Below are 60948 nucleotides of genomic sequence, written 5' to 3' on the forward strand. Positions count from 1 at the left end.
GTAAATCACAGAATAACAGGCTTTAATCTGCAAAATACAGGTTTATGCAGAAATGCGTCAAACACACTCCAGGGCACAAAACAGGCGCACTGGAAAATACAAGGCACACAGGAACATTCTCCCGTCGATACAAAATACACAAGCTCCACCGAGCTTCAATAACCTCCACAAATAAACAATCACCCACAAGGACAAGGGGGCAGAGGGAACACTTATACACAGACTAATTAGGGGATAGGAACCAGGTGTGTGTGATTGACAAGACGAGACAATTGATGACGAACGCCGAAGCCTGCCCGAACAAGGAGGGGAAGCAGCCTCTGCCCCCTCGATGTCCAGAGGAGGTGGAGGAACCACCCACACCTCAGACTCCTGGAGCGGACCAACCACCACCGGCCTAAGGAGAGACACATGAAATGAGGGGTTAATACGGTAATCAGGGGGGAGTAACAACCTATACGTAACCTCGTTGATTCTCCTCAGGACTTTGAACGGCCCCACAAACCGCGGGCTCAGCTTCCGGCAGGGCAGGCGGAGGGGCAGATTTCGGGTCGAGACCCAGACCCGACTCCCCAGTACGAAGACCGGGGCCTCCCTGCGGTAACGGTCAGCGTTGGACTTCCCACGTCTCCTCCGCGCGCCGAAACCAGTCATCCACCGCAGGAGCCTCAGTCTGGCTCTGGTGCCACGATGCCAGAACGGGTTAGTAACCTAAAACACATTGGACGGCCCACCCTTCAACAGGGATGTAATGGGAGCTGCCACCTTGCCAAAGCCCCGGATAAACCTCCGATAGTGGTTGGCAAAGCCAAGGAAGCGCTGCACCTCCTTAACCTTGGTTGGAGTCGGCCAATTACGCATGGCTGAAATGCGATCTCCCTCCATCTCCACACCTGAGGTGGTAATGCGGTATCCGAGGAAGGAGACGGACTGCTGGAAAAACATACACTTCTCTGCCTTAGCATAAAGGTCATTTTCCAACAGTCGGGCCAGCACCTTGCGAACCAGGGACAAATGCTCGGCGCGCGTAGCGGAATACACCAGGATGTCATCAATGTAGACCACTACACCGCGACCAAGCATGTCCCGAAACACCTCGTTCACAAAGGACTGGAAAACTGAGGGAGCATTCATCAAACCATAGGGCATCACCAGGTATTCATAATGCCCCGTGGTTGTGCTGAATGCTGTCTTCCACTCATCTCCCTCTCGGATAGGCACCAGGTTGTACACACTAATTTGGTGAAGAAGCGCGCCCCATGCAATGATTCAATCACTGAAGGAATGAGGGGGAGAGGATAACTAAATCTTATTGTCTCCCTGTTCAGTGGTCGATAATCAATGCACGGGCGCAGACCTCCGTCCTTCTTCTTCACAAAGAAGAAACTCGAGGAGGCGGGTGAAGTTGAGGGACGTATATACCCCTGGCGCAGGGACTCGGTGACATATGTCTCCATAGCCACCGTTTCAGCCTGTGACAGGGGGTATATATGACTCCTGGGAGGTACAGCATCTACCCGGAGGTTTATCACGCAATCCCCCGCCCAATGAGCTGGTAACTTAGTCACCTGCGTTTTAGAGAACGCTTGCGCCAGATCGAGGTATTCTGGGGGAATGCGCACGGTGGAGGTACTGTCTGGACTTTCCACCGTGGTTGCACCAACGGAAACACCTAGACACCTACCCTGACACTCTCCCGACCATCCCGTGAGAACCCTCTGCGACCATGAGAAGGTGGGGTTGTGGAGTGCTAGCCAAGGAATACCTAATACCACAGGGAAAGCAGGAAATTCAATAATCGAAAAAATAACCTGCTCACAATGAGTCTCCTGGGTGATCATGGTGACTGGTATCGTGACTTCAGTAACAAACCCGGACCAAATTATGACAAATGTACTATATTACGTATTGGATCACTAAAAAATTAAAAAATTACATTACCATGTAGTTTACCAATAAAATGGTCTGATGGTGATGTGGATATACTCGGAATACATATCCCAAAGGAAATAAATGATCTCACTTCAATAAATTTTAATAGAAAGTTAGCAAAAATAGATAAGATCTTACTACCATGGAAAGGAAAATACCTGTCAATTTGTGGAAAAATCACACTGATTAACTCTTTAGTATTATCCCAGTTTACCTATTTGCTTATGGTCTTGCCTACGCCTAGCGAACAGTTTTTTAAATTATATGAGAAAAAAATATTCAATTTTATTTGGAACGGCAAGCCAGACAAAATTAAAAGAGCATATTTATATAATGAATATGAATTCGGAGGACAGAAATTATTAAATATTAAAGCATTAGACCTATCACTAAAAGCTTCAGTCATACAAAAGTTATACTTAAATCCGAACTGGTTCTCAAGCAAATTAGTAAGATTGTCTCACCCAATGTTCAAGAAAGGCCTTTTTCCCTTTATTCAGATTACAACCTCTCACTTTCAGTTATTTGAAAAGGAAATAATCTCCCAAATGTCACTATTTCTAAAACAAGCTATAGAAAGTTGGTTGCAATTTCAATTTAATCCTCCAGAAACGACAGAACAAATAATGCAACAAATATTGTGGTTAAATTCAAATATACTAATTGACAAAAAACCTTTCTTTTTTGACAGAATGTTTAAAAAAAGGTATAATCTTCGTAAATGATATCATCGGTAGGACTGGTGGAGTTATGACGCACATGCAGCTAACAAAAACATATGGAAATGTCTGCTCTACCCAAAATTACAACCAAATAGTTGCAGCCTTACCGCAAAAGTGGAAGAGGAAAGTGGAAGGGGGAGAAAGTAAGGAACTTGTCTGTCGGCCTTGCATTAAAGAACATAATTGGTTAAGGAAAACTGTGATAAATAAAAAAGTATATCAGTTTCACTTAAGGACCAAAGGATTGACAGCCGTCCCATATAGATTGCAAAATAGTTGGGAAGAGATCTTTGACGTACCGATCCCATGGCATAGTGTTTATGAACTGACACGCAAAAACGACACCGGATTCAAAAATTAGAATCTTTCAATTTAAATTATTATATAAAATTCTTGCTACCAATATAATGTTATTTATATGGGGGGATACAATCTTCCCAGCTCTGCAGATTTTGCTGTGAAGAGACAGAATCATTAGATCATTTGTTTTGGTTCTGTCCATTTGTAGCTTGTTTTTGGACACAGGTCCAGGAATGGCTAAAGGATTGCAATATTTACCTGGAACTAACCTTGCAGATAGCATTACTGGGTGATCTGAAAAGTCATAGTCAATCAATCAATAATATAATAATACTTTTAGCAAAAATGTTTATTTTTAATTCACAATCTGTAGAAGCAATGAGAATAGAAAGGTTCAGAACTTTTTGTAAAACATCACAGTACGGTTGAAATATATATGGCAAATAGAAATCCTATATGGATGGTGTTAAGAGATAGATGGGAGGTATTGAATAGAGTTGAAGGATGGGACTAATAACAACTAACAACAAATAATAACAAAGATAGCTAATAATGTAAGCATACTGTGTCCATAATAAGTATATAGGTTGTATGTTGGGAGCTTTTGGGAAAGAGCACAGTTAGAAAGATATGGCATATAGAAGCAAACCGGATGGACATCATGAAAATGATCGGAGAGGTTGAGAGTAGAAGAAGTTCAGGAGCAAAATATATATATATATATATATATATATATATATATATATATATATATATATATATATATATATAGAATTATTGTAAAATTAACTCTGTCCATAAGGTGTAGATAGTAAGTACAGACCGGAAGTAGAGGCCTGGGCATTGTTGTTCACTAATTTACTCCAAGTAGGGAAAGGATGGTGGGGTTGAAAAGTAATAAAGGGGAGTATATATATAAAAATAAATAAAAATAAAAATAAAATAAAAACATGGGGGATTGGAAGTGATGCAGACAATTACATTGATAGAAGATACAATCTATCTGCAATATTAAGCTGATCCATTCCCCCCCCAGAATAAAAAAATTAAAATAAAAAATAAAAAAACAAAAATATGTAAAAAAAATAAAATAATACAAGTGAAAAATGGAAAAAAATAAAAAGAATAAATAAAAAACAAACCCGGACCCTATTGGTTGACTATCGAGTGCTCTGATGGGGAGTGGCATGGATAGGCGAACCAATGAAATGCCTTGACGGGGTGACGAATGCCCTGTCCATAAAGTTCCCAGCTGCGCCTGAATCGACTTCATCGGCTCGGGATCCGAGTCGTCCGGGGAGGAAACGGGCAGACCCCTACCAGGACGTCCTCTGGTTGCCAGCAGGTTGTCCAAACGAATGGCCATGTCCACCAGTTTGTTGAAGGACAACATGGTGTCCTGGCAGGCTAGCCCCCGTCGGACGTCCTCCCGCAGATGGCACCGGAAATGGTTGATCAGGGCCCGCTCGTTCCACCCAGACCCCGCTGCCAGCATCCGAAACTCCAACGCGAAGTCCTGCGCGGTCCTCGCCCCTGCCTCAGGTGGACCAGCCGCTCCCCCGCCTCTCGACCCTCGGGCGGGTGATCGAAGATCGCCCAAAAGAGGCGAGCGAACTCCCAGTAGTTCTCCAATGCGGCTCCTCCTTCGTTCCACACCGCGTTGGCCCACTCCAGGGCTTTCCCACAGAGGCAGGAAACGAGGACGGACACCTTATCCCGCTCCGATGGCACCGGCCTGATGCTGGAGAAGTACAGCTCCATTTGGAGGAGGAATCCCTGGCACAGCGCCGCAGTCCCATCAAACGCCCATGGTCAGGATATCTGGATCCCTCCAGGTGCTGGGGTGTAGGTGGCTAGATCCGGTTGGCCAGCTGGTCTCGACAGATCGGGTCCTCTCCTCTCCAGGCATTGGACGACCTGAAGAACCCGATCCATCGCTTCCCCCAAGCTGGCCAGCATCGTGGAATGCTCCTGGACCCGTGCCACGACTCCAGGCATGTGCTCTTCTCTTGCTGACTCCATTTTCGGCTGGGTGATTCTGTGATGAGGTGGTGTCTCCATGCAGACACACTGTTGGAGTTTGGTTGTGGCATGTTTGTGGCTGTATTGTTGTTTGTTTGCTTTGGCACCTTTCAACCCTCCTCATTATCACATCTATAAATCCACTCACTTACACTACTGATTACTGACTACACACACCATTGTTAATTGTATATAGTTTGCTTTAGTTAATAAATATATTTTGTTATTCCTTATCTTCATGTTGTCTCTCTATTTGTTACGAGCTGGTTCGTGACACATGCTCGTGAGGCAAATTATCCACTGTTTAAATTATCCACCATTTAACCATTCTTGAGTGCAGTCTGCTTAGCAACTGTAACACAACTGTAACAAATAAATGTATGGTTATAATTGATGATATATTCCTAAACATTTTAGGGGTTGAAGAGAAGATAACAATCTGTGTTAGATTCAACAGGTGGCGATGGGGTGAGGTTGTGTTTCTCTAAGCGGGAGGTAAGCTTGGCTTCTTCTTTATATGGTGTCGAGTAAAGCTTAAACCATGTATTTTGATTGTAGGTAGGTATTGTAGTTAAGTATTGTAGGTAGTTTATCTAGGTAGTTATTGTAGGTAATTGTTGTAGATAAGTATTGTATTCGGCTGAGCCCGGTGAAGCACGAGGCTAGCTAACCCACTACCTGGACCAATAAAGCTAGCTAGCTAGCAGGTAGCTACTGGTAACTATTTGCAACTGTGGATAGTTGTTTCCAATGTTATTTCACGCTTAAGAGTACCTGTAATTAGATTTTTAATTAGAGTTAACCTGTAATTAGAGTACCTGTAATTAGATTATGCCAGCTAGCTACCTACCATTCAGCTGTTTATCTAACCTCATTATCTGAACCGTTAACGTTAGGTAGTTAGTAGCTACTGTACTCGAAATGTAGCTAGCTTGTTGCTACCTGGATAGCTAACTAAACAATAGCTGGAATTACCTAGCTGTAATGTTTGGAGACGCTTTCTCTCCGTTGGGACAGACGCGAACTGGCTAAATCGATTCAGTAGCTAGCTTTACACTTAACTACTAACAGTAGCTACTAAGGGTAAGTTATAACCTACATTTATTTTTATTTTATTTTTACATACTGGTAACCAGAGTCGTTCAAAATCAATTCAAGACATGGGTGACTAGTTAACGTTAGCTTGGCTCTCTCTGTGTGTTTCATACCGTGGGAAGAGGGGTTGGTTCATTTACAGAGAGCAATGGCTAGCTAATATGCTAACTATTCTAGCTAGCTAACTAACTGGCTGAATAAGTTGACGACGTACTCACTCAAACTGTCAAAACTAACCCCAAAACTTTGCACAACGTTAGACACGGACACGAATGATCTGTTTAGCGTGTTAACACACTATTGGTCGTTTGTTGTAACCGAGTATTGGTGCTAAACCGTGTTATTGGAAGCTAGCATGCTAGTTAGCTATGGCGTCATAGGATACGGTGCCCTGGGCGGTTTTCACGGAAGAATACTGTACCAAGTTAGCTAGCTGAATAAACTAAGTTAGAGTCTATTCCTAGAAAACATTGAACCACTGTAGTTTACAACAATTATAATTTCTAAAGTGGAAGTTGGGAGAGTTATATTTGAGTGTTTCAGTGAAACGTAAGTGAGGGAGGCCCCGCTCTCTCGCTTTCCCAGATGGGCCCTGTGTAGCTCAGTTGGTAGAGCATGGCGCTTGCAACGCCAGCATTGTGGGTTCGTTTCCCACGGGGGGCCAGTATGAAAAAAAATAAAATGTATGCACTCACTAACTGTAAGTCGCTCTGCGTCTGCTAAATGACTAAAATGTTTAGTTAATTTCATTCCGATCTCCTTTGCATTATTGTAGCCTTTTCTGTAGCCTGTCAACTATGTGTCTGTCTATCCCTGTTCTCTCCTCTCTGCACAGGCCATACAAACGCTTCACACCGCATTGCTGCTGCCACTCTAATCTGGTGGTCCCGGCGCGCACGACCCACGTGGAGTTCCAGGTCTCCAGCAGCCTCTGGAACTGCCGTTCTGCGGCCAACAAGGCAGAGTTCATCTCAGCCTATGCTACCCTCCAGTCCCTCGACTTCTTGGCGCTGACGGAAACATGGATTACCACAGAAAACACTGCTACTCCTACTGCTCTTTCCTCGTCTGATCACATACCCTGAGAGCATCTGGTCAGCGCGGCGGTGGCACAGGAATCCTCATCTCTCCCAAGTGGACATTCTCTCTTTTCCCCCTGACCCATCTGTCTATCTCCTCATTTGAATTCCATGCTGTCACAGTCACTAGCCCATTCAAGCTTAACATCCTTATCATTTATCGCCCTCCAGGTTCCCTTGGAGAGTTAATCAATGAGCATGACGCCTTTATAAGTTCCTTTCCTGAGGATGGCTCACCCCTCACAGTTCTGGGTCACTTTAACCTCCCTACGTCTGCCTTTGACTCATTTCTCTCTGCCTCCTTCTTTCCACTCCTTTCCGTGGTCCTCTGTAGCTCAGCTGGTAGAGCACTGCGCTTGTAACGCCAAGGTAGTGGGTTCGATCCCCGGGACCACCCATACACAAAAATGTATGCACGCATGACTGTAAGTCGCTTTGGATAAAAGCGTCTGCTAAATGGCATATTATTATTATTATTATTATTATTATTGACCTCCCCCTCTCACCGTTCCCCCCTACTCACAAGGCAGGCAATACGCTTGACCTCATCTTTACTAGATGCTGTTCTTCTACTAATCTCACTGCAACTCCCCTCCAAGTCTCCGACCACTACTTTGTTTCCTTTTCTCTCTTGCTCTCCTCCAACACTATTCACTCTGCCCCTACTCAGATGGTAATGTGCCGTCGCAACCTTCGCTCTCTCTCTCCTGCTACTCTCTCCTCTTCCATCCTATCATCTCTTCCCTCTGCTAAATCCTTCTCCCTCCGATCTCCTGATTCTGCCTCCTCAACCCTCCTCTCCTCCCTTTCTGCATCTTTTGACTCTCTGGCTCGGTCCTCCCCTCCTGCTCCGTGGCTTGACGACTCATTGCGAACTCACAGAACAGGGCTCCGGGCAGCCAAGCGGAAATGGAGGAAAACTAGACTCCCTGCGGACCTGTCATCTTTTCACTCCCTCCTCTCTACCTTCTCTTCCTCTGTTTCTGCTGCTAAAGCCACTTTCTATCACTCTAAATTTCAAACCTCTGCCTCTAACCCTAGGAAGCTCTTTGCCACCTTCTCCTCCCTGCTGAATCCTCCTCCTCCTCCCCCTCCCTCCTCCCTCTCTGTGGATGACTTCGTCAACCATTTTGAAAAGAAGGTTGACGACATCCGATCCTCATTTATTAAGTCAAATGACACCGATGGTCCTGCTCACACTGCCCTACCCTATGCTTTGACTTCTTTCTCCCCTCTCTCTACAGATGAAATCTTGTGACTTGTGACGGCCGGCCGCCCAACAACCTGCCCGCTTGACCCTATCCACTCCTCTCTTCTCCAGACCATTTCCGGAGACCTTCTCCCTTACCTCACTTCGCTCATCAACTCATCCTTGACCGCTGGCCATGTCCCTTCCGTCTTCAAGAGAGCGAGAGTTGCACCCTTCCTCAAAAAACCTACACTCGATCCCTCCGATGTCAACAACTACAGACCAGTATCCCTTCTTTATTTTCTCTCCAAAACTCTTGAGCGTGCCGTCTCTAGCCAACTCTCCTGCTATCTCTCTCAAAATGACCTTCTTGATCCAAACCAGTCAGGTTTCAAGACTGGTCATTCAACTGAGACTGCTCTTCTCTGTGTCACACAGGCTCTCCGCACTGCTAAAGCTACTTCTCTCTCCTCTGCTCTTATCCTTCTAGACCTATCTGCTGCCTTTGATACTGTGAACCATCAGATCCTCCTCTCTACCCTCTCCAAGTTGGGCATCTCCGGCACTGCTCACTCTTGGATTGCGTCCTACCTGACAGGTCACTCCTACCAGGTGGCGTGGCGAGAATCTGTCTCCGCACCACGTGCTCTCACCACTGGTGTCCCCCAGGGCTCAGTTCTCGGCCCTCTCCTATTCTCTCTATACACCAAGTCACTTGGCTCTGTCATATCCTCACATGGTCTCTCCTATCATTGCTATGCAGACGACACACAATTAATATTCTCCTTTCCCCCTTCTGATAACCAGGTGGCGAATCGCATCTCTGCTTGTCTGGCAGACATATCAGTGTGGATGTCGGATCACCACCTCAAGCTGAAACTTGGCAAGACGGAGCTGCTCTTCCTCCCGGGGAAGGACTGCCCGCTCCATGATCTCGCCATCACGATTGACAACTCCATTGAGTCATCCTCCCAGAGTGCAAATAACCTTGGTGTGACCCTGGACAACACCCTGTCGTTCTCCGCTAACATCAAAGCGGTGACCCGATCCTGCAGGTTCATGCTCTACAACATTCGCAGAGTACGACCCTACCTTACACAGAAAGCGGCACAGGTCCTAATCCAGGCACTTGTCATCTCCCGTCTGGATTACTGCAACTCGCTGTTGGCTGGGCTCCCTGCCTGTGTCATTAAACCCCTACAACTTATCCAGAACGCTGCAGCCCGTCTGGTGTTCAACCTTCCCAAGTTCTCTCATGTCACCCCGCTCCTCCGCACACTCCACTGGCTTCCAGTTGAGGCTTGCATCTACTACAAGACCATGGTGCTTGCCTACAGAGCTGTGAGGGGAACGGCACCTCCTTACCTTCAGGCTCTGATCAAACCCTACACCAAAACGAGGGCACTACGTTCATCCACCTCTGGCCTGCTAGCCCCCCTACCTCTACGGAAGCACAGTTCCCGCTCAGCCCAGTCAAAGCTATTCGCTGCTCTGGCACCCCAATGGTGGAACAAGCTCCCCCACGACGCCAGGACAGCAGAGTCACTGACCACCTTCTGGAGACACTTGAAACCCTACCTCTTTAAGGAATACCTGGAATAGTATAAAAGTAATCCTTCTACCCCTACCCCCCCCCCCTAAAAGAAAAGTGGTTGTCCCACAGAACAACATAAGATATTACATTCAATTCAAAATAGAATAAGTTATATATAGGACAGAATTCCAAGAGACAACAAAAATACTGTTTACATGCTATTCATATATACATATTCATATTTGTATATACAGTACAGTTGAATTAGATCTTTAGAAAGAGGAAAGGCGCTGTGATACAATATATTTTTGTATCTGTTTTTTAAAGCTAAACTTGTTTTTTGCCTGAGTAACCTCTAGGGCTTTATTTGAACAAATCTAACACAATGATACATCTCTGCGCAGGCTGTAGCCCTATAGGTTCAGCGCTGTGTCAGAAATATGTTTGCTATTTTCACTATCACAATTATTGGCGCACTCGCTGGCGTTGGCACGAAAGGGCTAGGTTTTGATGAATAAACAAGTTGTGGGTGTGTCTAGGCTTGGCCATGGCGAAATATGTGTTTGCTTCAATTTGTGTATTTACGGTATTTTATGTATTGCCTTGGAATCAACTCCAATTCCAATATTAGTCCGTTATAGTTTGTTAAATGTCTTACAGAAATGAAATAACAAAATGTAGACCTATCTTTGCTAAATACGTTAACTTGAACCCATTTGCAGTCCACATTGTTCTAAGTAATTGCATGGCTTCAATGGCATTCACTGTCACGATCGTCTGAGGAAGCGGACCAATACGCAGCGCGTTGAGTGAACATGATGACTTTATTTAATCAAAGCAACCACGAAAACAAATAAACGAATGACGATAGTGAAGTCCACAGTGACAAATGACTGTACAGGAACAAAAACCCACAAACACACAGTGAAACCACAACAGTTTAAATATGGCTCCCAATCAGAGATAACGAGCCGACAGCTGACACTCGTTACCTCCGATTGGGAGTCATATGACTAATCACCAAACATAGAAATGAACAACTAGAAACCAACATAGAAATACACCCAAAAGAAAATGAACAACCCTGGCTCAATATTCAAAGTCCATGGAGCCAGAGTGTCACAGTACCCCCCCCTAAAGGTGCGAACTCCGGGCGCACCAACATACAGTCTAGGGGAGGGTCTGGGTGGGCGTCTGTCCATGGTGGCGGCTCTGGCACTGGTCGTGGTCCCCACCCCACCATAGTCACTACCCGCTTACGTAGCCTCCTCCAAATGACCACCCCCCAATTAAACCCCACAGGATTAAGGGACAGCACTGGACTAAGAGGCATCACCGGACTCAGGGGCAGCACCGGACTAAGGGGCAGCACCGGACTAAGGGGCAGCACCGGGCTAAGGGGCAGCACCGGGCTAAGGGGCAGCACCGGACTAAGGGGCAGCACCGGACTGAATGGCGGATCCTGGCTGGCTGGCTCTGGCGGATCCTGGCTGGACGGCTCTGGCGGATCCTTGCTGGACGGCTCTGGCGGATCCTGGCTGGACGGCTCTGGCGGATCCTGGCTGGACGGCTCATGGCTGGCTGACGGATCTGGCTGCTCATGGCTGGCTGACGGATCTGGCTGCTCATGGCTGGCTGACGGACCTGGCTGCTCATGGCTGGCTGACGGATCTGGCTGCTCATGGCTGGCTGACGGATCTGGCTGATCCTGTCTGGCGGAAGGCTCTGGCTGATCCTGTCTGGCGGAAGGCTCTGGCTGATCCTGTCTGGCGGAAGGCTCTGGCTGATCCTGTCTGGCGGAAGGCTCTGGCTGATCCTGTCTGGCGGAAGGCTCTAGCGGCTCCTGTCTGGCGGAAGGCTCTAGCGGCTCCGGTCTGGCGGACGGCTCTGAAGGCTCATGGCAGACGGGCGGCTTTGCAGGTTCAGTACAGACGGGCGGCTTTAGCGCCGTTGGGCAGACGGGCAGTTCAAGCGCCGTTGGGCAGACGGGCAGTTCAGGCGCCGTTGGGCAGACGGGCAGTCCAGGCGCCGTTGGGCAGACGGGCAGTTCAGGCGCCGTTGGGCAGACGGGCAGTTCAGGCGCCGTTGGGCAGACGGCAGACTCTGGCCGTCTGAGGCGCACCTTAGGCCTGGCGCGTAGTGCCGGAACTGGAGGTACCGGGCTGAGGACACGCATCTCAGGGCTAGTGCGGGGAGAAGGAACAGGCCGGACCGGGCTGGCGACGCGCACCGTAGACTTGGTGCGGGTGGCAGGAACAGGCCGGACCGGGCTGGCGACGCGCACCGTATCCCTGGTGCGAGTGGCCGGAACAGGCCGGGTCGGGCTGGCGACGCGCACCGTATCCCTGGTGCGAGTGGCCGGAACAGGCCGGGCCGGGCTGTCGACGCACACCGTATCCTTGGTGCGTGGAGCAGGAACAGGCCGGGCAGGGCTGTCGACGCACACCGTATCCTTGGTGCGTGGAGCAGGAACAGGCCGGGCAGGGCTGGCGACGCACACCGTAGGTTCTGTGCGTGGAGCAGGAACAGGCCGGGCTGGGCTGGCGACGCACACCGTGGGCTTGGTGCGTGGAGCAGGAACAGGCCGGGCAGGGCTGTCGACGCACACCGTATCCTTGGTGCGTGGAGCAGGAACAGGCCGGGCAGGGCTGTCGACGCACACCGTATCCTTGGTGCGTGGAGCAGGAACAGGCCGGGCTGGGCTGGCGACGCACACCGTAGGTTCTGTGCGTGGAGCAGGAACAGGCCGGGCTGGGCTGGCGACGCACACCGTGGGCTTGATGCGTGGAGTAGGAACAGGCCGCTCCGTACTGGGAACACACACCACTGGCTTTAACTGGGGATCAGGAACGGGCCGGACCGGACTGGTAACACACATCAGTCTCTCACGCCGTGCCGCAACAACTTCCCTTCCTCTACTCGCCAATGGCTCCCGTAATCCGATAGCCTTCTCTCCACGTCTCCCTGTGGCCGCCTCCTGCTGCCCAGCCGCCCAAGCCATGTGCCCCCCCCAAAAAACTTTTTGGGGTTGCCTCTCGTCCTTCCAACGATGATGGCCCTGCTGACGCCGTTGCTCCTCTCTCGCCAGGGCCTTGATCTTCCCCCAAGGTCCCTTGCCCCCGAGCATGTCCTCCCAGGACCACGATTTGCCCACCTGGGCCATCGCCAGCCTCTCGATCTCCTTACCCGGCGCCTCCTCCCATGTCCAGCTGTCTTGCTCCTGGACACGCTGCTTGGTCCTTTTACGGTGGGTTTTTCTGTCACGATCGTCTGAGGAAGCGGACCAATACGCAGCGCGTTGAGTGAACATGATGACTTTATTTAATCAAAGCAACCACGAAAACAAATAAACGAATGACGATAGTGAAGTCCACAGTGACAAATGACTGTACAGGAACAAAAACCCACAAACACACAGTGAAACCACAACAGTTTAAATATGGCTCCCAATCAGAGATAACGAGCCGACAGCTGACACTCGTTACCTCCGATTGGGAGTCATATGACTAATCACCAAACATAGAAATGAACAACTAGAAACCAACATAGAAATACACCCAAAAGAAAATGAACAACCCTGGCTCAATATTCAAAGTCCATGGAGCCAGAGTGTCACATTCACACTGATATAGGGGCTAAACCTACTGTAAGTTGCATTACGGCTGAGCATGGACATGCCAAACATTGTCAATAAGCAAGATTAAATTCATTGTTGATAAGGCCTAAAAAGAGAATGAATAATTCTAAGAAGTTTGGTTGTAATCAAATTAAACGGAAAACAAGCTATTTTTACAGGTTACAGATAACTTCTAAATACGAGGTTCACTGATATTCACTGAGGTTCTCATCTCTCATTTCATGATGGGCATGGACACGTAGCCTACATCATGGAGGGGGTTTTACGCACGTCCAAAACGGAACTTGCATGGCTAAAATAATGTGGGCCTGCCTACAATGCATAGATTAAAAGGGAATGTCAGCTCACTATTTTACTCCTCTCAAACGTAATATTTTAATAAAGCTTTGGTGATTAAGATTTATTTCCAAGCGGTCTCAGGAGCCAAACCCTTTATCGACTGTCTTGACTACTTCACGATTGCATTGGGCAGACAAAAAAAGCCTTCATTGAGAGGAGGGGACGCTATGCTTGGTTTTTAATCAAATAAAACAAAATGGGAAAAAACGTTGTTTTTTTATGTTTCTAAATACGAAATGTACAGGCACATTAGGTTACTCTTGTTCCATGTGCATATGGGCAGTGTGAGTCGTGGCTGGATAGGCTGCGTTTCCGCTGTCAAAATTCATGCCGTAACCAACTGCGTTACTGCTAAAACTAGCTTTTAGTTGGTCTTAAATATCCCTATCAGCGCTGCCTGAAATTAGCACTTTGGATCATGTTTTTAAGGAGCGCAAGCGAGCTGATATAAGTCAGGTAAATTGCCGAACCTGGTGTTAGGGCTGGAAAATGCCAGTGTGCCAGTTTTTACATGACTAAATTGTAAACTAACGTGTGTTTGACACTAGAGCTGCCTTAACGCCAGCTGAAAATAGAGCCCTTAGTGGCAGAGCATTCCACGATTACATGGCTCTATACATAACTGAGCAATGCATTAAATCTGTTTTTGGTTTGGGTACCGTGAAGAAACCAGTGGTGGCGTGTCTGGTGGGGTATGTATGTCAGTTTGAAGTGTATGTAAACAGATTATACAAGTGATTAGGCATTTTCAACACACACGTTTCTTAAAAAGACTAGAAGAGAAGTAGTCAATTTCTCCATAACCCTCAACCATGAAAGACTATCATGCATGTTGTTGATGTTAGTTCTGTGTGTGCAGTTAAGGGCAAGGCATGCTGCTTTGTTTTGAGCCAGCTGCAACTTTGCTAGGTCTTTCTTTGCTGCACCTGACCATATTACCGGACAGTAATCAAGATGGGACAAGATCAGAGCCTGAACAACTAGTACAGTTGATCTTTGTGTCAAAAACTGTTTTTATAACAGACCTACTTCTCCCCATCTTCACATCAACTTTGTCAATATAACTTGACCATGATAACTGACCAACCAATGTTACTCCTAGGAGTTCAGCTTCTTCAACTTGTTCAATGGTCACACCCTTTATGCACATCTCCAGTTGCGGTTTAGGTCTAAGATAATTTTATTGAACCAAATACAATGCTTTTGGTTTTAGATGTATTTAAGACCAGTTAATTGTTAATTACCCATTCTGACACTGACTGTAACTCTTTGCTAAGAGTCTCAGTGAGCTCACTGGCTGCAGGTGCTGATGTTTAGAGTGTGCGGTCATCAGCATACATAGTCATTTTAGTTTCTTGTAAGACAAGTGGCAAATCATTTGTAAAAATAGCGAAGAGTAATGGCCCAAGGCAACTGCCCTGAGGGATACCGCACTGTACATATCGGATGTTAGAGAAGCTTCCATTGAAGAATACTCTGAGTTCTATTGGAAAAGTAACTCTCCAACCATGTGATGGCAAGTGATATAAAGCCATAACAAGTTAATTTTTTCAATAACGATTTATGATCAATAAGGCTGCACTGAAATCAACAATACAGCTCCAACTATCATCTTATTATCCATTTATTTTAGCCAATCATCCGTCATCTGAGTAGGTGCAGTACAAGTTGAGTACCCTTCCCTATATGCATCCTATAAGTCAGTAGTTAACTTGTTCTTTAAAAAATAGCATTGTATTTGTTCAAACACAATTATCTCCATCAGTTTACTAAGAACAGGCAGCAAACTGATTAGGCCAGCAAACAATGTTACGGTCACTACAGCAAATAGAAACTGATATTGATTTGGAGCCCAGCTCTGCAACATTGGTGAAGACAGGATCAATACAAGTGTACACTACCGTTCAAAAGTTTGGGGTCACTTAGAAATTTGCAAAAAAAAAGCCATACCTCAGACTGGCCAATAAAAAGAAAAGATTAAGATCGGCAGTCTGAGATATGGATTTTTCTTTGCAACTCTGCCTAGAAGGTCAGTATCCCGGAGTCGCCTCTTCACTGTTGACGTTGAGACTGGTGTTTTACGGGTACTATTTAATGAAGCTGCCAGTTGAGGACCTGTGAGGCGCCTGTTTCTCAAACTAGACATTCTAATGTATTTGTCCTCTTGCTCAGTTGTGCACTGGGGCCTCCCACTCCTCTTTCTATTCTGGTTAGAGCCAATTTGCGCTGTTCTGTGTAGGGAGTAGTACACAGCGTTATACGAGATCTTCAGTTTCTTGGCAATTTCTCGCATGGAATAGCCTTCATTTCTCAGAACAAGAATAGACTGACGAGTTTCAGAAGAAAGTTATTTGTTTCTGGCCATTTTGAGCCTGTAATCGAACCCACAATTGCTGATGCTTCAGATACTCAACTAGTCTCAAGAAGGCCAGTTTTATTGCTTCTTTAATCATTTATTTAATCAGCACAACAGTTTTCAGCTGTGCTAACATAATTGCAAAAGGGTTTTCTAATGATCAATTAGCCTTGAATTAGCAAACACAATGTGCCATTGGAACACAGGACTGATGGTTGCTGATAATGGGCCTCTGTACGCCTATGTAGATATTCCATTAAAAATCAGCCGTTTCCAGCTACAATAGCCATTTACAACATTAACAATGTCTACACTGTATTTCTGATCAATTTGGTGTTATTTTAATGGACAAATAAATTGCTTTTCTCTTCAGAAACAAGGACATTTCTAAGTGACCCCAAACTTTTGAACGGTAGTGCATGTCACAGATCCAACACTATTGGTATACACTCTAGTTGGTTGAGTGATAACCTCATGTTACATGCATTAGTCACAGTAAGAAGCTCCCTCTTGAGTGGACTGTCGCAGCCGGCCGCGACCGGGAGACTCATGGGCGGCGCACAATTGGCCCAGCGTCGTCCAGGGTAGGGGAGGGAATGGCCGGCAGGGATGTAGCTCAGTTGATAGAGCATGGTGTTTGCAACGCCAGGGTTGTGGGTTTGATTCCCACGGGGGGCCAGTATAAAAAAATAAAAAATAAAATAATAAAATAAAATAAAATATTCACTAACTGTAAGTCGCTCTGGATAAGAGTGTCTGCTAAATGACTAAAATGTAAAATGTAAATGTAACTAGATGATAAGCAGTCAATGTCCAGGTCACCAAGAAAATCAATTTCTCTGTTCACATCAGAGACTTTATCTAACATCACACACATATTCTCCAGATACAGACAGTTTGCACTTTGTGCCTATAGCAGCACCCTAAAAGAAGAGGCTTCAGATGAGGCACCTCTGTCATGAGATCCTCACTGAGCTTTACAGGAATATGGCTCTGAATATATACAGCAACACCTCCCCCATAGACATTCCTGTATTTTCTATAGATGTTATATCCTTCTATTCATACTCAGGGCTGGCTCTAGCCTTTTGGGGGCCCTTAGCGAGATTTGGTTGCAGTTTTAAAGCAAATTTCCTGAAATTCTACACATTTTGCCATGACTTATACCATGTTAATGATCTGAGTGAGAGTGACAAAATCAATGGGGGCCCCCTGGAGGTCAGGGCCCCTGGGCACGTGCCCTGTGTGCCCGGTCGGCATTCGGACATGATTACTACAAGTTTAATAACTGGCTAGACTAATTTACCAATCTAAAAAGTGTTAGCTGACATGGCTAATTGAGTGACTAACAAAACAACAGAAAAACTGCTGATGCACAACCAAATTTTTAACTTGCACCTTGTGTATTCTATTATTCTAACTCTCAACAGTAAGTTGAGACTGTGACTAAGTTCCCCCAAAAAATATTGGCCTGGAGCCGGCCCTGTTCCTACTTCTGTATCATCAAAGGTGCTGTCTGAGTCTCAGAAATGGCTAATATATTCATATTATCTAAGATTAGCAAATTACTGATATCATTAACTTTGTTTCTGAGGCTACATATATTTATGAGCTAACCATTTCCTGGGTAGCTTATATAAAACTGAATTCATAATGATAATAGGTTGTATTTCTAATAATAATTTTTCTGATAATAACAAAGAAGGAATTAATGGATTTTTGACCAGATTATATTCAGCAGATGCCTTGTATGGTTTAGCTCGGCTGCAGCAGGGTGCTCTATTCTTTGTGCCACTTCTGCATAGCTGTCTTGCTGGACCTTTGGCACCTATTCAAATGCAATCACTCTCTATGTAAAATGTTTGTTCTTTATTTCATATGTACAAATTAAATTCCATATAACCATATAAGTGGACTTAAGAATTACAGCTGTGTCATTAATGTGTAATAACACAAACAAACCTCTTAGCATACACCCCACTCAGAACAGGTTATTTGCCAATACATGTTTTTATATTTATTACGTTTATACATAAAATTATTGAATTATTTGGGTTTTTTCTACATACAGTCCTGGTCAAAAGTTTTGCTGCCTCAGTTTTTATGATGGCAATTTGCATATACTCCAGAATGTTATGAAGAGTGATGAGATGAATTGCAATTAATTGCAAAGTCCCTCTTTGCCATGAAAATGAACTTAATCCCCCAAAAACATTTCACTGCATTTCAGCCCTGCCACAAAAGGAGCAGCTGACATCATATCAGTGATTCTCTCGTTAACACAGGTGAGAGTGTTGACGAGGACAAGGCTGGAGATCACTCTGTCATGCTGATTGAGCTAGAATAACAGACTGGAAGCTTTAAAAGGAGGGTGGTGCTTGAAATCATTGTTCTTCCTCTGTTAACCATGGTTACCTGCAAGGAAACACGTGCCATCATCATTGCTTTGCACAAAAAGGGCTTCACAGGCAAGGATATTGCTGCTAGTAAGATTGCACCTAAATCAACCATTTATCACATCATCAAGAACTTCAAGGAGAGAGGTTCAATTGTTGTGAAGAAGGCTTCAGGGGGGCTAAGAAAGTCCAGCAAGCGCCAGGACCGTCTCCTAAAGTTGATTCAGCTGCGGGATCGGGGCACCACCAGTGCAGAGCTTGCTCAGGAATGGCAGCAGGCAGGTGTGAGTGCATCTGCACGCACAGTGAGGCAAATACTTTTGGAGGATGGCCTGGTGTCAAGAAGGGCAGCGAGGAAGCAACTTCTCTCCAGGAAAAACATCAGGGGCAGACTGATATTCTGCAAAAGGTACAGGGATTGGACTGCTGAGGACTGGGGTAAAGTCATTTTCTCTGATGAATCCCCTTTCCGATTGTTTGGGGCATCCGGAAAAAAGCTTGTCCGGAGAAGACAAGGTGAGCGCTACCATCAGTCCTGTGTCATGCCAACAGTAAAGCATCCTGAGACCATTCATGTGTGGGGTTGCTTCTCAGCCAAGGGAGTGGGCTCACTCACAATTTTGCCTAAGAACACAGCCATGAATAAAGAATGGTACCAACACATCCTCCGAGAGCAATACTCCCAACCATCCAAGAACCGTTTGGTGACGAACAATGCCTTTTCCAGCATGATGGAGCACCTTGCCATAAGGCAAAAGTGATAACTAAGTGGCTCGGGTGACAAAACATCCACATTTTGGGTCCATGGCCAGGAAACTCCCCAGACCTTAATCCCATTGAGAACTTGTGGTCAATCCTCAAGAGGCGGGTGGACAAACAAAAACCCACAAATTCTGACAAACTCCAAGCATTGATTATGCAAGAATGGGCTGCCATCAGTCAGGATGTGGCCCAGAAGTTAATTGACAGCATGCCAGGGCGGATTGAAAAAGAAGGGTCAACACTGCAAATATTGACTCTTTGCATAAACTTAATGTAATTGTCAATAAAAGCCTTTGACACTTATGGAATGGTTGTAATTATACTTCAGTATACCATAGTAACATCTGACAAAAATATGCAAAAACACTGAAGCAGCAAACTTTGTGAAGACCAATACTTGTGTCATTCTCAAAACTTTTGACCACGACTGTACACACATGTTATTAAAGACACACACACGCACACACACACACACACACACACACACACACACACACACACACATACACACACACACACACACACACACACACACACACAAGCACACACACTATCCATTCCACCGGGCCTTTTAAGAGTCTCTTATGTTCTGTGGCATGTGGCATGTGCCATGTAAAAGGCCCCTCTGGAATTGATCCTGATTGGACCTCACAGGAGGACATTCCGGCCTTCCGGTGACCCATACCCCTGAACCCCTCCTGCTTCCAGTTTCTCATTTTTAAATGGTGAAGAGGGAAGGAGAAGAAAAAAAACTTTGTAGCTGAAGGTTTCACAAAATCACTAGCAGGTCCGCGAAATGTCCGTATTGACGTTTTCCTGGCTTTTCCGACTGTCAAAACATCTCCCTGCAGCATTGCCTCGCAGCCAGACAATCCAACCCCAGGGCTCAGAGTTTCCTCTCCTCTACTCTACTCTTCAAAGTTAAACCTCCCTTTTGTCGTTCATATTCAAGTCAAAATCATCTGCATTCAATTTCTCCTTCCCTCCTCCTCATTCGCCCATGAACTCCTTGTAAGGGTCCTCCTTCTGTGCACTGTTGACAAAGTTATTGAACAGGGCCATAGCCAGGAAGGAGTAGAAACCAATGACGAAGAGGATATAGAAGTAAGAGTTGTCGTAGCACATACTGAGGTCCTCAGCCATCGGGATGGGCATGGGGAGGGATGATGATGTGTGGTGTTGAGATGGTGGTGGACACCATTACCACTGTTGGATTGCAGTTCTTCTAGGATGATCTTCCTGCATCGGGAGAGTAGTGCAAGAAGCAGGGTTTGGTTCATGGCGAAAGAGATGAGAGAAATAGAGATATAGGGAGAGGAGATGGTGAAATAAAAATTGGTATCCAAAAGTATCCAATGATGGAACGAGAGACGATGAAAGAGTCCTAGAGAGAGGAAGACTTTGGAGAAAGATGTGCAGAGGGAAACTAAGAGAAGGGGTAAATGGAGAGATAGAGAAAGAAGTGACGACACTGAGCTGCATAGGGAAAGGGATGTTGTTCCTAACCTAGCAGCTCTCTGACACTCCGGATAAAGAGGCATTGCTGAGATAAAGCCCACTTACCATCCTTTCCAGTAAAAGGCCATGGCAGCTACAGGGTAAAGTTCCTCTGGGCAAAATATCAGAGAGAGTTCAGTCTATCAATGATGTTATAAACATGATTGAAATGTCATAATGATAAATGTCTCTAGGCTAAAATAGCGTACACACACCATTGTCTATGCAGACAAATCATGCCAGATCAATGTATCCTTTTCAACGTTTTGCCTTTAATCATAGCTTTGCTTTACCCAAAACACTGATCAAAGCATATTTTTCTCTTTCTCCCTCTTCCCTCTCTATCTTTCTCTAAAATCAACTATTTTTCACTCCTCCCTCCCTTTCTATCTCCCTCCCTCTCTTCTGAAACACCTCCTTTCCTTCCTTTACTTTCTATTGGAGGGCCGGGAGGCTGCAAGAGACTCTGGGGTTGTTGTCAGCTCCGGTCAAGTAGTCTACTCATTTCAAAGAGTGTTGGGGTCAGGGGTTAAGTTGTCTCCAGTGTGTGGCTGCATGAGTGACACTCTGCTTCAGAGGAGGCCTTTGCCTCCTACTTCCATTGTGTTCAACAAGTTAAGCACTTGTAAAAAGAGTTTGCCGAAGGACTAAGAAAACAGCGAAATGCTATCTCTTCTTGATCTCTCAACGTTAACCTCAGAGCTCGGACACACAAGCAAACATTAACACACAATCACACACACCATTGAAAATAAACACACAATGTAGGAAAACGTGGACACACACACATCATATAAAATGAGTGACACTGCCAGCTGCATACACCTGATCCCTGGATCCCCCCTTCAGAGAAAGAAAGAAAGAACGAAAGAAGAAGAGAAGAATGAGAGAGTGATAAAAACACCGATATCCATAACTTGTGAAGTGGCAGGTGATGTGTCAGACAACTGGCTGAGTGTTTTTCTTTCTGCCAGGGCACTGGGATCGGAACATTTTGCCCTCTGAACCCCATGTGTGCCCCAAATGGTGCCCTATACCCTACATAGTGCACTACTTTTGACCAGAGCCCTTTGTAGTGCACAATCTAGGGAATAGGGTGCCATTTGGGCCGCGTCCGCAGTCTGAACCCCAGTCTGAATCCTAGAGAGACAGTGGCAGTGACTAATGTCCCAGTGTGTCTGTGGTGTTGTGTTTAGATCGTTTACAGGGCGCTCTGTTTTACTCATTACGGGTGTGAAGGGTCCCCCAGGGAGGAGGAATTTGTCCGAAAGCAGTGTTTATGAAAGGGGATATATTTATGAATGAGTCAATGTGCCTTTAAAGTGTTGGGGAGCCGCTGTGCTGCAGGAGAGAGAACATGAGTGGATGAGAGACACCGACCGACTGTCCGCCATCAGTCATGGAGAATGACCACAATAAAAACATGTTCTATGCTCAATTTGTTTTGTGTCTGTCTGTGTGTGTGTGTGTGTGTGTGTGTGTGTGTGTGTGTGTGTGTGTGTGTGTGTGTGTGTGTGTGTGTGTGTGTGTGTGTGTGTGTGGTAGACGTGTTTAACTATTCTTGTGGGGACCAGAAGTCCAACTGGGGACATTTTGTTAGTCCCCACGAGGTTAAATGCTATTTCTAGGGGATTTAGGGTTAAGGTTAGAATTAGTGTTAGGGTTGGAATTACCTTAAGGGTTACGGTTAGGAGCTAGGGTTAGTTTTAGGGTTAGGAGCTAGGGTTTGATTTAGGGTTAGGGTTTTGGGTTAAGGTAAGGGTTAGGGTAAGGGTAAGGGTACGGGATAGGGTTAGGGTTAGGTTCAGGGTTAGGGGTTAGGAAAAATAGGATTTTGAATGGAACTGAATTGTATGTCCCCACAAGATTAGCTGCGCAAGACTGTGTGGCTGTGTGTGTGTGTGTGTGTGTGTGTGTGTGTGTGTGTGTGTGTGTGTGTGTGTGTTACAGGAATGGGGTGGGTGGATGGCAGATTGTTCCACTTATTTTTCTTGGAAAACAAAACATATCTTATTGCAGGAAGAACTGTAATCTTAAATATGGATATTTGAAATATTAATGAAAAGTCCTGAATGTTTTGTGGAAGTGGAAGTCCTGAATGAATTTCGGTAAAGAAGGGCAGTGGATGGTCACTTGGGACATTGCCATCTTGTCTTGTCTGAGTCATTGCTCTGTTGGCTTGAGTTCCTTTTGTTTAACACAATTATAGTATCTCAGTGTTTCTTAATCCTGGTCCTAGGGACCTAAATGGGTGATTGAAATGATCAACTCATCATCAAACTTTGATGATTTGAATCAGGTGTGTAGTGCTAGGGACCCTTTGGGTCCCCAGGACCAGGATTCAAGAACACTGCGGAGTATCTAAATTAGATGTATCTAATGCAGATGTCCTTAATGGGCAAGTAATCTGTTCCCAGTAATCTCATCAAGGATATTTACCCAAATTCACAATTGGTTCATATCTTATCGCAACTCATAATTAAATCATAGCTAATATTTTACTAAAATGCTTCTGTACATAATCAAAATTGTAAAGCCCATAGACGGTATGGTAAAGACAGACACACATTGGTTTGAAATAAATGAAAACACTTCAGCCTGTACACATTTTTATATATTTTATTATAAATAGTAAATAGTGCTGCATTTGACACAAGACATATTACAACACAAATCATTTTATGCAGTCATAAATGAAAATGATATATGTATACAAAAGAAACAAGGCAGAAAAATAAATGTGTGATTTCCGCACAAAGGAGTGCTATGATCAGGGATATAACAGAGAAGAGGTGGACTGAATAAATACTAAATGAACGAGAGTGGTATGTTTTATCAGGTCCAATTTACACTTGATTGGACTGTGACTGGTAGCCTGGGCCCGTATTCACAAAGTGTCTCAGAATAGGAATGTTGATCTAGGATCAGTTTTGCCATTTTGATCATAACTAATATGATCACATGGACAGGAGGGACCTGATCCTAGATCAGCACTCCTCCTCTGAGATACTTTGTGAATACGGGCCCTGGTCCCAGATCTGTAACTTGAGTGTATGTAACTCAGATTTATACTCAAATCTCCTATTGAAATCAATGCAGGATTTATGCAAAAATCCAAGTTACCTGTAGGTGCACAGATCTAGTGTTAGGATTATTTTTGCTTCAAAGTGCAACCCAGATACCATTGTTTTTGCTCAAAACAATAAGGATTACAAAAAGGATGTAGTCAGTTAATTGAGGAGATTGTTATACAGGGATGTGTCAATTCATTTCATCTGAGGTATGAATGTATTGCACTTCTTTGGGTTGCAGCAGCTTCCATCTACTACTGTATATCTCACTCTATCATCCTAGTTGGGTGAAAGACTGAGTCAACTGTCTAGAACTTCACTGCCCAGACTTTCACTGTCCAGACCTTCACTGTCCAGATCTTCACTGTCCAGACCTTCACTGTCCCGACCTTCACTGTCCAGACCTACATATGCTTAGAGTCATTTTTACAAATCAAATTGATGGCAGTTTTTCTTCTCCTGATAGAACACATTTCATTTCCCCAAACCATATAAAATAATACAAAGTATCAGCGTGCAGTATGAGACGTTTCCCTAAGACATTGTGAGTGCCATACATAGAGCATTGTGGCTGAGTGAGCGGTGTGCCTATTTCACGTCCATAGATAGATCACCATTATGCCTTAGGATTGTGCCCTAAAACCTTATTTTCCTCCCATCATCACAATGGCCCTGAAAGCACATCCATGGAAGGAAAACTGTTTACCAAGTCCTCTCCCACTCTCTGCTACTTATTACAAATCAAACGCAGAGTGTTGAATGAGTGAATTTAGTTTTTTGTTGGGGTTTTATTCACTCCTTTTTTTGTTTATCCTGTGCCTCTCCTCCTCCTCTCCATTTCGTTCTCTCCTCAAGCGAGGCGTGCTTGGTTTCTGGAGCATGATGTGGAGCGTGAGCGGGGCGAGTGCCAGGTAACTGGAGAGGGCTTCCCCTTTGGTCCTGATTATCCCATTGAGTGAACCCCCCCTTCACATCCCCGAATCCCCAAAACAACCCCCCTCCCTCCATCTCTCTACGTTGTCCCTTCTCTTCAGGGGCTGGGTGGGGAGGAGGCGGTGGGGGGAGGAAGAGAGGAAGGGGGAGTGCTCCAGAGTTGACTGTCGGGTTGACCAGAGATCTCATCCACTCCTGGCCATGTTGGGGCTTCAGATAATGAAAGGCACCTTAGAGAAAAGGAGAGCGAGATGGGAAGGGTTAGACATTTTCTCCATTGGGTCTCATGTCAGTATATACCTCCAGTGCCGGGGTAACATCATGCCTGATGAGTAAGGAGGTAAATAGTGGGTAAGGGGGTTGAGATGGGTGAGGGTGATGGGTGAAAGGGATGAGGGCAGTGAGAGGTGGAGAGAAGGGGGGGTGTAAGGAAGAGGTTGAGAGGGGTTTGAGGGAGTTAAAGAGAGGCAAGGAGTGTGAGGCAGATCTGGGGCTTTCCCCTGTGGCTGGGCTGTACTGTACTGGGGGAGAGTTAGAGTCAGCCTGCCCTGGCTGCGTTGGTCCTGGCTGTGGCTCTGCTCCAGTGATCAATAACAACTCAGACTGCATCTGACCTCCACAGAGACACATGGTTCTAATCCCCGTCTGCCAGAGGCCATTTCGCTCCCCGTTAAAAAGACCCCCTCTCAAACCCACCTTCTACCCTCCCCTCTCTTACCAACAACCCCCTACCCCTGCGAGCTGCCTGCACATGGGTCCCGAGGCCGGACCTCGCCAAATTAATGACATCAATATGCCGCCACTGATGGGCCAGTATAGGCTCCTCAACATGTGGTAGTGTACCTCACCCCCACCCCACTAACTCTACCCCCTCCTCCCCCCGCCTGTCAAACATGTTTTGGGGAAGCCGCTCATTTGATTTGGGGAGGTATCTTCGTTACCCAGGGGTCATTACATGGCTAGGTGAGTGAGCGGAGGGTTTGGTGGTCCAGCTCATCACACGGGTGGTGAAAGGTCACAGGCTGATGGTTATGGGGGAGGCCCCACTGACATACCTCTGTATCGGGCCATGTGGATATATGGCGTGTGTAAATGCTTGAAGGTAATAGTAATGTAAACCGAAGTGCCCTCTGGACTACTAGCCGTGCCTCTGACATACGTGTAATGTCACCGCCTGATTTAAGAGCGTGATTCAAGAGGCTCACCATGCTGGCCTTAGCAATTAACGTGGGTTATGATTCTGACAATCTAAACCTTGAGTATGGTCTTTAATCATAGTAGACTATATACCGGTATATAGAAATGAATGGAGTTAGTATACCTCTAACGCTAATCTAATGTGTCTTTTATACAGGTATTTAAACTTTTTTTTTATGGCTTAAAATCAATACATTCAAACACAAAAGTGGCCAAAATAACTATACACAAATACTTTTTAAAAAATTAAACATTACCAACAATCACATGGCTACAATATCATTGCACATAAAACTCTCATGACCCACCTTGCTCTGTCCATACTGTCCGTACTGGTAGGAGGGGTGGTGGTCCATAGCGTAGGCTGGCGAGCTGTAGGTGGGCGGGCAGTAGGACTGGGAGTTGGGCAGGGTGGGCATGCTGGTCAGGCCTGGCAGACCCTCCAGGCCCCGCTGGGAGCCGTGGCAGCTGGCTGCCATGCCACCCCCGGGCTCCATCCCACCGGTCAGGGGAGAGAGGGCAAAGTCACTTTGGTGGCTGGGCTGGTGGGGCACTCCTCCTGGGTTCAACAGCCCCATCACCTGGAGAGACAGAGGCAAGGAGAGAGGTTAGAATGGAATGGATTGTGGTGGGATAGAGTAGAATGTGGTAGGCTTGAATAATAAAATAGAACAGAATAGAATACTTCTTCTCTTACAGGTTACGCAAGTCTCATTTGTTCACAAACAAATGAATAGATAAGTACAGCCCTTACATGGCTTAATCCATGAAGACAAAGGTACACATAACATGTACTGTATATTTTGCACACGTAACACATACTTTTGCTCACGCAACATTATTTTACACACATAACACATACTTTTGTATAGCTCATGCATTGATGTCAATACGACATATGCATGAAAGTTAAATTTGAGCGCTCATATCACGAGTTGGGGTATGTACAGAGTCACACAGTACAGATTAGGGATGCTGACTGTGTCAAAGAGGACGGTGGAGGAAGAAGAACAGGGATTGACTGGTGAATTTACTACAGCAGTAAAGTTGTGTTACTAACCCCCACCGGGCCTAAAAGGATTCTGTCAGTTCGCATCAGAGAAAATGTCTTCCAACTCAGTCTCGAGGATTTTCCAGGAATATATTTGTGAGGACATATTACATTTCTGACATTCTTTGAAGGCTGTTAGAAAATACCTTCAGTCCTGTATGTAACACAAGGAAACATACAGTACATCCGACTATCCATAAAAAAAACTGAAACTATACAAAAATCCCACAATGCCTTTATGAGCCTTTAAGTTACCTACACTTCGTTGACAGACAAAACTGTACTTTAACCCTATTGATTCTTACTTATCATGACTATGTAACTTGGTTCTGTTATATTATATATAGTTTTTAGAATAATTTCTCCTCTCCTCTCCTCTCCTCTCCTCTCCTCTCCTCTCCTCTCCTCTCCTCTCCTCTCCTCTCCTCTCCTCTCCTCTCCTCTCCTGGTTGTGACCATATGAGACACATTATACTGTGTTCACCCAGACACATGGTTCCTGTTACATCATTTCCTAAGTGACGGACGGACAGGGGAGCCCTCGTCGGTTAGGGACCGCACAATTCTGGTCCTCTACACTGCTAGCTAGCATTTTCAGAATTACTCTGTTTAATTTTTACTGTATCCTATGGAATGGAATCGAAAAGGTTGTTGGTGGAGGTTAATTACTATGATACATTTACAGTACCACTTGTTTAATTGTTCATGACACGTTAAATGACATAAACATATTAAAAAGACATTGACAATACAAAAACCTATGGTAAATGACTTTTTGATTCATTTTGTCATCAGTGTCTACTAGATAAAGCAGGTGGTGTGTTTAACAGTATGATAAAGTTTATGAATGACCGTTTATGTGTTTGGACAGTATAGTAAAGGAGAAAAACAGACGTGAATAACCTATCCCTCTTTTTCTCTCTCTCTCTCCCTCTCTCCCTTCCACCCCACCCCCACCCCGCTCTGTCTTCTCCCTCCTTCCCTTTCTCTCTCTCCAGATTTCTCATTTGATGCCCAAATTCACTGTGTCCTTATGGGGCCAACATGGAGAGGCCACAGGGTACGTGGGAACAAGGAGTATAATTCTTTAACACATTTCCAATAAGTGTGTGTGTCTCTGTGTGTGTGTGTGTGTGTTAAGCACTTTCTGTTCCTGATGTTAGGGGTTAAGAGGTCTCCTTGGTGATACATCATGAACAGCTGCATGAGAATTTGCGTGAGAAGAGATATCGTCAAAACGAGGAGAAAATAGGTGGAGTTAATGACCGTTAGAAACGTACAGCAAGAAAAAGAGGGGGAGGGAGAAAGGAGAGAAAGAGAGAGAGAGAGAGAGAGAGAGAGAGAGAAAAGAGTAGAGATAGACAGGCATGAGAGTGACAAAGGGAGACAGAAGAGAATGGAAGAGTGACATATAGACAGAGAGAGAGAGAGAGAGCGAAAGAGAGACAATACTGTGAGAAATAAACCGAAAGAGACACTTTAAAAAGAAGCAGAGAAAATGTCAGAATGCTGAACTAATGGTGAATAATTGAAGGATAATGGTGTTGCTTCCCCACCTGGCAGCCACACACACACAGACACACAGACACACACACACGCACACACACACACGCTCAGACAGCCAAACACACACACTTTCTGTCTGAGAGTATGTAATTTACAGGAGCGCTCTCAGAGGAATCTAACCTAACACGTCTTAGGAACATGCTGATGTGTGACTGACTACAAATGGGAAACACATGGAGGTCAACACACCCCATTCATCTTACAGCGTGTGTGTGTGTGTGTGTGTGTGTGTGTTTGTTTGTGTATGTGTGTGTGCCTGTGCATGCCCATGCATGTGTGTATGTTTGAGTATACATGTGTGGGTTGAGGGTGGAGAAATGTATTTAAATGATTTTTTTGGGAAGGGAAAAGCAAAATGTTAGCATGTTCACAGGGAAAAGCATAGGTAACAATACGTACAGATCATTATTACATGTGGATATTGTACTACTGTCATGGCGAGAGCATTTAACCCATATTTCCTTCAGAGTTGAGATCAGATGAAGGATTAGAGGAAAGATAATAAGATTTAACCCATATTTCCTCAGAGTTGAGATCAGATGAAGGATTAGAGGAAAGATAACTGTGTACAATCCCATTGATAAGGTTATCTGATCAAAAATAAAACCTGTGTGGATGTTGTGTGCGTGCGTGCATGTGTGTATCTGAGACTGTTTGTGTATGCGAACTAGGGCTGACCCCATTTAGTCGACTGGTCGATTGTTTGGTCCATAGACTGTTTTTCGACAGAGATATTTTTAGTCGAGCAGTGGCAAATATATATATACAAAAATGATGGCACACGAGACACCTGATTCACGCCTGTCTGAGTGGACTAATCCATTATGGAGGCACACCAGTATCACCACTAGTACATTTACTGATAATTACCATCATTTCTAATCTACAATGTTTGTTTGGTTACGGTAATTTCTGTTAATGCATTCAATATATTATTATTACAGTCTTACTGTTGTCATTGTAGGAGTGGACACGTTGTTTGCAGAGCGCACAACCTAGGCTACAAGTTTTGGTTTATTTCATTCCACTTACGAGTTGTCAATTTATTCATTGTCTTTTGTTTAGAGCGCTCCTGTCAATGTTGAGTAAGGACACACAGCTGATTACGCATATAAGTAGGCCTAGGCTACCTGGCCTGCGTGCAAATGTAGGCCTATAAATGTGCCCATTTGGGGATCTGATACTATTTCTGATTGGCTTAACTCACCATCACTGTGTAGCTTCTCAAAGTACTGTTTTCTTCGCCTTAAACAGCAAGTAAACAAAGTATGTTTATACATCCATTGAGAATGACAATAGTTCCTCAACGTAGCCTATTTGAAAAACCTTTCGATAACCACTCAACATGAAAGGGGAAAGAAATGTCATGCTCTGATCCAGTGAAAACTTAATAAAATTGGTCTACCTGATTACTTATTATCCCTTGCGCAAATAGCCTACATCTGTGTCTGTCTGTCTGGAGCTCACTGGCATGGGGAAACTCTGAGGGCCCAGAATATTTTATACAATGTTGCAAATTTGCTAGCACGATCTTCGTTAATAGTTGATACAATGTTTCAAGTTCCTTGCAGACAGGCCATGCATAGCCAATGTGATTCATAGGATATTTATTTTTATCAATGTTTTTATTTGTTAGCTTTATGTAGGTTATTTTTACATATTGGCAATGGCAATAGAAGTTACTTTTAGATTTGCATCATTTTCATTTAGATATAATTTTTATTGATTTTGAGATATGAAGACTTTATTATAAATGAAATGAAACTGTTCCATGAAAATGTGCATTTGAAAATCATAACTGGCACGCAGATCAGTAGAAATGGTACGATAACTTGGCACTCCAAATGGAAAAGGTTTCCGACTGCTGGTGTACCTGTTATGGGCAACTTCAGCAGCGGGCAGCAGGAGGATGAGGGTCGGCAGCAGGTTTATTTTCTTCTGGTTAAGCTATATTGATCTCTGGCTCCCTCTTTAGTAATTTGTCTTAATTTTTAATCGCAGTGCTTAAAGCATCAGACAAGCTCAGTAGCCTACATATAGTTTATTTTATTCATATATGGAAAAATACACATTAAAATGTGACAAATCGATTAGACGACTCTCATCTACCAATATTTTTTTATTTCGGGACAGCCCTAATGCGCATACATATATGTGTCTCAGCCTGTGTTTGCCTGTGCGTTCACATATGTGCATATACTGTGAGCTCCAAAGGTATTGGGAAAGTGACACATTTTTTGCTGTTTTGGCTCTGTACTCCAGCACTTTAAAAATAATACAATGACTATGAGGTTAAAGTACAGACTGTCAGCTTTAATTTGAGGGTATTTTCATCCATATCGGGTGAACCATTTAGAAATAGCAACACTTTTTGTACATAGCCCCCCCCCCCATTTTAGGGGATCAAAAGCGTTGGGATAAATGTGCTTATATGTGTATTAAAGTAGTAAAAAGTTAAGTATTTGGTCCCATATTCATAGCCACAATGACTACATCAAGCCTGTGACTCTACACATTTGTTGGATGCATTTGCTGTTTGTTTTGGTTGTATTTCAGATTATTTTGTGCCCAATATAAATGAATGGTAAATAATGTATTGTGTCATTTTGGAGTCACTTTTATTGTAAATAAGTATAATATAATATGTTTCTAAACACCTCTACATGTATGAGGATGCTACCATGATTATGGATAATCCTGAATCAATTGTGAATAATGATCATTGTGCGTCTGTAACTTTCTCACTAATCAATTATTCACGTTTGTAGAAGTGTTCACCCGATATTGATGAAAATACCTTCAAATTAAAGCTGACAGTCTGCACTTTAACCTCATAGTCATTGTATCATTTCAAATAGAAAGTACTGGAGTACAGAGGCAAAACAACAACAAATGTGTCACTGTCCCAACACTTTTGGAGCTCACTGTATGTGTGTCTAAGCCAGTGTGTGTATTCCTCCAGCCCCTCTGCTCTGTGATTGAAGCCCCGGCAGTTCCCGGGGGTGTCTCTGTTTCTCGGTGGTTCCGGGGATTAAGCCTCATCGGGGTGCAAAGCCTGGCCGCTTGCTGCACTGGTGAGAACGGATTCCTCTGGTATGCACCGGATCAGCTAGCCAGACGTCTGAGACCCCACAGTACACTGGGGCAGGCTAGACTGGTCCCCTAAACCTTCATGTTTTACGTTTTACTACCAAACGAAGCACTACCACTCTGAGCATAGGCCGAACTACTCATAGCATAGGGCGATGTATTCTACACCATATAACCAAAGCATGACCATTCACAGAGCTAGAAAAAAACACCACAGGAACTGTTTTTTCACGGACTAAAACCTCAAATAACTTCCAAAACCACCAAGAAGTACCATTCAGCACTGTTTAACGATCAGACAGACCAAAATAACAATATACTGTAACAACCCACTGGGCTAAAAACTGGTTGAATCAACATTGTTTTCACATCATTTCAACCCCAAAATTCAATGTGATTATGTTGAATCAACATGGAAAACTGATTGGATTTTTTAAAAGTCATCAATGTAAGGGAATGTTTTATTTTTTACCCAACCAATTTTGGGTTGATTTCCCATTGAATTCATGTTAGTTGACAACCCAACCAAATGTAAATCAAAACTAGACGTTGAACTGACGTCTGTGCCCAGTGGGAATCCACAGTATCGAGGCTTTGCTGTGTAGAGATTGCAGAGTTTATATAGCTTTGTGTGTGCGTTTATTTGGTATGTCTAATTGTAAAGTTTTAGAGGTTTTCATCCAATTCACTACAAATGTCATCAGATTAATTCATTCGTATTCCATCTCTTTTATTATTTCAAAGTACTCACATTAATACCATCCAGTCTGAAATGCAAATGAGCATATTCCAATATGTATTTTTTTTAAAGTGCAGATGAATACATGAATTAAAACAAATTAGTCAACAAAGTGAGTCATTTGCATAAATTACACACCGCATTACTAAGGGATAGATTCCTTCATTCCAATCAATTAGCACACTGGAACGTTTCATAATTGCTATTCCAGACAGACACATACATTCCAGACGTGTGCGTTTGATCGTGCATGTGCACGTGTGCGTGTGTGCCTCCCTATGCAAGCTAAGATAGCCACTCTCTAAAGGAAAGACCCTCTCAGGGAGGCTAACGGTGAAAACAGCTACGAGAGAGAAGCACCTTTGGCCTCCAAGCAGAGTAAAAGTCATCTAATGGATTTGTCCTCCTAGGAGAGAAGAAGGCATCTACTGACCCTTTGTGTGCATGAAGTCTACTCTACTCAAGTAGTGGCTTGTGGCTAGTTAGCACCATATTGTGGAGGAACCAATGTTTGTTTTACTGCTGTTCTCAGTTTAAGTAGTCAATTATCGTCCATTTCCCAAATGGTTTCACGGATCACCAGGTTGTGTTGTCCTGCTGTCATTGCTGATGAAAATGACAAGCAGACACACACACACCCTCATGGTTCCCCTTGTCACAAAAATAGAGGAAGATGTGCATGAAGCGTTTTTTTTTTATCTCCACTAAGCAGGACACTGACGGAGGCCTTAGAATCTCTCTCTCTCATGGGGCGAGGACCCAGCATGCATTGCGTGGGGCCGGGCCACCCTTTGTGGCGGTTAAAAGCTAGTTTTCCGCCTATTACGACGGCCCCCTCACCGCGTACAGAACCCGCTATGGACTCTGATGACTGTGTAATCGGCCATAATTGTATTTTCCGTTTTCATTTGTGTCATCTTCCATCTGCCACTCTTCCTCTCACTATCGTCCTCTCTCACACTCCCTCCATCTTCTACTGTCTCCTTCTCTCTCTTCATTAAACATTTCCATAACACAAGTCATCCCCATTGAATGCATCTGACAAATGGATATCAAATCCACTCAGTCACTGAGCTAATACACCTACTGAAAGTTATCTAGAACGAACCCCCGAAACAAGGTTTTTCCATTCCGATGGTATAAAACCTATACTAAATGTCTAATTGAAACCACGGAATCTACATGTTGCAGAGCGGAACACAGGCAAGCACTTCTGTTTGTGTTGCCAGCTACAGTCATGACAGTGAATGACTGACCTGTGGTGAGAGGCCGTTGCTGATGCTGGGGTTGACTGGGTTGGAGTGGCCAGGCGGGGGCACAAAGCTGTCTGAGTAGCCTGAGAAGCCGTGGCGTCCGGAGGACAGGCAGTAGGCCGAACTCCCTTCCTGGGCCCCCGCTGAGGAGCCAAGCCCACCCTGGTGCACTGAGGTAGGAGGGAGAGGCTGAGGCCTGTGGACCGTACTGTGCTGCTCTGACACTGCTGGGAGAGAGTGATTGAGAGAGAGGGAGAGAGAGAGAGAGAGAGAGAGAGAGAGAGAGAGAGAGAGAGAGAGAGAGAGAGAGAGAGAGAGAGAGAGAGAGAGAGCGAGAGAATGGATTAGGGCTAGGCTATTGATCTTCAGTCAAATACATCACGTTTGTAGATGAGCTTTGTTGATATAGAACAAGATCATAGAGAGAAGAAGAAGGTGAATGTGTGCTCACTTTGTGAGATGGAGGTCGGAGGGTAGGGGGTGTCTGACAGCTGATAGGGCTGCAAGCTCGACATGGCCGAAGGCGGGAAACCGCCAGGGATCAGGTGATTAAATGCCATTAGCTGATTGGCTCCTGCCTGTTTCCTCCACCTGGCTCTCCTGTTGCTGAACCACACCTGATAAAATAAAATAGATGACATGTGAGAATCTATTCTTTTGAAAAATAGTACATACTGTGTGTGTGTGTGTCTGTGTCTGTGTCTGTGTGTGTGCGTGCAAGCCTGTGTGTTTGTGGGTGTGTGTGCGTGCATGTGTAAATAGGCATGCTTAAAGTGTGTGAGAGTATTCATTGTTTGTGTGTGAGCGCTAACAGTATGTGTGTATCTGCGCTGTAGCCTCAAGCAGAACAGACAGATAGAGATCTGAACATCTGGAGCACTTTGAAACCACAGTGACGTTACGTCTTCGTCTAAGTCAGTCACAGGGTTTACATAGACAGGGGTCCCCAATTACATTCAGCCATGGGCCGATTTGTCCTTGAGTGGATGGTCGGGGGGCTGGAACATAGTTATAAATAATGTGTACACGTCAAATTGACCTCAAGAATACCAAACAGTATTTGACAAAAACATAATTATTTAAAATCTTGATCACACTTGGGTACGATGACATACAGTATGACTCTCTATTTATGCGTTGGAATATTTGGGAACAGATTTCCTAAATTAAAATCACTTTGAGCTGATTTCCTGGGGATTTTACAGTCTTTTATGTCCAACATCGAATAAAAAAAAATATATATATATATATATATACAGTGCTTTCGGAAAGTATTCAGACCCCTTGACTTTTTCCACATTTTGTTACTTATTAAAATGTACATAAGTATTCAGACCCTTTACTCAGTAATGTGTTGAAGCACCTTTGGCAGCGATTACAGCCTAGAGTCTTCTTGGGTATGACGCTACAAGCTTGGCAGACATCTTGGATGGGGAGTGTCGCTGCACAGCTATTTTCAGGTCTCGGGTTCAAGTCCAGGCTCTGGCTGGGCCACTCAAGGACATTCAGAGACTTGTCCCGAAGCCATTCCTGCATTGTCTTGGCTGTGTGCTTAGGGTCGTTGTCCTGTTGGAAGTTGAACCTTTGCCCCAGTCTGAGGTCCTGAGCGCTCTGGAGCAGGTTTTCCTCAAGGACCTCTCTGTACTTTGCTCCGTTCATCTTTCCATCAATCCTGACTAGTCTCCCAGTCCCTGCCGCTGAAAAACATCCCCACAACATGATGCTGCCACCACCATGCTTCACTGTAGGGATTGTGTCAGGTTTCCTCCAGACGCTTGGCATTCAGGCTAAGGAGTTCAATCTTGGTTTTATCAGACTAGAGACTCTTGTTTCTCATGGTCTGAGTCATTTAGGTGCATTTTGGCAAACTCCAAGCGGGCTGTCATGTGCCTTTTACTGAGGAGTGGCTTCCGTCTGGTCACTCTACCATAAAGGCCTGATTGGTGGAGTGCTGCAGAGATGGTTGTCCTTCTGGGAGGTTCTCCCATCTCCACAGAGGAACTCTGGAGCTCTTTCAGAGTGACCATTGGGTCCTTGGTCACCTCCCTGACCAAGGCCCTTCTCCACCAATTGCTCAGTTTTGCAGAATCTTGGTGCTTCCAAACTTCTTATATTTAAGAATGATGCAGGCCACTGTGTTCTTGGGGACCTTTAATGCTGCAGAAATGTTTTGGTACCCTTCAACAGATCTGTGCCTCAACACAATCCTGTCTCGGAGCTCTACGGACAATTCCTTCGACCTTATGGCTTGGTTTTTGCTCTGATATGCACTTCAATTCCATTCAACACCTCCCATCTATCTTTTAACACCATCCATATAGGATTTCTATTTGCCATATATATTTCAACTGTACTGTGATGTCTTACAAAAGTTCTGAACCTTTCTATTCTCATTGTTTCTACAGATTGTGAATTGAAAATAAACATTTTTGCTAATAGTATTATTATGTTATTGATCGATTGACTATGACTTTTCAGATCACCCAGTAGTGCTATCTGCAGGGTTAGCTCCAGGTAAATATTGCAATCCTTTAGCTATTCCTGGACCTGTGTCCAAAAACAAGCTACAAATGGACAGTACCAAAACAAATGATCTAATGATTCTGTCTCTTCGCAATATGTTAAATTTTTAATACATTTGCAAACAAATCAAAAAAACTATTTTTGCTTTGCCATTATGGGGTATTGTGTGTAGATTGATGAGGTAAAACATTTATTCAATCAATTTTAGAATAAGGCTGTAACATAACAAAATGTGGGAAAGGTCAAGGGGTCTAAATACTTTCCGAATGCACTGTATATATTCTTTATATTAATGTTTTTGCTCCGAACACTTGGAGGCCCAGATAAAAATCACCAGCCTGCGGGCCTCCTATTGAGGAACCCTGACAAAGGCTCTGAATCAAACCCATAAACCAATTAAATCACTTTAATGGCTTAATAAAGACTCTCTAATTCTGGATTATTTTTGAGTTGCTTTTTATAGATATCTTTTTAGAGAAGATGTCAAAACAGGAAACTTTCATAACTGAGAACACAGTGGGGCCTGTGTGTGTGTGTACAGCTGACTCATGTGACTGATGTCTGGAGGGAGTGAATGGCACCATGCCAGGCCAGTTTAACACCCATATCGCACATATCCCCAGGAATCTCCAGCCCAGCAGATCACAGAGCAGTCACAGACCAGATTGGGCCCCTGGGACTGTGGACAAAGACCTCCAGAATGTGTGTGTGTGTATGGGGCAGCAGGGGTTAAAGACATCGCAGTACAACTGGTGTGTGTTTGTGTGTGTGTGTGTGTGTCTGAGCATGTATGCATGCCTGCCTGTCCATGTGTGTGTATGTGCTTGCCCATGTTTGTGTACTTGTGTGTGTATGTCTGCGTTCTTGCCTGTGTGTGTGTATTGGTCTTCACTAACCTGAACTCTGGCTTCTGTGAGTTTGGCCCTCTGAGCAAGCTCTTCTCTGGTGTATATATCAGGGTAGTGTGTTCGTTCAAAGGCTCTCTCCAGCTCCTCCAGCTGCTCGGCTGAGAAGGTGGTCCTACTGCGACGCTGTTTCCTCTTTAGTGGCAGGCCCGGCTCAGAGTCCACATCCGAACCCTCGTCTGAGTGGCTAGCTGCAAACACATAACAGATAATGGTTATTCTGATTGGCCGGTTGGAAAAACAGAACAGGAAAGCTGTTATTTTGAAGAAGGGAGCAACAAAATGTATTTCTAAGACTTGGAAGCTAAAGTAAAGGCTTGGACCTTTATTAGAGAGACACACAGAAGCAACAGGTGTCAAAGATTTGGGATAAATCCTGCAATGTAATGTAATGACTAGGGCCCAGAGTTTGACTTGAACAGCTCCTGCGGTCAGGGAATAATATATCTAGTTCTCCCCCACTATGATGGGACCTTAGGGCTTTCACAGGGTGGGATCACTTTAAATAGATCATCAACACCTCCTTCTTAACTCCCCACAGGCCCCAGTGGATTCTAAGGTGATCAAAAGAGAGCCCAGAGAGACCAGTAGTCTGTTTAAACATGGATTAAAGGAGTCGTATCCCTGTAGGGCATAGTAGGATATCGGCATTTTGGATGAAAAATGAATCCCAGATTGTGTCTTTTATCTGTTTGCTCAGTTGAGGGCTGCTGGACAGCGGGATAGAGGGACAGAAGGGACAGAAGGACAGAGGGACAGAGGGATATATAGAGAGAGAGACAGAGGGACAGAAGAATATTGAGAAAGACAGACAGACAGACAGACAGACAGACAGAGGGATATAGAGACAGACAGACAGAGGGACAGACAGACATAAGGACATAGAGACAGACAGACAGACAGACAGACATATAGACAGACAGACAGAGGGACAGAATAATCTAGAGACAGACAGACAGAGGGACAGAGGGACATAGAGACAGACAGACAGAGGGACATAGAGACAGACAGACAGACAGACAGAGGGACATAGAGACAGACAGACAGAGGGACGGAGGGACAGAGGGAAATAGAGACAGACAGACAGAGGGACAGAGGGACATAGAGACAGACAGAGAGACGGAGGGACAGAGGGATATAGAGACACAGACAGAAGGACGGAGGGACAGAGGGATATAGAGACAGACAGACAGAGGGACGGAGGGACAGAGGGATATAGAGACAGACAGACAGAGAGACAGAGAGGGCTTTTAAGGCCTAATTCGGCAGAAGAGTGGTGAATGAAGACTTGAAGCTGAGAGACTGAAGGACTAAAGCAGTGTATGGGGGAGGCTAGCTGTCTATTAAATAATGATTAGGGTCCTCAAACTAGCGTGACAGCCACCCATTGTCCGCCATTACGTGCCTGCAATGCACTCGTCACACACACACACACACACACAAACATATACACACACACACATGCATCTGTCTGCTGTGTCTAGGACCTCTGATTTCACGCGTTGCTTTTTCTCTATAACAATGTTTCCAACGCAGATGGCTACGAACAGAAAGGGTTAAACTCCACTCCCTTGAGCTCTTTGCCTAAGGGACTTCTACTCATGAAGTCAGACAGAAGGTGGGACAGAGCTTTAAATAGGGGTCTGTCTGAGTCTGTGCTCGTGTCTCATAGACCCAAATGCTCACCTAAAAACTGAGGCAAATAAAGTTATATTCTAGTGATAGTATTACCCATACCAAGTCCACTGCATGTCTCTCAGTGAGGCAAGAGGAAAGGAGGAAAGAGGGAGAGAGACAGAGAGAGAAGAAGGCGCAACAGAGCCTCTTCAACCTCAGGAGGCTGAAGAAATTTGACTTGGCACCTAAAACCCTCACAAGCTTTTACAGATGCACAATTGAGAGCATCCTGTCGGGCTGTATCACCGCCTGGTACGGCAACTGCACCGCCTGCAACCGCAGGGCTCTCCAGAGGGTGGTGCGGTCTGCCGAACGCATTACCGGGGGTAAACTACCCGCCCTCCAAGACACCTACAGCACCCGATGTCACAGGATGGCCAAAAAGATCATCAAGGACATCAACCACCCGAGACAGTGCCTGTTCTCCCTGCTATCATCCAGAAGGCAAGGTCAGTACAGGGGCATCAAAGCTGGGACCGAGTGAATGAAAAACAGCTTCTATCTCAAGGCCATCAGACTGTTAAATAGCCATCACTAGCACATTAGAGGCTGCTGCTGCCTATTGAAATCACTGGCCACTTTAAGAAATTGAACACTAGTCACTTTATTAATGTTTACATATCTTGCACTACTCATCTCATATGTATATACTGTATTATATTCTATAATATTATACTGTATCTTAGTCCATGCCGCTCTGTCATTGCTTGTCCATATATGTATATGTATTTAAATTCCATTCCTTACTAGATTTGTGTGTATTGGGTATATGTTGTGAAATTGTTAGATATTACTTGTTTGATATTACTGCATTGTCGGAGCTAGAAGCACAAGCATTTCGCTACACCTGCAATAACATCTGCTAAACACGTGTATGTGACAAATAAAATTTGATTTGATTTGATATGGTGTGGTTGGATGGTTAATGGAGGTAACCTCTCCTCTATGCTATGCTACTCCTCTCTTCTGCTCTCTCTCTCCTCCCTCTCTCCTTCCGCTCTCCTCTCCAGATTTAGGTTTAATTAAAAGTAGAGAGCCAGGCAGGCAGGGGAGCGGGGCTCCCGTCTCTTCCATCTCAGTGCCAGCCCCTAGAGCCCAGCAGGAAATGCTTGTGCTGGTTGCCAGTGAGAGCCCGTCCAGGCATTACACAGGGATTTGAGCTCTGGGAATTCTGCTACGGCTCCAACAAGATTTCAACGCAGGGAAGAGCTCTTTATTAGATTCAGACCAGGGGCACCGGACAGAGCACTGAGAGCAGAGAGGTTCATGGGAGATTTGTTGGACGTGAAGAGTAAATATCCATCAGGGCAGAACGTTTTGAGCCGTGATTTGGAATACTGGTCTGGCTGGGACGTTTGTGTTACTTTGACAGCAATGGTGAGGAGAGGTATGGACACAGCATCAATCCTAACTGAAAAACGGATAAAGTATAGTAAATAATTTTTTCTGCCATGAATTTTACATGAACATTTATAAACTATTGGGATGGTATTATGTCCTAAACTACCACTTAGTCTCAAATTCTGCCCCCAAATTATTCCGCCCCAAAAGCAACTGGTCTTGTTACTCAAAACATTCACAAAACAAGAACCTGATTAATTAAGCGATAAACAAGATAAAGACTTAACAAACCAACAAACACATATCATGGTCATCACCATTTAAAGGAAAGCAGAAAGAGAGAAAAGAAGGAGAAAGACAGAGAGAAGGAGGGGGAGAGAGAGAGAAGGAAGGAGGAGAGAGAGAGAGAGAGAGAGAGAGAGAGAGAGAGAGAGAGAGAGAGAAGAGAGAAGGAGGAGAGAGAGAGAAGAAGGAGAGAGAGAAAAGGAGGAGAGAGAGAGAGGAGAGAGAGGATGAGAGGGAGAGAGAGGGGAGAGAGAGGAGGAGAGAGAGAAGGAGAAGAGAGAAGGAGGAGAGAGAGGAGAGAGATAGAGAAGGATGAGAGATAGAGAAGGAGGAGAGAGAGAGGAGAGAGAAAGAGAAGGAGAGAGAGGAGGAGAGAGAGAGGGAGAGAGAGAGGAGGAGAGAGAGAGAAGGAAGGAGGAGAGAGAGAGAGAGAGAGAGAGAGAGAGAGAGAGAGAGAGAGAGAGAGAGAGAGAGAGAGAGAGAGAGAGAGAGAGAGAGAGAGAGAGAGAGGAGGAGAGAGAGACAGAGAGGAGAAGAGAGAGAGAGGGGGGGAGAGAGAGAGAGAAGGAGGAGAGAGAGAGAATGATGAGAGAGAGGAGGAGAGAGAGGAGAGAGAGAGAGAAGGAGGAGAGAGGAAGAGACAGACAGAGAGAAGAAGGAGAGCGAGAGAGAGGAGACAGACAGAGAGCTGAAAACTGAGAAAAGCTGAGAAAAAAGCTCCCCAGCCGCACTGTATCATGTTAACTGCAGGGTGGGGGCGGAGCACTCCTCTTTTACTCCCTTTCTTTCTCTCTCTCTCTCCACCTCTCTTTTTCTCTCTCCCTGTTTTTATTATTAGTAACTGCCGCGAAAACGCTCCATCACGGCCTCTCTGTTAATGAAAAATGACAGTGTTACTTTTGTCATCCTTTTGGCCTTCTTTCTCTCTCTTTCTCTCTCTTTCTCTCTCTTTCTCTCCATCTCTCTCTTTGGGTGTGATGTGGCCCGGGTTCCTTTGTATGGCGGAGGGGAAAGGCCTGTGGCAGGGCTCTATTGGGCCGATTTCCACGCTCCATCTGTAGGATCCATCAGGGCTGCCCCAGCCTGCATTCAGGGCCCTGTCACCTGCCCAGCAGGGGAGTGGGGGAATGGGGGGCTGGATGGGTGAGGGAGGCGAGGGGGGTGGTGGGGGCACAAAGAGGGCCAGAGAGGGGCCACTGGGGGCTGTGGAGGGGCACAGCAGGGGAGCGCCCCCCCCCCCCAATCCCTCCCACCTTCCATCTATAGCCAGAGGGGCATGGGGGTTGGTGGGGGCATAGGGGTTGTGGAGTTGAGAGGATGAGGGGGGTGGTGGTAACTGAGAGGGGAGCTGAATGCACCTGGAGAAGATAGACAGAGGTGAAGGGGTGCTACGGAGGGAACGAGAGAGAGAGAGAGAGAGAGAGAGAGAGAGAGAGAGAGAGAGAGAGAGAGAGAGAGAGAGAGAGAGAGAGAGAGAGAGCGAGAGCGAGAGCGAGAGCGAGAGAGGAAGTAAATGTATGGTTGCTCTCTACTCTGCTCCACTCATTCTTAAAACTGTCCCTTCCATCACGTCCATTTCCATCACTTCACTTCCCTCTTTCTCCTTACTTACTCTCTCTCTCTCTACACCAACATCCCCCCATCGCCACAACCGCCCGCATTTGAATTTGAGAATGCCAACCACGTTCCGATGCCGTGGCGGATCAAAACGAGAGGGGAACGCCGACGCAGGCGCAGGAACCCAGAGCACCAGGGTTCCCACACATTCCCATCAACAAACGGGAGAAGAGGATACTGAACACACAAAGGGAGGCCTCGACCTCCTCACTTAAACACCCAAATCAAATGTTACGCTGAAGCTAAAGCGCCAGGGTGCTGAAAATACAAAATACTCCATAGTTTGGCTGTGACTCTGACAATAATCTAAATGGGAAAATGGATTATTATCCCTGAGGGGGGAATTGGTTTTGCTGCAGAATTACCCACTAAAATAGACATTAACAAAACAGGACCAGGACGTGTAAGGCCAGTAGATAAAGGATACATTGAATAAGGTTGACAGAGTGACACAGTAAGGATAGATAGATATATAGATTTCAACAGGTAGTTTGTGTTGGACAATGCTTCCCTCTTAAGCATGAAATACACAGAGAATCTCACTGCCGATAGACTGCCAATAGGTACTTATCACAGTGGGAGGCCATTCCTTCTTTTGCTAGAACAAAAGCAGTACCTGCTGCGTCCCGAACTGGTAGCGACGAACCTGACATTTCTACTTGTAGAATCGCAATGCTTGTCAGTGGCCAACAACTTGACTTTGAGCCAATCAGAGAGCATGAACCCCCACGTGAGGGAGTCAACAGGAGCGACAACAAAAAAGGAAAAAAGAGGGCATGAGCCAGTCACAATTATTATGTAATTTAGGCTATGGGATGGGCACTAGCTAAGTGAACATACGCAATGCACACAACATTAAATACTTCCTCCAAGCTAGCTAACCACTGTAGCTAGTATTGACATAATTATTAAATCACAATGGATTAGTTTCCATGAAACAGCTGCCTATGTTAGCTGCCGAGTTAGTGCAGTGTCCTTAGCTAACTAGCTATGTTGTGCCAGCTAGCGAATATGCTAACATTAGCTAGATATTTAAACATTTGGCTATGGGCTGGCACTGGCAGTATGGGATTATGGTGAGTGAATTAAATCGTTTATTCGTCATCTTGCTAGGTAGTTATCTAGCTGTGGCCATCAAGTGCTTTCTACAAAATAGTAACATTAGCGAAGCTAGCTAGCTAGTTAACGTTGGAATCTAGACCATACACTAAGCAACACATTCGGACATGCATTGCCAAACAACGCTAATGCCACCTTCTGGTTTGGAGTATTTTAACAAGGCTGAGTGGCTGACGACTTGAAGGTCTTTGCTGTGTGAACACAAAAGAGATTGACTGCCGACACTGTTCAGAGGTGCTAAGTACTGTCGGCAGGCAAACGTTTGACAATCCTACCGGTGTGTCTGAGCTTTTAAATAATTAGTCTCGTAGATCGATGCATTGTCTATAAAGCCCTCTTGCATAAACTTCCGCCATACCTTACTTCTTTGTTAACCTTCAGACATATAAGTTACCAGACCTGGACTCAGGGATGGCTAACCCTGGAGATCCCTTCAATCTCCACTGAGTCTGCTTGTATTTTTTTTTGCTCCGCTCATGTAGAATCATCTCCAAAAGTCCTTAAAGTTTGTGGAGTTGGTGCCTTTAGGTGGGCAATTCAGACGGATGTCAGAGGGCCTTTTTAACTGAAGAATGTGTTTGTTTCATATCATTGTGTTTTGCTTTTCGAGTTTTGTGTTTGCTTTTCATGTATTGTGTAATTCATGTGTATGTAGATATGTATAGTGTAATTGTTGTGTATTGATGTGTATACAGGGCTCATCTGCGGAAGAGACCGTGGTCTCAGCATGACTCTCTTCTTAAATAAAGGTTAAAAAAAAATACAAAAATGTATATGCTGTTCACACAGAAACCCGCGCTAACACACGTGCGCACACACACACACACACACACACACAACCACAACGATTCACAGAGGACAGACATTGCCAAAAGCACACACACAAACCTTAACTAAACTAAATGGTTTATGGATCCAGGGAGCAGACAGGCATGGCACACACACACAGACTGTCGCTGTCCATTACGATCACCTCTAGCAGAACTGTATTTAACAGTAGAGGAAAAGCTCCACACAGACCAGACCTCAAATAGGGACTGACTGGGCTTGTTGACTGTGTAGAGTCCAGTGGCCAAGACACACCCTGGCAAGCATTCCCTCTCCACCCTACTCTGAGATGTTAACACGAGGAGACACATCATACACACACATAGTGGCTGACACACACACACACACACACACAGAGAGAGTCACGACTCACCAATACACATGCACACACACACAAACAAACAAACACACACACAAACACACACGCACACAGAGTCGCCAATATACACACACACAAACACACTGTCGCCAATATACACACACACACACACACACACACACGCTCTGATTTTGCAATCTCAGCATAAAGACGTAGAATGAGAGAAAGAGAGGGAGAAAAAGAGGCAGAATGAGGGAGACTGATGGAGAAAGAGAAAAGAGATGGAGAAAGAGACAGAGGACTGAGCCAGAGAGAAGAGAGAGAGATAATCCAGAAAGAGACAGAAGGACTGAGCAAGAGAGAAGAGAGAGAGATAATCCAGAAAGAGACAGAAGGACTGAGCCAGAGAGAAGAGAGAGAGATAATCCAGAAAGAGACAGAAGGACTGAGCCAGAGAGAAGAGAGAGAGATAACCAGATAGAGACAGAAGGACTGAGCCAGAGAGAAGAGGGAGAGATAATCCAGAAAGAGACAGAAGGACTGAGCCAGAGAGAAGAGGGAGAGATAATCCAGAAAGAGACAGAAGGACTGAGCCAGAGAGAAGAGAGAGAGATAATCCAGAAAGAGACAGAAAGCAACAGAAAAAGAGAGAGAAGACTAAACAGAGAGAAAGGGTTTAGAGAGAGGGCCATATGGGGCTGTTTATGACGGGGCTGGTCGTAGGGCCGGGCGGCCCTTCCTCTAGGGGCTCTTAATAGAGAGGGTAATTGAGCTGCTGACATGTGTTCCCCTGCACCCAAAACAAAAGGCAGAAGAGACAAATTAACTAGTTATTTGCCCAGGGAAGTAGATCTGGCCCTTTCAGAGAGCAGGACTGGCTGGCCGACTCACTGAATAAAACAGTACATCAACGCCATGGAGGCGTGACAGGGAAAAGCTAGGGCTGGACCCAGCAGATGCACACAGGGTATAATGGTTAACTGACAGCTTATGGCCCCAGCTGGAGTTAACAGTGTGGGGAGAAAAGGAGGAGGAAGAGGGGAGGATGGGGAGGAAGAGGGGAGTGGGGCCTGGCTCTCACTTGACTTGCTAAGGAGCCTCTCAGGAGTCTGTTGCAGCTGCCTGGGAATGAGGGAGGGAGGAAGGAGGAGGGATGGAGCAGGGATGGAGGGCGAGAGAGAGAAGAGAGAGAGAGAGAGAGAGAGAGAGAGAGAGAGAGAGAGAGAGAGAGAGAGAGAGAGAGAGAGCGGGCTGCAGAGATCACACACAAAGAGAGTCAGCGATATGACGTTAAACAGATGTATCACTCTCTAATATAGCTGAAGTGACAAAAAGCCCCAAACAGGGCATTATGTGGACCCAGTGTGGGGCATCTTATTATTTAGTTCCAGTGGGGTGGAATGAGGTGACAGTTTCACGGTGGCATTGCCACCCCCAGAGAAGGGACAAAGCAGCGGCACAGCACCCATGCAGGGCCACATGAACAGGCCAGTCTGCCACACGCTCCCCCCCAGCACTGACCCAAACCAGCCCAGCCGCCCAAGTCACCCACTCCCCAGGTGCATAATCTGCCTAGTGGGCCTACTCTCACAGTCTCACACCAAGCAACCACCAGCATCATTCCAAATAACTTTAGCTTTACACATCCATGCAATAATATAAAAAAATACATACAAGGTTCCTATAATATTGGATGTCTATGTAATATGTTCTATAGCCCAGAGGAATGGAACGGGAGTCCATTAGCTGTCATGGTGAACTAAATATTATTCTAACCCTCTCTTCCTGACGTGGAGATTGTTTTAACAGGCAGTGACCCTAAGTCGCCCTCTGACCCTGCCAAACTACAGCCCCATGTACTGCCGTAAAGGGGGTGGGGGGGGCAGGAGGGGAGTGGAGGTGGGCTACTGACCCCTTTACAGGCCAACATCACCCCTCCACAAAACTTCATAGGCAGTGAACGGCCAGAGAGTTCAACCACCGTCGCATTCCTCAGTTTCTTTTCTTTTCCATAACAAATTCTCTAGGCTGTGATGTATCTTTCTTTCTGTTTCTCCCTTTACTGGTTAGTCTGTCTGTCCTGGTTTCTTTATTTTAACATTCTGATATTTTTTGTATTTTATTAAGCTTATCTCATAGTGCTGAGAGAATGTTCAGGTCTAATTGAGATGCACAAATACTGATGCGGAAAAAAAAGCAGATATTTTTATTTTGCTCTTTCCGTGAGAAAACACAACTAAAAAGAGCAAGGAAATTACTCTACCGTGTCCATTCCATTCTATGCTGAACTAAACTGCTCTTAAAAAATAATAAAAAAGCGAGGCTAAACAAAGTTAAGTGATTGACAACGCTGTCTGGCTTTACTCAATTAACTATCTCATTGTATCGAAACCTTTTTTACCAGAACTCCCATCGCCCTTCACCCCCGACCTCATTCTCTCCTAACTCCTTTATCCTCAACCATCACAGAGTTTTGCTTAGCTAATACTTCCAAGGAAATAGAGAGCTCTCCTTGACCTTCTATTGGTCAGTCTTCTCTTCTCTCTTCTTCTCTCTTTCTCTTTCAGCCACTTCAAACTGTCTCTCTGGGCAGTGGGGAGAATGTGACGGAGTCCATCAGCGACGAGAGGCAGGCCCAGGGCAGGACCCCGCTCCCTCACTTCAAAGTTGGCCTGCATTCATTAATTGTCCTTTGAATTAATATCACGGTGCTCACAATGCTGTGCCAGCACAGAAAGAGGATTTAATGAAGCATAGAGCCTGTATTCACTTGCAGATAAACCAGTGTGGATTTTCTTGAGAGTGATGCTGTGACGTAGGCTAAAGTAAATGTGGTGTGTATAGCCAGGGTGAGAGGAGATAAATAAGGGAGTGAATAGGGAGGGAGATGCTTTTGAATGCACCGCTAACATACACTACATGACCAAAGGTATGTGGACACCTGCTCGTCGAACATCTCATTCCAAAATTATGGGCATTAATATGGAGTTTGTCCCCACTTTGCTGCTATAACAGCCTCCACTCTTCTGGGAAGGCTTTCCACTAGATGTTGGAACATTGCTGTGGGGACTTGCTTCCATTCAGCCACCAGAGCATTAGTGAGGTCAGGCACTGATGTTGGGCGATTAGGCCTGACTCGCAGTCGGCGTTCCAATTCATCCCAAAGGTGTTAGATGGGGTTGAAGTCATGATTCTGTGCAGGCCGGTGAAGTTCTTCCACACCGATCTCGACAAACCATTTCTGTATGGACCTTGCTTTGTGCACAGGGGCATTGTCATGCTGAAACAGGAAAGGGCCTTCCCCAAACTGTTGCCACAAAGTTGGAAGCACAGAATTGCATAGAATGTAATTGTATGCTGTAGCATTAAGATTTCCCTTCCCTGGAAGTAAGTGGCCTAGCCCGAACCATGAACAACAGCCTCAGACTATTATTCCTCCTCCACCAAACTTTACAGTTGGCACTATGCATTGGGGCAGGTACGTTTCTCCTAGCATCCGCCAAACCCAGATTCGTCCGTCGGACTGCCAGATGGTGAAGCGTGATTCATCACTCCAGAATCGAATGGCGGCGAGCTTTACAGCACTCCAGCCGACGCTTGGCATTGCGCATGGTGATCTTAGGCTTGTGTGTGGCTGCTCTGCCATGGAAACCCATTTCATGAAGCTCCCTACGAACAGTTCTTGTACTAACGTTGCTTCCAGAGGCAGTTTGGAACTTTGTAGTGAGTGTTGCAACCGAGAACAGAAGATTTTTACGCGCTATGTGCTTCAGCACTCGGCGGTCCCGTTCTGCGAGCTTTTGTGGCCTACCACTTCGCGGCTGAGCCGTTGTTGCTCCTAGATGTTTCCACTTAACAGCACTTACAGTTGACCGGGGCAGCACTAGCAGGGCAGAAATTTGACGAACTGACTTGTTGGAAAGGTGACATCCTATGACAGTGCCACATTGAAAGTCGCTGATTTCTTCAGTAAGGCCATTCTAGTGCCAATGGTGATTGCATGGCTGTGTGCTCGATTTTATACACCTGTCAGCAACGGGAGTGGCTGAAATAGCTCAATCCACTAATTTGAAGGGCTGTCCACATACTTTTCTATATATACAGTACATTCTCTAAATATGGTAGCCAGGAGAATCTGGACGTCGCTTACGATTTTATAAAATGGTTCGCAGGAAACGACACACTACGGAAGTTAAAAATAAGCTACAACTTCTAAAAAGGGAACTATCACTTTAACTTGATCCAAAAAACACCAGGAAACATCCAAGTGGAAAAAGTTAAGACCAAACACACAAGTTAATCATAAATGTGTATCACACTAAACTGCTTCTATGTTTGACTACTTGTGGTGACACCTAACACCAAATGATCTAGGATACATCACTTATTAATCTATTAGTGTGAATTAAAAACTCTCAGCCCTGAATGAATTCTGATCACTCCATCCAACATCAATTTCCTAGAAACAGTTGCTATATTCCAGGTATTGTGGATTTGGATTTGTGGTGTGGCATACTGATACAGTACAGTTCCACTGGCCAAGTTAAGTTGGGTTTAAATAAGTAGTAATAACCCAGGCAGGGAGACCGCCAGTGATCATACACAGAGTCAAGACCCAGCTATTTCTCTTCTCTATCCCACTGCCTGGATTTCTCTACTGCTCTGCCTGGAGGTAGCGATGGAAAGTAGTCTGTAGAAAACATTCCACTGGTCGCAATGAGGCTCTGTTGTTTGTTATGACTGGAGACAGTCTCTCCTTTCTCCCTCCATCTCTCTCAATCCCCCTGCTTCACTAAGACAGCGTAAAAATGCCCGGACCGCTGACAAATATACAACATTATAGAAAATCAATGTCTATCTTCTCTGAAGGTTTCCCCTGTTCTGTCTGTGGGGGTATTGGTGTGTTCCTGACATGGTTGGCTATTACTGACTGTGTGAGAGACATAGGTTTATTGAAATTTTTAAATGCCCTGGGAGAATAGGCATTATGAAACATTCTAATTGGTTTATAGGGTTTGTGTATATACACTTAGACAAATCATATCGGTCATTGATATGATTCCCCATAGATTTAGCTTCAACCGAATGATTGCAGAGTTTGCATATTACGGTCTATGCATGCAACGTTTAAAAATGGCTCTCACTTTTTTTCTGTTTCTCTGCTGTCTCTCTTTCCCGCTACTCTTTCTCCCCCCCTCTACTCTTTCTCTACTCTCTCTCTACTCTCTCTCCAAACTCTCTCAGTCCATGCCAAAGTAGTGGGGAGCCAGTTTCCCCACTTTATTTACACAAACAAAGTCCTACTCAGTTTCTTTGACAAAAGCAGCTAAATCTTTCATGTTTTGTCAGCACTTGATTCCTCCTGTCCCCCTGGCTATTTGCCTGCCCCAGGACAATGGAGCCAGGAGAATGGGAGCAGATTTTGTGAATGTGCCTCAATGAAACCAATTATTACATGTTGACTGCGTTCACCATGGCAGATTTGAAAGAACTGGGCTTATTCAATTTGGCACCGCGGGATTCCCTTTCAAGATAAGTTATCCCTTTGACTGTTTGTATTTCTGAGCTTTTCTTTTTTCTCCCCCTCCCTCCCTCCCTCCCTCCCTTCTCCTTCTCTCTCTCTCTCTCTCTCTCTCTCCCCCCCCATTGTCATAAATGGAATCCGCAAGAGTAGGCTACTCCTCTTTCATGACTTTGGTTATTTTAATTAGCTAAATGAGGCTAAAGGGGTGTCCGTTGGTGTTATAGTCATATACAGAGGAAGGGGGTGTCATTCATTAGGAGGCAGTTAATGTGCCAGTATTTATTGATTAATTAACATTAAACCATTCATTCAGTTTAGGAGGCCACATCCATGCCAGTATCCTTTATGGAATTTGCTCATGCAAGACTGACAAGGTTGAGCACTCTCTGCAGACAATTTTTGCACTAAATGAATGTGTTCATACTAATGGAAAGTATTTACTATGTCCCCAATTTCTGTTATTTATTTTCGAACTACTGTTAAATAATTGGTCAATAACCATAATATTCTTAATTATATATAAATAATAGAATTTATACATTTAACATTTTATTTCCCCTGAACTCAACTATTCCTCTTAAACAGGAAGTGCAATCGTTTAACATCAGATTCATTTCCTGATTAAAAGCGCAACATTTACAATTTGCTTGGGGGCATCCTTCTCCCAGAATACTCTAGGTGCCCTGTAATGTCATGCAGATCTAGTAGTAGCTACCTGGTCCCAGTATAGCTACTTTATCCCACTGAACTCTAAAGTGGCCTTTTCCCAGACAAATAAATCTAAATAGAGAAGCTTTGATCTCTGCACTTAAGGGTAGCCAACAATGGAGGCAGAGGAGAAAGAGGCAGAGTGCAACAGTCCTCTCTCGCCTGCAACAATAGCCTCTACAAACACCTACTTAATCAATATTTGGCCAGAAGACACCCTCACCATACCCAAGACAGCCTTTTCACATTCTAATGAAGAGCTTTAAAGGAAAAAGAAAACAACAAGATCAACTACTTCCACAGACACACACAAGAGGATAAGATAATTAAATATGGCCATTGCAGACTGAGGGAAAAAGGAAAGTAATCATTGGACTGTGTTTGAATTGGAATATAATTTCAGTAAACAACATTTCAGATATGCCATTATCAACACTTGAGTTTGCTCTGAGTTAATGAGTTAATGTAGTCATTATGGACAAGATGAAGATGATTATTCTGGCAATGTAACAAGAGGTCCAGGTAATGACTGAAAGAAAAATACCTACAATAATTATTCCCAAAACACTTAACTATTTTTCATTGATCTAGATAACACATAAAAACAACAACTTTTAGTCCATTCGGGCGTTTGGCATATTTTAAAATAAATAGGCTGTAAATCATATTGTGATACATCTATAGGCCGTAATAACAATTTAACATCACTTGTTGTGCACACTTGTTGCAACGTTTTATCATGTCTGGCTGTTCCTAACTTACAATATCTATATCCGAATCATATGCCTAACTCACAATATATGCAAGCCTGTATAATCAATCTAAACAAGGCATCATCAGCACGAATAGATAACAGAGAAAATTGAGGGGGATAATATCAGATATCGAAACACAATCATCATCGAAAGAGCACTATCACATCTCCATAAATGGGCTATTGATTGTGGTGGACAAAGATACAAGCCTGTAAATTATTTCCAACACCGCAGGAAAAATATTAACCAAACTGGGAGAGTACATTTAAAAAGGTGAATAAAGTAAACTGCCTATCCTGATCTGTATTCGCGATGCCTCGCCTGGAAAGAGGCAGGAAAGCGGCTATAGATGTTGCATGAATGCGCGCGCCCCGGGCGAAGAGGACTGGGCGGGCTTTGTCCCTAGATGAAAGTGGGAAGAAATAAAAGGTTTGAGTTTAATCTACTAGAAAAGGTTTGCACTGCGATTACTGATGTAAGGAGTAGTAAGGAGTAGTAAGCAGACCATGCCTCCTGCGCAACGATTGTAAACACATGCGTAAAATAGCGATAAGAAAGGCGTAATCATTTGATGATGCTTGAAAAAATTGATTAAAAAATAAATAAAAAAATAAAAAATATTTTTGCTTAGTCTAGTTCTTTAGATATGTATTTGCTATAAGTGAAACGAAATTAATCCCTCCAAAAATGTTAAAGCAGGCAATGTGTCCCTTCCGAAACCTTGTTATGAATTTAGAATAGGCTATGCTCACATTTCTAAAATTGTATGTTTAAAAAAGTCAGTTTATGAAAGTATAGCCTACATTCCTGAAAACCCAACAGGTCACCAAGCAACAGGTGTTTGGGGAAAATCCAGGTCATAGGGAGAGATAGGATGCTGTCTCTTTCTCTGTGAGTCTGAATAGCAAACGCCATCTCTTGATGCTAAAAAAGACTCCAAATGAACATTTTGTAGGTGAAAACGGCCATTTTCTCTCGGCGCGCAGTCTATAAAACGGGCCGGAGTTGCCTATTGGTGTTATCTGAATTATTCATCGCTCATTGCGGGTCCATAATGTCTTCTCCCAGCCTTTTGTCAGCGCATTTTTTTCTCCCTTTCTCTCCACATTTTGAAAAGCTTTGGCGTCTTTTTGTACACCACTGAGCCGCTTGCTATAGCAGGCCTTTGTGAGCGTAAAACCGAAGTGTGAGTCTCAATAGACTCTCGAGCCTTTGTCCCCCAAGTTCATCCTCAAGTGTCCGATTGTGTGCGGAGGAACCGTCTTATTTTATGGGGGACGGAACAGTTGGGCAAATGTTTGATCAACTTCATATGGAAACGTTTGGCTTTTGTAAAAGTTTCGTTTAGTTTAAACTCAGGCATGCAACTCAAAATTCCATATTCATAAAGTTTGGCCTATATTGCAGAAAACTCCACCAAAATAGTTATTATTTTCAAATGCTTAAATATTCGTGTTTTTTTTTGTCAATATCTATCTCATATCTGCACAGCAATCATTCTGCTTGACAAACCAACCACAATAAAAAAGTTAAATGCAGAGTCACGCGTCCAGAAAAATAATGTATTAAACAATTGAAGTATTTAATTAAATAGTAATGGTCCATGATCATATTTCCATTTATCAAATTATATGGGTATTCTAATTCAATTCTGCATTGTTTCTCTGTACATTATGTACGCCGGCCCCATCTGAATTTAGTGTAATATGCAGGTTATCTGCTAATTCAACATCTTCAAGAGAGAACGACTCATTTTTCATATTCTCAATTTCTCCCAATTTTAAACTGTCTCAAGAGGCCAACGAATAAACCAACTTTTAACAACTTCTAAACAACATCTCAACATATATTTTATCACAACCAAATATAGAAAATTGAGAGGAAAATAAGCATTCCATACTTCTGAAATAAAATGAATTTTCTAAACCAAAATTGCCCCCTTGTCCAACAGGGAACCCGTGGCCTACAGGCCTGTGCCTACTCAACATCGGCAACGCTTTGCACTGCTTTTGATTAAAACCGTTACTCACATCTATCCCCGAGGATGCCATCGATGCTGTGTTTCGCTCGTCTTTCGTTCTCTTCCAATTCCCTCTTCTCTATTTCATCATCGTCCTCCTCGTCTTCTCCTCCAACTCCCCCGAATTTACAACGCATGATACGGCTGATTGAACTCACTTTGAAAGTAAATATATAAATGATAAATTGTTGGTAAAAAATCATGCTTGAATTGATGAAAGTGCCAACATCCAATGCATATTGCCATAGCACCTGTTGATTGGTTTTCATCTTGCAATAATGTTTCACAATATTCTGTTTATATCTGGCAAACTTTTTCAAACTTTCAGAATGTTTACGGCTGTTGCAATAGGGGTGTCATTCTTTCATGCATTTATGACTTTTGTAGACTTATAGGCTATCCTCCTCTCCTGCACGTTTTACTAGGCTTATGCAAACGTATAATATTATTGTAGGCTTATACGATTTCAGGTAGCCTACATTTACATTTTGGTCATTATGCAGACGCTCTGGATAAGATCCTTACAATATATTTTTTGGTTGGAGAACTTTAAGTTATACATTATTTATAAATTATTCGAACATTTTTAAATACCTGAGGGGATGTTGTTTCTGTCACAGATCCCGTCTTTGAGTAATTTATCCCTAATTTCCCAGCTGAACATGCCCGGGTTGTCTCTCTTGTATTCCTCGATCTTCTTATCCACATCTGGGGTTGTTGTCTGCTTCAAGTGGGAAGGATGTAACAACAAAAAAATCAGTAGGCCTATGATTGCTACTGCAAAATGTATTTACTTTTTTTCAAACTAAATTAGGCTACAAGGGCTATGTAGGCCTAATAGCCTATACGGTTTGTTGAGTTTTATCGTTTACTTGATCGTTTTCAAAATCCATGTTTTGACTGTCTGTATTAACTCAAATTGTGTGAGTTAATATGGTGCTAAAAGTGCGCATAAAATAAGGCCTTATAAATGAAATATGTATTCGGAATAATGAATAGCATATGACAATAAATTATAGCCTACCAAACTGTAAATTATGATATATCCTTTTAGTTTAACGGCCTGTCATCCCCAATTACATGTATCTTGTTAGTGGCATGTTGAGGTGCAGGCCATAAAGTTGGGCTTGACCGAGACATTGCTGCTATATAGTCCGGTTCTAGGGTCCTCACCTTGGGTTTGCTGCCTCCGATGGCCCCAGGCCTGATGGAGCCTGTCTCCTGGTACCTGCACAAGATTTTCGACACGCAGCCATGGGAGACTCGGAGCTGGCGGGAGATGACACAGGGTCGGATGCCGTGGTGTGCCATCTCCACGATCTTGTGGCGGATGTGGTTGGGCAGGGGTCTGCCGTTGATAAACATCCCACCGAGCTGGTTCACCCGGCCCTGGCCTAACGGGGTAGAGACTGGACAGAGGGAACGCATTTCATTCAATAACAATAACTTCAACAAAAAAAGTAAACCACAGCAGCAAAAAAAAGCCCAAACAATCAGGCCTATATTTATTTATTTAACCTTTATTTATCCTATCTCAGTGAGAGGGGCTATATTTTTCAAGAGAGACCTGTTGCAAGAAAATATATTGATAACATACCATTTGAACTCGGTCTATAGCAAAATGTTTAATTGTTATTGTTATTACATGGGTTAGACCTAATTGATGGTGCACAATGTAAATCAATATCAAATGTATAACACGAGCATTGTTGTTGTTTTGATATCAGCTGCTACTACGTCAATTCAACTGAACCAGGGATTGCTACAAACTGTTTATAGCCTAGTAGGCTAGTGTAGGCTACTTAGTTTCCAATAAGCTGCCTACAATTTTAGGGAATATAGCAACTTTGATTCACTGTCAAAATGCTAGGTCATGTGTAGGCCTAATTGTCTGTTAAAAGGCAACACTAAGACAATTATTTATATACGAACAACAATTTTGCAGCTGTTCAAAGTTGACACAATATCAACACTTGATTTCTGATTAAATCAATGACAAACAAACAAAATCTTCCAATACGCAAGAAACATAGCTTACCTTCCAGTGAGTAGCCTCCCCGCGGGTAGTTTTGGTGTGGGTTCGGGCGCATCATCCTCGGTATGCCCCCCGCTAGTGCTGTCATGTCTCCTAAACTTCCGCCAACGAAGCTTTGCTCTGGACCAAATCAACACCAACTCGTGAACTTCTGAAATATTCTGGGATCCACAAAAACGTATAGCCTATAGGCCTACACTTTGGCTTCGATGGAGCAGCAGGACAGCCTCCACGGGTTGCTTCGTCAAAATAACAACATGCAACAAAAAACACAAGTTAAATCCTTGGAGAATGGTGCATTCGTCGATATCCAACGTGGAGTGTGAAAATATTGACAAAGCAATGTTTGCCTCTGTTGAAATTGAAGGCCGCTTAGTTGGAGTTGTTGTTGACACTGTATGTGAATTGAGAAGATGGGTGGAAGCGAAACATTTTATAAGTTGTTGCTCTCCTTTCTCCTCAGTCCTTCTAGGCCTCTGATTGGCTTAGAAAGGCGAATATACCGGGGGGCTGAGGGTGCGTTTTGATTGGCCGACTGTCTTCTGTAGTGACCTCACGGGTTCAAGGCGTTGTGTCTTGAGTCTTGTGGTGCCCCCGAGCTTTTGCTTTCACAGAATCTGATCCACGATCAGCCCTCCAGTCATAAACGGTATAGGCTATATGGTCCAACCATGTTGATGGATGAAGATGCGCCTTTTAGTGAAGGCTACGCTACCCCCTGTAAAGTCACCAGTCACCAATGTATTACTTTATTATGTTGTGACTATTTCATAACAGCATTGCACATGCACCATTTTCTGCCTGTAAAAGAACACACACACACACAAACACAAACACACACACACTCACACTGTTTGCTATGCACAGTGATTCTACAAACAGGAATTGATTGTAGTATTTAGACAGTAGTGCACTAATTAGAATAGAAGGAGCACTGCACGTTCGACCCAGCAGGGTATGACGCCGGGAGTGCAGTAAAGTTGTCTGTAGCGAAAGAAAGTACAATTGTGTGAGACATTATTTATAACTTCATGAGTGTCAAATGCCCCCCCTCCCCCCTTCTTCTCTTTCTCTCTCTTTCTCTCTCTCTCTCTATCTCTCTCTCACTCTCTCTCGCACACGCGCGCGCATTCGCACTTGCACACGCACACACACGCATGCGTGCACACATGCACACGCACACAGACATCCACCCAGCTAACACATATGGTTTCTTGAAAGTTGTGGGAACGTATGTTTTGGATTTCACATTGGTTGTGGGAACGAATTGATATGTTTCCTGACTGTTAAAACGGAACGTTTTTTTAACATTCTGAGAACAGAAGTGAACATTTTGCCTGTTCTGGGAATGTTTATTTTTAGGTTGCAGGGAGGTTCTGAGAATGTTTTACTCTGGTTACTTTAACGTTTTCCTGGGAGGTTTTATTAATGCTCTGAGAACGGTTTTTGAATAACTTCCTTAAAACTTTCACTGAATGTTTCAATAAGACTTTTAACAACACTGCTAGCTTATTTTGGGTTAACTTGTTTTAACTCCAAGCACAGATAGGACACATGGAAATTAATTTTGATTGGCATTAATCATGCATGCACATTTCTTTTTATTGTGACACGGAATCAGTGCGATTCAAACCTATAATCTTATGTTCTCTATCCATGGAATTACTCCACTGCGCTATGAGGATGAAGCTAGCATGCTATGTTTTTTAAGCATACAAAGCTGTTAATTTTTGTCTATTCAAACAGAACCCATTTCAAAGGAAACAAGCACTCATTATTAACATCAGGTGTGGCCAATTAGTGGGCGTGACAAACACACCTGAACACACTTAACAAGATAGAGGATAGAGAGAGTTTTGTTGATGCTGAGGACTGAATGTATATGTTTTTAAATAACATTCGTTGAACGTTCTCGGAAACATTACTAACGTTTTCTTGTGGTTTTTATGGAACGTTTTCTTCAAGTTCTGAGAACGGAATGTTGGTTTTTAAATACCATTCTTAGAATGTTCTCTGAACGTTACTATAGTTTTCTTGTGGTTTTTATGGACGTTTGCTTAACGTTCTCTGAAGAATTTGAGAACATGACTTTAAATAGAACCATGAGGAAACTGGTAGTAAACGTTATGGTGAAGTAGCCTACTGAAATTCCCATAGAAGAATGTTGTTTCTTAACTTTCTTGGAACAATTTGAGAACATTACTTTAAATGGAACCATGAGGAAACCTGTAGGAAAGAGTATGCTGAAGTATTGATATTCCCACAGAAGAACGTTGTTTCTTAAAGTTCTCTGAACTTTTTGAGAACATTCACAATGTCAAACCAGTTGGAGAACATTCCTAGAACATTACCAAAATTGAAATGAAATGTAATGGAACGTTTAGGAAAGGTTATGTTAAAATCCTTAGGAGTCTATTGACGCACCTGTGAGTCAATCTAATTAACATAACAAAAACATCCCCTTCAAAATCTGTCAGTTTAAGCTAGAGATATCTGTTTTTTTGCATGGGCTGCGTCTCAATACACCGCATCTGCCTATGTCGGCCTTCCGCATCTGTGGTGGAAAGTGGCAGAGCTACAGCGCTGTTTGTCAGAACAGGAGACATCCCGAAAATCGGACATCTGTAGCGACCCCCACAAGCCCCATGGGACTCGTCTGACGTCGGAACCGTTGATGTGCCAACTTCTATTTGTAGCATCTGAACAGTTTGGGCTACAAACTAATATTTTTTACATTTACATCATTTAGCAGAAGCTCTTATCCAGAGCGACTTACATATGTCCCCACTATGGAAAGGGGGGACTCCGTTTTGCTCTATGATCCCCACAAATGTCACAGGACTCATCTGAAGGTAACCCGGTACCGGTTTAAAAAATGAATGGAAGTATGGAGGTAGTTTTGTGGCAACAATAGAAAGGGGTTAAATATGTGTCAAAAAAACGAAATCCCCCTCCAGCTTAGACTTTTAGAGGTTAAAGTAAAGAAATACCCAAGAAAATAACATTTTTTTTGTCAAGTTCCTTAATTCCTTAAATGTGCTGAGAATGTTCCAAAGCCAAGCAACTATCCTGCACCATTCCCAGAAAGTTGTGGGAAGGTTGTACGCAAAATAACCATAGGACCACAACGATCTCACCTAGCTCTAAGAAACATATGGTTCTCAGAATGTTATGTGTGCTAGCTGGGACTTGTTCCCCATTCAGAAGTCTTTGTGGAGGCTCATTGAACAAGTCATGTCAGTCAAAAAGCTTCTCCCATTCACCACTCCAATCAATCAAAGGTATGGAGATCATTCCAAGCGAAGCCTTTGAGTTCTAACAAAACAACGATTTTTTTCCCTCCAAATTCCACATTGACACTTACCCTAATATTAGCCTACCCACCAATTGTTTAGGTCACATTTCCAATCAATGAACTGAACGAAAATACAGTTTTGTTTTAGGATACTTATTAGAGCGGTGTAGGCTACTTACTTGTGAGAGGTCGTGGCTGTTTTGGGGCCTGGAATATAGTAACCGATCAACAATTCATAATCACGTGGGGGGGGGGCAACATGTCAAGGCATATCAGTTGATAGCAACTATTAAAATATGCTATTCTGTGTGCTTTTATAGGCCTATAGGAATAAGGTTAATCCCAACGTATTGAGCCCTACAACATAACGTTACCCTGGTTGACATTCACCACTGTTTAATTTTGTTGGCAAAAATACTTATATGTATAAACAACAGAATAAACAACAGAAAAGTTCGAGAGTGGTTTTCCTTTGGAATATTGGATGGCATCATTGCCATCTTCACGTCTCTGTGTGCGCACCCGGGCGCGCTGCGGCCCTTAATAACCGGTGATTATGGAGCGTCGCGGTCCCAGGTGCTCCCTAACCGGATTAGGGCCGTCACCGTGGCGCGAGGAGCCGCCACACCACGGGCAAGCTGGAAGCTCCACAAGGGAGAGCGTCATTAGTTATGATTTTAATTGACATTGCTGGAATAGCTGAACAATAATAAATGCTTCTGATGAGTAGGCCCTATGCCTAAAGCCAATCATAGCCTATTTGCATAATGGTGTCACCTTTTTATTAATGACAATAATTTAGGCCTACGTCGTTTTTAGCAATGTCCTTGAGGTGTTCAAAAAGAGCAATTTATTGTTTCTTATTCATATTTATATTTCTTTAGAAATAAATGGGCTATTATTGTTATTATAATAATTATTGTTATTGTAGTCCTTATTATTATTATTATTTAATAATAACCATTTGTATTATTAACTTTTTTCTCACAATGATAACAACGGAGATAAACTAGTAGTCTTAATAATCAATGTTAACTTTCTTATTGAATAACCATTACTACTAATACGTTCAAATCATTAAGATAATACTTGGACCATAATAAAGTTTGTTTTTGACTAATCTTTTAACCATGTGGCTGTCGTGTTTGTCACCTGAAATCTAATACATCTAACAGAAGTAGAATTATGGTAAACCAAACGACATCTTAGAGATGGAAATGTGGATTCCCACAGTTAATGAAGGCCTGCATTGACATTCAGCTTTTTGGGAACCGAAAAGACTCTTCCAAATGTTTTCTTTCTACAGGAACGCACGGACAATGGAACGCAGGAGGGAAATATGGTTTGGACACGGGAGTCCTTTCACGTGCAAAGGGAGGAATTGCTCTCTTTCTCTCAGAGTTCCAACACAGAAGTCTACATGCGGAACTTCTTCCATGGTATCCTAATGGTCGACTAATTCAACATTAGGACCATGCATGACCCGCGGTTCAATCACACGTTGGTGAAACACATGCGTGCAAATGGTCGATTATTGACACAGAGACATGAGAGTTTATTTGACTGTTTGTAACCTTGTTGAACTGTGACAATTAGCCATGTTTGATGGTCAGAGGCATATGCTGCTCAGGCATAGGGCCTATTCCAAATAGGTCAATGGAGAACGTTAGGCTATTTGTGATGATGAAGATTGTTAAAACATTTGTTGGTAGGCTACAATGTACTAATATGGTAAAAGTTATATAGATTTGTCACAATATCTGATAATACGATGATTGATATTTTGGTATAGGCCTTCAAGTAGAAGTTGTCAAAAGTAACCTTCTAATATTGCATTACCAAAACAATTTGGGCTGTTAATAAATTAGGATGATACAATGATAATAATATACCTAATAATATGCCTAATAATAATAATAATAGGCCTAATAATAATAATAATAATAATACATTGTGAATCAAAACAAATGTTAAAGCAAAAAACAACCTATCTAGAATTGTAATCATAAACATCCAGCGAGATAACTAAAAACGGTATCTCTTTGCAGTTTTAAGAAATGGTGTGGCTACTTTTTACAGCAACAACCCCAGCATGCAGCCTGATAATGTTTTTCTTCACAGGGTTTGAGGTGGGATACATTCCCATTTTCTTCTTCAAAAATACGTCCACGGGACATAAATTACTTACTGAAACTCTATCTATATCGTCATAAAAGAGGGAATGGGGCAAAAACAAA

General features: G+C 43.9%; 1 protein-coding gene across 6 annotated transcripts; it reads right to left on the bottom strand.

Moving 5' to 3' along the window:
- Positions 1-23463: 23463 nt before the first annotated feature.
- LOC121535155 (paired box protein Pax-3-like) lies at positions 23464-55816 on the bottom strand. 6 transcript variants are annotated; one of them, XM_041841930.1, is made up of 9 exons: positions 55420-55816; positions 54555-54790; positions 53976-54102; positions 53392-53538; positions 37180-37379; positions 34212-34377; positions 33764-33984; positions 26370-26642; positions 23464-25094 (listed from the first exon to the last, which is right to left on the bottom strand). In XM_041841930.1, exons 1-9 carry the CDS (start codon positions 55502-55504, stop codon positions 25077-25079), a joined length of 1473 nt encoding a protein of 490 aa, XP_041697864.1. In that variant the 5' UTR covers positions 55505-55816; the 3' UTR covers positions 23464-25076. The 6 variants fall into 6 exon arrangements, with proteins under 6 accessions (XP_041697864.1, XP_041697863.1, XP_041697862.1 ...); XM_041841929.1 differs by having other exon boundaries at positions 33764-33987; XM_041841928.1 differs by having other exon boundaries at positions 53976-54105.
- Positions 55817-60948: the final 5132 nt, after the last annotated feature.

This window comes from Coregonus clupeaformis, chromosome 21 (assembly GCF_020615455.1).
Source record: "Coregonus clupeaformis isolate EN_2021a chromosome 21, ASM2061545v1, whole genome shotgun sequence".
NCBI lineage: Eukaryota > Metazoa > Chordata > Actinopteri > Salmoniformes > Salmonidae > Coregonus > Coregonus clupeaformis.

Coding starts and splice junctions, on each gene's coding strand:
- LOC121535155 (XM_041841927.1), bottom strand. CDS start 55,504: ATGACAGCACTAGCGGGGGGCATACCGAGGATGATGCGCCCGAACCCA. Junction 37,380..53,391: donor TGGCATCCTCGGGGATAGAT/GTGAGTAACGGT, acceptor ATGTGTTTGCAG/CTAGCCACTCAGACGAGGGT. Junction 26,643..33,763: donor GCAACGGCCTCTCACCACAG/GTCAGTCATTCA, acceptor CTGTCTCTCCAG/GTGATGGGGCTGTTGAACCC.